The sequence below is a fragment of the Cibotium barometz genome, chromosome 29 (assembly GCF_041138505.1).
Source record: "Cibotium barometz isolate CiBa-2024 chromosome 29, ASM4113850v1, whole genome shotgun sequence".
In the NCBI taxonomy this organism is placed as follows: domain Eukaryota; kingdom Viridiplantae; phylum Streptophyta; class Polypodiopsida; order Cyatheales; family Cibotiaceae; genus Cibotium; species Cibotium barometz.
The window spans coordinates 37,486,280-37,558,368 of NC_141074.1; the positions used below are offsets into that span (position 1 = coordinate 37,486,280).

Below are 72,089 nucleotides of genomic sequence, written 5' to 3' on the forward strand. Positions count from 1 at the left end.
ACGAGCGTGAGCTCTTTGCCATCATATATGCCTTACGAAAATGGCGACATTACTTATATGGTGCGCAATTTGAGATTGTTTTTGATCACGAAAGCATAAAGTGGTTTATGAACCAAACAGATTTGCAGGGTCGAAAGGCCAGATGGGCTGAGATCCTTCAGGAGTATGATTGCAAGCTACGCTATCGCAAAGGACGTTACAATATTGTAGCTGATGCTTTGAGTCGTATGCCGGAGATTAATTCGCTGTTATTCACAGAGTTGAAAAGTGAATTGTTAGAATCTTTACGAGGCAAATGTAAGCAGGATTCAACATACTCAAAGGTGTGGAATCATGTTCAAATGAGGGGTCCCTCTCACTCACACGGTAGTGTTCCCAGTTCTTCCACACATGGTTCTTCTTTATCACAAGATGAACTACAGCGATGGAAAAACTTTTCCATCGATGATGGATACTTACTCCACAAGGGGAGAGTTTGTGTTCCATTGGGACTTAGACACTAGGCGCCAAATTCTTTTTGAGTGTCATGATAGTCCAAGTGCAGGTCATGCGGGCATTTGCAAAACGTATGCTCTTGTAAGAAAGCATTTCTATTGGCCTGGACTTCACAAGGATGTTACTGACTATGTTCTGCAGTGTCAGAAGTGTCAAGTGAACAAAGCAGAACATCTTAAAGCTGGCGGGTTACTGCATCCATTAGAGATTCCCGACGGAAAGTGGAAAAGTATCTCTATGGATTTTATAATGGGCTTGCCCACAACGAATCGTGGACATGATGCCATTTGGGTAATCGTGGATTGATTAACCAAGCTTTGTAGGTTTGTGCCTACTAAGAAAACAGTTACAACTCCAGAATTGGGACGCCTTTTCATGGAGAATGTTTACCGACTTTATGGATTACCGTCCAATATTGTCAGTGATCGCGATCGCAAGTTTAATAGCCATTTTTGGCGGAGCAGTATTCAGTAAGCTGGGTACTATGTTGAACCTTAGTACAGCTGATCATCCGCAGACAGATGGTCAGACTGAACGGGTTAATCAAGTGCTAGAAGATATGCTTAGGACATATGTCAGCAAAAAACAATCTGATTGGGAGTCTTATTTGCCTATTCTCGAGTTTGCTTACAATATTGCAAAGCATGTCTCGACAGGCTTTAGCCCTTTCATGTTGATGTATGGTTTTCAGCCACGTTCACCAGTGTCGGTGGGACTGGCGAATGAGAAAATCAGTCAGGTTAAGGATTTTATCCAAGACCATATGGATATGTTGCGCCTTGCACGATTAAATGTTCGTCAAGCGCAAGATCGTTACAAGAAGTTTGCGGACCAGAAACGTAGGCCACTTCACTTTCAAAAAGGTGATTGGGTGTTTCTGAAGGTACCAGAAAACTCCACCAGTTTAAAAACGGGTCCCGTACCAAAATTGTCACCCTGATTTTGTGGACCGTTTAAGATACTCAATAAGGTGGGCCCAGTAGCCTATAAACTTGAGTTACCAGCACATTCCAAGGTTCATCCCATCTTTCACGTAAGCCGTTTGAGGAAATGCCTTATGGGTCATGAAAGGCCGGTGGATGATTCTTTCTTGGTAGAATATGTGGAACCCCCAATACTGCCTCATGAACCAGAAAGAGTATTGGATTACCACATGTTACGTACTCGCCACCAAGTTCGGAAACAAGCTCTTATCAAGTGGAAGGACCGTCCAGAGGAAGGCTCCACTTGGGAAAACATTAGTGTGATGAGGAAACGTTTCCCCACTTTTGTTTTCGAGGACGAAAACTCTTTTCGAAGGGGGGAGTAATGTCAGGACTATGGTCCTACGGAAGTCAAACCCTAGCATAAGTTAATAGCTTTCGGAGTCTCGAGAGTATTATTAGTGCTAGCGGGGTTTAGGGGTTAATGGATGTTAGGGTTTGTTCGATGTGTGTACACATCTAAGTTAGCACGGCTCTTAAGTAAGATGGGCGGCCGGGCTTGGAGGTGTGGACACAGGTCAGGGTTTGGTATAAAACCCAACGAGAAACCCTAACTCGTCATTAAATGGTTGGGAGGTGAACCGACTTCCACCCTCTCTTCTTCTCCACGCCTAGGCTATGGCGGCTTGAGGAAGACGCAGCCGTAACCGAGGCGTTACATTAGGCTTTGGATCTTCCTCCTTGCCCTTAACTAAATTGGCCAGGGCAATGTCACCAACCTCAACCACATCATCGAAGTCTTGTTCATTTAACATGAGAATGAATGTTGAGATCCATGACAAAAAGTTGGTCCCAATGTTTCCCCTAGCAAGGGCAGACATTTCCTTAGTGGAAAGCACCTTGAAGTGCCCATCTTCTTGTACAACTTGTTGGTACCTATGCAATCTCTTAGGATAGTTTGCATCAATTTTGTTGATGTAGCGTAGAAGCTCGCAATGACCCAGAGAGTGTTACTATCGGGGATGATCATAGAATATGAAAATATCCGTTAGCCTTTACCTAGGCCAAGCAATTGGCAGAAATTTAAAAAAGTCCCATCGGTATCAAAAATAGAAAATGTTACTAAATGTGAATAGATGTGAATAAGATTTGAATGCGATGTGAATACGATGTGATAAGATGTGAATGGATGTGATAAAGATGTCGTGTGATGTAAATGAATGTGGATGGGATGTGAGGCGATGTAAATGAATGTGGATGTGAATGAAGAGATGAGAATGAGATGTGAGGATATGTGAAAGGATGTGATGTGACGTGAGATGGATGTGATGTGATGTGAATCGGGATAGATGTGAATGAATGAGATGTGATGTGATGTGAATTGGGATAGATGTGATTGAATGAGATGGATGTGATGTGAATCGGGATAGATGTGAATGTGATGTGATGTGATGTGATGTGAATCGGGATAGATGTGAATGAGATGTGATGTGATGTGAATCAAGATAGATGTGAATGAATGAGATGTGAATGTGATGTGAATCGGGATAGATGTGAATGGATGAGATGTGATGAGAATGGATGTGATGTGAATCGGAATAGATGTGAATGGATGTGATGTGGATCGTGAAAAGATGTAGGGGAGAAGAGAGCTTGAGCTCTTGCAAGCACACACACACACTCACAAAACCCTAAAAGAGAACACACAAGGTGAGAGGCTGAAAATCTTCTTCTTCTTCACTCAACACTCAACACACCATATACTAAGATAAGAGTACACATATATGAAAAGGTACTCAACCAAATACATACTAGGGTTCTCTATAGTGTGAACCCAACTAAATGAGCTGGTGCTATAACTATGCCAGTCTTTAGAACGGCTGTCACATAGCCTGTCATCCCACTGGCTGCATATCACCCACCATGATCTCACCAACCATGCCAGTGGTGTAAGTGTGGGGCCTATCCCCCAGGCGGGTCATCAATGTCCACTGCCTCACTAGATGAGCTCGATATCTCAACACTCCCCCTCGAGCTCAACTCCATCTCATGTACACCAAGCAAAGCTTTGAATCTGCGGAGCTTCTCTGTACCCAATGCTTTGGTGAAGATGTCAGCGACTTGATCCTGTGTGCTGACATAAACAAGGTCAACGTCTCTTGCAAAACCTTCTCTCTGACAAAATGGTAGTGGACATCTATATGCTTCGTGCGAGCATGAAAAACTGGGTTCCTGGCCAACTGTATACTGCTAATGTTGTCACAGAAAATGACAACTTGTCTATCCACCCACCGATAGACCCAAATCTGCAAAAGTAGCTTTCTCAACCAAGCTACCTCACATGCTACCATAGCAGCACCTCTCTACTCAGCCTCTGTACTGGATAGAGCAACCGTAGGCTGCTTCTTGCTGCTCCAAGTCACAGCAGCACTCCCCAAAGAAAACATGAAGCCACTAGTAGATCTTCTATCTGAGAGATACTACCAGCCCAATCAGCATCTGTGTACCCATGTACCCATCTGTTTCATTAAATAGTCCACAATGTAAAGTAGACCTCACATACCTCAGTATGCGTCTCAATGCATCCAAATGCAAAGTAGACCTCACATACCTCAGTATGCATCTCAATGCATCCAAATGCGGCTTCCGTGGAACCTGCATAAACTGACTCACCAACCCAACAGCATAGCTCAAATCTGGCCAGCTGATCGTCATGTAGATCAAGCTTCCTACTATGCGCCTATACATAGTAGGATCGTCCAAAATCTCTCCTGAATTTGCACTCAACTTGCCATTCTGATCCAATGGCACTGAGCCTGTCATACCATACTTGGACAACATGTCCAAGCCATACTGTCTCTGCAGTAATCCAATACCATGTGGCGACCTAATCACCTCAATGCCCAAGAAATATCTGAGCTCCCCCAGATCCTTCATCTCAAACTTCTATCTAAGCAAGATCTTTACATCAAAGATCTTTGCATCATGGTCCCCCGTAATGATCAGGTCATCTACATAGATGACAACAAGCACAACCCCTCTATCACTGTGTCTCACATACAGTGAGAAATCTGCATTGGCTACATGAAAGCTAATAGTGACAAGATATTCAGAAATTTTATCAGACCATGCTCTTGGTTCTTGTTTTAAGCCATACAAGGTTTTCTTCAACCTGCAAACATGCTCGGGGTGACTCACATCCTCATAACTAGGTGGCTGCAACATATACACCTCTTCCTGCAAATCCCCATGCAAGAATGCATTCTTTACATCCATCTGATGTAAAGACCATTGCTTTGATGCAGCCACTGCTATCACAACTCTAACTGTTGCCATCTTGGCAACTAGGCTGAAAGTTTCCTCATAAATCAATGCCATATGTCTGTGCATATCCTTTGGCTACCAATCTAGCCTTGTACCTGCTTATGCTTCTATCACTATTATGTTTTACTTTGTACACCCACTTGCATCCAATGGCTTTCTTGCCTTTAGGCAATTGCACTAAATCCCAAGTCTCATTTCCATATAGTGCATCCATCTCCTCATTTCCATATAGTGCATCCATCTCCTCATCCATAGCTTTCTCCCAACACACATTTCCAACAGCATCATCAATGCATGTGGGCTCTACAATTTGTAACAACTTTTGCCATGTATGCATAGTGATGTGCCACATAACCATCATAGGTAAACCTCTGCACAGGATTCTTCACTCTCCCAGATCTTCGTAGCTTTGCATTCATGGCTTCCATAGCCTTCTTTACACCAGGTGTTATCATAGCTGGTATCCCAATATCCTCATCAAGGCTCATCTCTGAGCCACTAGACTCTCCATCAACATGAGAATGCCCTACAGAAATGCTAGGGGACTCAATCACTTTCTCTTTGCCTTTATGTGATGTACTAATCACATTTGCAGGGCTGGTATTATGATGCAGCCTGCCACTCCATGGTCTATCAACTGAACCACTAGATGACGACTCTCCTGGTCCACTCAAAGATTGTGATTGCTGACTTGCATTCTGTGCAACCACATTTCCACTCACATCAGCCCCAACAGCTTCTTTTTCAGCAGCATACCAGCTGCTCATCTCATCAAAAACTTAACATCCTTGCTTACCCTCAACTCATGTGTAGCAGGGTTATAACACCTGTATCCCTTTTGCTCAAGCGAATACCCAATAAACACACATTTTTCAGCTTTTGGATCGAGCTTAGTTCTCAGCTCATCTGGCACATGCACATATGCAATGCATCCAAAGACTTTCAGATGAGATAAATCAGGTTTTCTGCCAATAAACCTCTCCTCTGGAGTTACATCATGTATGGCTGTAGTTGGAGTCCTGCTCATGATGTAAACAGCTGTAGAAACTGCCTCAGCCCAATAGCAATGCGGCATATTCTTCTCTTCCATCAATGCTCACGCAATCTTAGCAATGTGCCTATTTTTTCGCTCAGCAACTCCATTTTGCTGCGGAGTGTATCTGCATGTAAACTGTCTCCGAATACCATTCTTCTTCAAAAATTCAGAGAACTCATTAGAGAAGTACTCTCCCCCTCCATCTGACCTTAGGCACTTTACATATTTCCCTGTTTGCTTTTCAACCATAACTCTGAAATTCTAAAAATGAGTGAACACCTCACTTTTCTCCTTCATGAAGTATACCCACACTTTCCTTGTGTGGTCATCAATAAATGTCACATAATACCTACAGCCTCCCATAGACATGGTCTTCGTAAGACCCCATACATCTGAATGCACAACAGGCAATTGTCGCCCTTAGTAGGGGGTGGGGGTTGCCAACTAGGGGCACCCACCCACTTAAGGGCGATGGTCCCCCTTAAGTGGGGGGAGGGGGGGTCACCCTTTGTCACCCCCCTCCCCCCCCATACTTCTAAGTTATGGTATTTTGAAAATGGAGGGTTCACCCTTAGTCACCCCCCACCCCCCACCCCTTACTTCTAAGTTATGGTATTTTGAAAACGCTTGACGTTTTTCATACTTACACAAAAATGCTAAGCATGACATGTATAGTTGCAATTATGTGTGTGCACATGTGTGTTACATTCCTCCATAATGTGGTGATGCTACATTGTGTTACACACTTGAGGACCTTTGAAGAATGGAGGAGTATGATGGAACTAGCAAGCTTCTTTGTCAATGATCATGATGATGATGATAGACATGCCCAGATGTTGCATTTTGAATCTTTTCAAATTCTCCCATGCATTGTTGGGCAATACAAGGATGTACTCTTTATTTGAAATAAAAATGGATGGAATCATAAAAGAGATGACAAAAAGGTTATAGCTTAAATTGGGATCACAGCAGAGATATAAAGGTTATGCAATCATTATATGAGAGTTAGTTATGGAATAATCATTATATAGGAGTTAGCTATGGAATATTTAATCATTATATAGGAGTTAGTTATGGAATAATCATTAAATGAGAGGTAGTTATGTAGGCATTTATTGTATAGTATAATTATTGAAAAGGAATTTTAAATTTTGTGTATTAATGGCATTATTTATAATTATCATTTTTAAAAATGATTATAATTTTTAATTTTTTTTCTAATATGTATAGAATTTGTGTTTAGACTTTGAATTCGTTGTCATTAGTTTGTTGTATATTTATGAGATGGTTTTTTGACAGCTTGTGTGTTTCTGAGCTAGTTTTTTGAGAGCTTTTCTTGCCATGGAGAGCACTTCTTTTCACATTTTTGTGGGAGGTTTGGAGAGTGATCCTATTGTTAAAGCTGTGCAAGGTCGTTATTCTATTACTAAAGCTGATGATGTTGATGGAATATTATGTCCTCAATCTCGATTGAAAGTTTTTGCAATCAAACCACAAGATGATAGTGTAGATCATCTTATACCTATCGAGTCAGCTAGACCAACTGGAGAGGAACCATGTTATATCTTTGATAAATATATAACAACAAAATACCTTGTTATTCCAATAATAGGAGAGTCAAGAAACGCTACAGCGAGCACCCCAAAAGAAGTCATTATTGACCTTATGATAGGAGATTCTACCATAGGTACACCACTTCAGAAGAGTGTGGTCAAATACTTAGTCTGAGGAATTTCATGTTGGTGTTCTTCATAGATTGTTAGCACACATATTGAGAAAGTAGAAGAGATTCCTCAAATCTATAATGGTAATGTTGCGTTAGAGTTGCCGAATGTACGTGATCCTTCAGCCTCTCCAATGCAAGGAATGGAGCAAGCATATGATGGCCATTGTTGGGTGGTGAAACCTGCAGAGAGTCATGTGAAGTTTCCTGGAGTTGTACGAAAGAGTTCTTGTGGAGGCTTATTTGAGTGTAGCTATGCCTTGTGTGGAAGCAAAACTATGAACGGCACACCAAATACAACATCATAGATTTGTAAGCTTATTGTCTTGGCTTAATTTCAATAAACTTTGATTTATAAGAGTATTTATTAGAACTTTGTAATTTTTCATATAATAGGCAAGCTAACTCAGAAACGTTCCTAAGCTTAACAATGGATGGATATGGATCACTAGCTTGTTTCTATTGTAAGAACAAACCTGTATATAGAAGAATGTGTACTGCTACGGTGTACTATTGTATGCCTGTTGATCCACATATGTCAAGATTGATGATACATCAAGGGGAACATTTGCATGAGGTGCAAAGGGCCATATCAAGGTAGGCATTGCAAAAGATAAGAGAACTTGTACAAGAGGCGGTTTCAGAGGTTGCTAGTGGTCCAAGGAAGGTACAAATGGATATCACCAAACAACTCATATTGGATGCAGTTATTAGGAAGCATACGAAGAATGAATCAAATATTAGCAACATGGAGTTGTCACTATTATTGGAACACATGCATCCCCTAATTCAATGTCAAAGGTAATGTTCTTTCCATATTGATTTTAATTGTTTGGTAATTCTAGTGAATGAACATTTACATAGTTTGTTAAGTTGTCCAATTCTCTTGTAGATTCAGGAGAATGGTGCATGATTCTAGGATCAATAGTTTAGTGCAAGGAGCAGAGCCAAGTATCCTAGAATTAAAGAGACAATGTGCTTTTGAGTTCTTCCGTGGTAGTCTTTTTCATGGGCAAGCTTTGGATGAGTCAGACCAGTGTTATGTGTTTAAAATGTCAACCACACGGCCTATATCAGATTTAGATCTAGTGAACCGTATGCACCAAACAGCAGATGGGTATTTGAGGAAGGCTTGGGTTTGTTTTGATCACGTCAGGCGTGTGCAAGGATGGACAACAATGGCTGCACATGTATATGATCCAAGATAGAGTTTGGTCTTGTTAAGTTCTTGAAAAAAGTTGATCTTGTTTTTAGTACTTTTTCAATTGTCGTATGATGGCATGCAGCCTACAAGAGCTCATGATGACAATTGCAACTTGTAAAATGAAAGAGGAGGACACAGTGGCACAAGTGCTTTTCTGGGAGATGATTAACAATGTCGTGGTCCAAAAAGGCTTCTCCAAGCCAAATTTTTTTGGCTCATGGGCGGATGAGGCTGGAGCCAACCAGAGGGCAAATAGGACAATATTTAATAATAGACCAGAGAATATATTGGAAGGTCGTGAGCATTCATGTATTTTTCATTAGGAACAAAGCTTGAACATCCATACAGTACATGTAGTTATGAATTTTCAAGAAGAGCACAAGTGACTATGTCATCAGTGGCATTGTGCATTGAGTGAGGAAGAGGCACTTTTAAAATACAGATGCATTAGATCGTGGTGGATGAACGGTAAAGTCTCTAATGCAAACTTACCAGCCATGGATTGTTGGCTTAGTTGGTGGCATATTAGATATCTCCATTGGAGAAAACATCTTGTAGGGGTAAGTATTATTTTCTTGGTTCTCGAAAAAAGAATAGCTTGTATTTTTAATCTAAATTGTCAACTTAACTATTTGGTTATAGAATGCGGTTGGAGCTTGCAATTAACTTAATTTCCTATTGTAGGATGTCGACAATTCTTGTGTGCCGCACATGTCAGCTAACCAATCTAGTAGAAACGAAGCATGCAAGTTGGTTAGGAGGAGAGGGTTTCAGGGGAACCATCTCTTTATATGATGCAGCTGTTTCAGACCTCGCTAATGCCCTCTTACAATCCATAAAGAAGCATGCATTCATGCAAGGTAAATATCATAGAGCAGGCCCTACAATAACAAAGTTGATGGAGAAGGCCAAAACATCAAAAGCTCTAAGTTCGTCAAGTACTAGCAGATTGGTGGGGGAAGCAGTGAGTGGCACACCAATGCACATGCAACCAAACTTTTTTGGTGATAACATTACTATTAGTCGGTGTTCGAAAATCCACAGTTATAAATCTTGAGGAAGATAACTCATCACATCGTCCAGGGTATGTCACAAAAAACCAACCACACAAGAAACAAGGTAAGAGATCAAAAAAATGCAGAGATGCAAGAAATTGTGGAGAGTGACATACACCATTTAATGTGGGCTATATGTCGAACATATCTACACAGCAAGGTAACTTGCCAAGGATCGTTAGGTGGCCAAGATGGCAAGTGGAAAATGAGCATCAAGAACTGTGGGCGAGGTGTTCTAGCTCCTTCTTTCTATGGTATGAGAGATGGTCTGGGGGGCAAAGGCGTCAGTTCATATGGTTTTGTAATAGCAGCGTGGATCGTACTTGGAGAGTATGTAACACCATTTGTCAATCACCTGCTAGACCCTCGGTTGTTTGGCCAATGGTACGAGGTACAAACCTGACTATGGATGAGATCCAAGAATTGGCAGGCGACTGGCGGGTTTATGTTGCAAAAGGGGCAATGTCAAGAAGAAAAAGATGTAGGCCAACGATCAATAAGGTACAAAAGTGGCATATCAGATATGGCAACCAAGAGAATAGATTTGGCAATTTCAAGTACAGCTACAATCTTTGAGCATTTGGTGATTAAGGTTGGGCAAATGGAAGTGTTTGTAATTGAGACTGAGGAATCATTAGTATGCAATGAAAAATATCGAGTAACTATAGGAAATAATCCATCATGCACATGTCCCGATTTTCAAATCTTGGTAGGTGCTGGACGACCATATTGTGCATACAAGCACCTTTACTTTGTATATTTGCGTATCTTTGGGTTAGATGCAAAAACCATAATATGTTTATACATTAACCCACTCTAAAAAAGGAGTACCTAATGAGAATGTTCACCAATAGGAGAACAATGTGAAAAGGACCTCGTACTGTTGATGACATTGTACTATAGTTTTGAAAAGATCCTTCATGTTGCAAATAATAAAATGTCCGATGTCTCAATTCTCTAGCAAGGAATATTTACTTTTATTTTTTTAAATGTTTTAGTTGGACAATTAATATGGTTATATGTCAATGGCAAGCCAGAGGCCCATCAAGATCATACTAGCTACTAGCTCCGCAGGAGTAGTACAGAGTGGGGTATCTAGGATTAGATTGAAGCCAGGCCCGTCTCAAAGATCATAGTAGCTAGCTCTACAGGGGTGAACAATGTGGAGAGGGGAGGTAACTAGGAGGGATGGGGGTCGGTAAAATTAAGGTGGAAGGAGTAAGTGTGGGATGGAGGTGATGAAATTAAGGTGGAAGAGGGTGATGTGGGATGGAGGTGGTGAAGAGAAGAGGAAGGTTATGACATTATCGTTGGGTTGGGGAGAGCATGAAGTGGGTGGAGTAGCTACATGGGTGAGGGAGGATGAAGTGGGTGGAGTAGGTGCATGGGTGGGAGAGGAAGCAAAGGTAGTATGGTGGGGAGAGCATGAAGTGGGTTGGGGAGTAGCATGAAGTGGCCGGAGTAGGTGCATGGGTGAGGGAGGATGAAGTGGGTGGAGTAGGTGCATGGGTGGGAGAGGAAGCAAAGGTAGTATGGTGGGGAGCGTGATTTTTTAGGGAGCTTGGTGGAGGGAGCTTTTCTTGTGCTGTCCTGTCTCTCTACTTGAACTATCTCTCTCTAACTACTGCCACCACCATCTCTGCCCACCACCACCCAGCCCAGCCCCACACCACCCTCTCTCTCCTTCTCCCACCCTCTTCCCTCCCCCTCTCTTTCTTCCCTCCCTTTCACTCTCCCTCTCTCACTCTCTATCCTTGTCTCTCTTTGCTAACTCTCTATATCCTCCCCATGTCACTCTCTCTATCCTTATCTTTTCTCACTCTCTGTGTCCTCCCTATCTCACTCTCTCTATCCTTCTCTTTCATAACTCTCTCTATCTCTCCCACCCTCTCTCTCCTTCTCCCACCCTCCCTCTCTCTCCTTCTCCCACCCTCCCTCTCTCTCCTCTCCACCCTCTTCCCTCTCTCTCTAACCTTGTCCCACCACCGCCCAGCCTGTACTACCCTATCTCTCCTTCTCCCACCCTCCCAGTGAGAGAGAGAGAGAGAGAGAGAGAGAGAGAGAGAGAGAGAGAGAGAGAGAGAGGGGAGTGAGAGAGATAAGAACATGACGCTACTATTCAAAATATACAATAAAACAAGAATTTGACATAATTAATCAAAACAACAATAAATCTAAAATTTTCCAAGGCAATTAATACAAAAGACAAGGTGATCTATAGTTGAGAACACTTTATTCCAAAAAAAGGTTATTACATGGGCTACTGCAATCTAACATTGTTTAAAATTGAAAACATACTATAGCTACTTACAGATCCTACACCTATACACTTTTTTCAGCTACTCTATTCTTTAACTCCTCCTGTTAGTAGGGGCTCCTCCATCTCTTCAGTAATACATCCGAAATTTCACCAAGTACTGATGGCGCTTCCAATCTTCATGTTCCACACGAATAAATTTCTAGAATCAATAGGCTCATCTGCTAGCATTTTTATCCAAAGATTGCGGGCCTATGTCGTGCTTATGAGATGTTCCGTTGCATCTGGGTGGTTGCAAGATCAGGGTGCCCAGTTTTGTCCACTCAGGCACCCTGTAAACAGTAAAAAAATAGGCATTTGTTTACCTTTAGTGGCTAATCTCTCCTAGTAAATGAAGGAATTTCGTTTCAAGTTCTTTTGTTGGAACATCATATTCAAAGTTGGAAATATAGTTGCATAATTTGATTAAGCATTAGATGGTCAAAAGTCCTCATTTTCTTAGGTATAAAGTCAATGTATACACCCTGTCCCAAATTTGAACTGATTCCATAAAATGCTAATATCTTTTACATATAAACTCATATGAGATTCCCACTTTGTACCTTAGATCTTCACATAATATGGAGCTTAACTTGATTTTTCGAGAATATTTTAAGATATTTATCTATTTTCTTTAAATATTTCAAAGTCTCTAAAGTGTTATAATATATGCCTCTTTTTGTACCCACAATAGCTACCACTTAAAATCCTCAATCTTGTAGATCAAAAGAGTGGGTAGATACTGAGACATTAGTAGAATGTGGTGGTTAGTAAAAATTACAAATCCAATGGTTGGATTTTTAATGATCTGTTTTTTAAAATTCTTCCAGACTATCAGAAGGCCTGCAAATATTAATAATCTAATTAGTAAAATTACATTTTTGATGTGAATCATCTAAAACCTATAGGGACTAGTGTACTTGTAATGGTGCATCTATGGAAAAATAAATTGGATCACTCTAAGTATGGAAAGATCATTTGTTTATCATTTCATCATATTTTTGATTAATTTTGATTAATTAGACTAATTTATAATAATTTAAGTTATATTAGGTTAATTTAAGGGCAAGCGTATTTTCTATTATTTTCTTGATCTAATTTTAAGTACCTTGCCCCCCAAAATTTGCTCTCCAAGCTATGTCCCAATCCAGCATAAACTGGATAAAACTGGATACCCTGATCTTGCAACAACCCATCTCTACCACCCGTTTTGTTGCATAAATCTTTGCAAACTCTTTCCAGGGTTTCTTTCAGAGTATAGCTAGGGCCATTAGAGATGAACAAAGGTAGTTGATGGTTGTGAGGGTTGTAAGGAAGAGAACGATAGTGAGGGAGACAAATATAATGAGAGGGAGAGGGAGGCAACAAGATTTGGAAGTGAGGATTAGAGTAAGAGGCAGGGGTCAAATTTATAGATACACAAAGCAAAAATCAAAAAGCTACTTTGCATGGTTACCCACTAAATTTAGAAAAGTAGATGCATGGCTTTTCCCTAAATTTAGAAAAGTACATGCATGGCTTTTTCCTAAATTTAGAAAAGTAGATGCATGTCTATTCACTTTTTTTTAAAAAAGTAGATGAATGGAATGTAGATACCCCACTTTGTACTACCCCTGTGCGGAGCTAGCTAGTATGATCTTGATGGGCCTCTGGCTTCAATCTAATCCTAGATACCCCACTCTGTACTACCCTTATGACTAGCTTCCCTAATGGTCAATGCATGCACGAAACATTTATCTCTGACATCATTGGTCCTTTGATCCTTTCATTCTCGCTCCTCACTCTCTCTGACTCTTCCATCATAGGGATCTCTTCTATTGAGCTATATGTAACCATCAACACCCTTCTTTCCCTAACTTCTACTACACCCCAACTTAGGACCCTCCACCTTTACACCATCTTTCACTACTACTTCTTACTTTGAGATATCCTGTATGAGCCCATCCCCTTCGTTTCTGCCCCACCACACATAAGCCTTCTATTGTTTTTACCATCACCATCCCTTCACCTTTCACCATCTCATTTATGAATCCATCCGTTTTCATTGCCACCACCATCCCATTGTTGCTAGCGCACCATAGCCCACCACAACCACTGCCAGAGTCTCCATTGGCTCCAACTCATTGCTATCTTCCTTTGGAGTTGCCATCAGCCTCGTGGTGGGAATAGTTCCAATCCCCTCGTCATCTTGTCCACCCCCACCATCGTCTTCTCTTTTACAACCCTAACCTTGTCCCCAACTTTTCTCAGAGCAGATGCTTCCATGGATCCTCTACCCATTCCTACCTTGCTAGCAATTGGATTCATTGATGGCGACAACAGTTACTCCTACCACCACAATTCTCTCCATGCTAGACGACGGGGAGCCCTCTATCCTCAATCTTCCCTAGGATCCCCACCATCCTACCCCCTCACTGAGCCTTAGATATGTCAAAGTCCTCCTCCTCTTACCAAGATTTAGACATAGATGTAGGAGTGCTTCCATCTTTATGGTTCCCTGACCCACTGGGAGTGCCTCACCTTGTGGCACCCTCAGTGGGCTCGTTGTATTGCTCATGGCTTGGATCACCTCTCATGTAATCTCTAGGAATAATACAATTTCTAAAGTTACACCTCAAACATTTCAACATGTACAAGTTACACCTAAGCCTTTGTAGCAAAGTTAAAAGTTCTAACTGGCCGTTTTACCTCTGAGCTACTAGATAGCGCTAAGATGCAACTTCTTAGAACTTAGTCTGTTGTATACAGGCGGCAACTTCATCTTTTTGTAACTAAATATTTTTAATATTAAAGTATCTTTTCTAAAATAAATATAAAAATTGAAGGGATCTCTGAAGAGAAAATGTAAATAGTAATACAAATTATAAAGTTACACCCCAAACATTTTAACATGTGCAAGTGGCCACACACAAGGTAAATTTCTTTATACTCCATCAATCTACCCACGATATACCATCCTTTTCTAAGTACTTCATCCTTTTCTATGGATTCCATAAAACGTACCCATGTTACACAATAACATATCCATGGGTAGCCAAGACTCTTATAAATATGTGATGCCAAATATGGCTTTTTCAACATAATATAGTACACAAATAAAAAATGGTTCATATTATACCTCAAGGAGTAGATCAATATGTAAGCTTGGATTCCGTGCTTTGATAACACACAACTACATCACACAAAGAGAATGTAATTATAGAAAATTTAATCTCATTAAAAAAAGTCATCAAGATACCCCACAAAATTTGGAGAGAAATATGGGGCCAAAATTTTGTTTACACATTAATTAATTAGTTTGCAATTTAGGTTTTGAAAATGAAAGGTATTGTGGAAACCTTAGCGTGGGAAGGCGTGGCAGGTGTGCGAGTTTTTTTTTAATAAATTTAAAAAAAAATTAAATTTCAAGAAGATTCGCGATGCCGGTTTCTCGCGATGCTTCAATGAAGGCTTTATAAGCGCGATGGGCACCATTTCGAGGCCGGGGCTAAGCCCCTGAGACATAGACATATGCATGTATAAGAAAAAAAAAACCCCTGTAAGCATGTTGTCAAGAGAGAGAGATGACGATACACGTGTGCGAGCATTTAAAAAAAAAAGCTCTAAGCACGCTGTCACGACACAAAGAGAGAGAGAGAGAGAGAGAGAGAGAGAGAGAGAGAGAGAGATATGACAAGGGACATGGACACCTTGAGAAGGGGAGAGGGAGACATTCTACTATGCGAGAGAGCATTCCGATGAGAAAAAAGGAAAACACATCCAACAAGAGAGAGCTACGAGAGGGAGTGGAAAAAACACCTTAGAGTAGACCAAGGTGTTAATTAATTAATCAACCCCCATAGGCATTGATTAATTAATTAATTAATCAACCCCCATAGGGATTGATTAATTAATTAATGTCAATAGCAATATGTTATTAGTTAATAGCCTGCATTGTATTGACTCTTGAGTCTTGTATCACAAAATAAATAGTACGGACTCCGAGATAAAGTAGTAATTTTCAAGGCTTATAAAGGGGCTTCAACTTTCACAATTGCAGTCGTGGCCCGTGGGTCGTGTGTTCACTGTGGACGACTTTTTGAACCAATACACGTGCGACGTCGTGCAGGACCTCCTGGAAACTTGGAAAGTCAAAAGTCAAAACTGAATCGAGATTCGATCGAGGGAGTCCAAAGGTTAATGAGAGGGTGGTGAGCCGGTGACTGATTTAAGGAGCCGACAGTTTCTCAAAGTGATCAGCAAAGCTATATATCAGCTCCTGCATAATATGTTAATTTGCTAACTTAATTGGCAACAATATCGTCATTATGGCAACTCTGATCAAGCTGCACTCCTGGGTGCTTATCTTGTTAATGCATTTGCTTGTTATATCCTTTAATCATTATGTCGCTGTTGCCTCTTCACGTCCAGTAATCGTACCATCTGCTGCTAGTACTCTGCCTGCTGATCATGTATTATCGTCTTCTTCCATCATGTCGGCTCGTGTAAGCAGCAGCAGCAGCACAGCTAGCAGCAGCGAGGAGGATGCTCTCATTCTTCTAGAGTTCAAGCGAAGCATCACGCAGGATCCCCTTGCAGCTCTCTCAACGTGGAGCGTTAACAGCACGTTCAACAGCAGCAGCAGTAGTTATAATGGAGGTGAAGCCACAGCTAGTACTGCTAATTGCTGCACTTGGGTGGGCGTGGCTTGCAACAACATGTCTCGAGTGGCTTCCCTTCTTCTCCCTGACTTGCAGTTGAGTGGCTCCATCTCCCCTGCCTTGGGCTCCTTGCCTTTCCTTCAGTTTCTCAACCTGTCATCCAACCTCCTTTCTGGTACTCTACCCTCTGAGCTCGCCCTATGCAGCTTCTTGCTGGTGATAGACCTCCACCAAAACCTCTTGTCCGGCCACATCCCGCCCGAGCTCGGCCAGTTGCCTGCCTTGCTGCACCTCAACCTCGCCCAGAACCACCTCTCCGGGGCCATCCCACCCCAGCTGGGCAACATCTCCTCTTTCCAAATCTTGCTGCTTTACAATAACAGCCTCACAGGCACCATCCCACCCTCCCTTGCCAACTGCACACAGTTCCTCTGGATTGATCTCAGCAACAACCAGCTCTCTGGCGCTATCCCACCCGAGCTCGGTGACCTTTCTAACCTTCAGCTTCTGCTACTCTCGCAAAACGGGCTATCCGGCCGCATACCGTCTTACCTCCTCCTCCTCCAAAGCCTCGCTTTTCTCCAGCTCTCAGACAACTTCCTCACGGGCTCCATCCCTCTGCATTCTGCAGGCGCCTGCAAAAGCCTTCAAAGTTTAATTCTGTCAAATAATAACATCAGTGGAAACTTGCCTCCTTCTATCAACAATTGCAATAACCTCATACAGCTACTGCTTAGTAACAATCAAATCAATGGAAGCCTTCCAGAGGAGTTAGGATCCCTCCCTCGTATACAAATCATAGATGTCTCATACAACCAGCTCCATGGCTCCATACCCAAGACTCTTGGCAACTCCACAACTCTAACAGTGTTAACACTGGACACTAACTATGCTCTATCAGGACCCTTTCCTTCCGAGCTGTGCAGAATTCCAACCTTGAAAGACCTTTCCTTAGACACCAATTCCTTGAGTGGAGAATTATCAAGCCTTGTGAATTGCTCTAATTTGAGAATCCTTGATGTAGCCTTCAATAACTTTGAGGGCACCATACCACCTCAGTTTGGCTCTGTTGGAATTAATGCTCATGTCCACTATACGAGTGTGAACGCCCATCAGGAAGTGATGCAAATGAATGGGTGCTTCTACTTGTATATAAAAGTAACCGTCAATCGATAAAATCAATAACAACGATTCATCTGCAACTGCACGACTCTCTGTGCGCCTCTTCTCCTCCCTCTCGATTTCTACATGGTATCGAGCTTGGTGTAGGAGCCAACCCACGCCAAGAAAAGAGGAGTCGCTGCAAAATACTTGGCGGGCTCCTTTCCACGATCATTAGCGGTAATACCACCTCCGCCTCCGCCAACCCTGCTACTACCTCTGCTTCCATGAAAGGATTCTGGCCAGCCTGATCAATGACCCCTCCTTCGCCCTCCCCTACTGGAACTGGGTTGACCAAAAGAACGACGGTAATGTCATGCCTGCAATGTTCGTCCAATCCGAGATCTACCCTTCCCTCTACGACGAGAATCGCAACCAGAACCACCTGCGTAGCATTCAACCTATGCAGCACTGCTTATGCGGCGAGAACTACATCGTCACAAGGTGAAGCCGACTGCCATCAGTCAAATTTAAATTTAAAAAGAAAAAAAAACCATAATAACTTTTTTTAACTTTAAAAAAAATAACTTTAACATAGATAATTTTAATAATAGAAATAATTTTAACTTTGATCTATCTCTACCTTAGAGGATGATCCAAGGGTGCTCCACTAGTAATAACAAATTTTTTTTAACCTTAAACAAAAATAATAATATTTACTTTATAATCAATTTTATATTTAATAATTCACTCACATCACGAACATGCCTAAACATTCAGGCTATTCGTGAGCGCAAATATGCCTACTCTTTCAGGCTATTTGCGTGCACACATAACATTTTTATACAAAAATGATAAAAACTTTTCAAATAATAATAATAGTGATTAAAAGCAACAAACAAACAAATAAACAACACAAATGGGCAAAGACCTACCAATGGGCAATGACCCGTAAAAAGACCCAAAGAGGTCCGTCCTACAATGGACACTAATATAAGACCTGGGCAAACAAATAAGCCCAAAAGTTAGCCCAAAGAGGCATCAACCCGTTGGAGTGCTGGCCACACCCACGAGGTATGATATTAAAACAAAATTATGGGTGATATAATCGTCCACCCTAAGCGCCCAAAGTGGCATGAAACAACAACCCAAACAGGGAATTACGAATCCCCAAGAGGGAAACAACTATGCCCAAAGAGGCAAATTGAGCCCATTGGAGTGTCTACAGCATCCATGAGGCCAAAATTAAACATTATCTTCGACAAGCTGAAAACGAATCAGCCTCTGAGCGATGACAAATTAAACTTAATTGTACATACACACTTATAAATAATATCATATCACATATATATTTTGATAATTCAACTCATACTCATATATTAATTTCTCTTTTGACATGTACCCAATGCAATACTTGGAATTCCACTACTCAACTTGAGGGGGAGAATACGGATGGCAAGTCTGAGAGCGGAAGAACTTGTGTTTCGACATCATATCGAAACACACATGTTGCAGTTACTACCAAGCACAATGTCTCAACATCATATTGGAACATGTGTCTTGTGGTTGTCAAGGAGATCAACTTCGACAAAAAGCATATCGAGATAATCACAAAACAAATGCCTTGCGATTACCAAAGCAGTTATATCATCATCGACTCATGATGTAAAGATATATATCATTACACATGAACTCATAATGCATACATCACTATACACATCACATTTCATCATTCACCCTCATGCGGACATTCGCATTAAGGGGGAGTGTTGGAATTAATGCTCATGTCCACTATACGAGTGTGAACGCCCATCACGAAGTGATGCAAATGAATGGGTGCTTCTACTTGTATATAAATGTAACCGTCAATCGATAAAATCAATAACAACGATTCATCTGCAACTGCACGACTCTCTGTGCGCCTCTTCTCCTCCCTCTCGATTTCTACAGGCTCTTTCGCTAATCTCGAATTTCTTGAGCTGGCTAGCAACCAGCTCTCTGGCCACATCCCAGCTACACTTGGTAACTGTTCCAGCCTTCAAATGCTTGTCCTGTCTATAAACCACCTCACAGGTCCCATACCTTCAGAGCTCGGAAAGCTCAAGAACCTCTCATATCTCCTGCTCAACGGGAACAACCTAACCGACTCCATCCCTCTCACACTGGGAAATTGCACCAACCTCTCTATCCTCTATCTTGCTGTAAACAATCTGGAAGGCCATATCCCCTCTGAGTTGGGAAATCTAAAGCTCCTCACTGATCTCAGGCTCTTATTGAACTCTCTAACTGGCCCCATCCCCACCTCCATATACAATTGCTTCAACCTTGTGACACTAGACCTTCAAGTGAATCATCTCAGTGGCGCCCTGCTGCCAGAGATCAGAGCTCTCAAGAATCTACAATACCTGTCTGCCTATGGAAACCAGCTCACTGGAAGCATTCCCACTGAGATTGGAGAATGCAAGAGCTTGCAATTTCTCTATTTAGAGATGAATAACTTGACCGGCCCTATACCAAGCAGTATAGGTTCATTAACCTTGCTGCAAGAGCTAGATCTGAGCGCAAATGCCCTCAGTGGACCCTTGCCCTCGACCATAGCTCGGCTTCGCAACCTCACTTGGTTGGCTTTGTCATTCAACAACCTTAATGGGAGTATTGATGCATTGCAAATGGGAGCAGCACTCTCTAAGTTGGAGCTTGTTAATCTGCCCCATAATCAATTCACAGGCAACATACCGGAAGCAATCGGCAACTGCAAAGCTCTTGTAATGCTTCGTCTCAGCAATAACCACTTTACAGGAACCATACCTTCAACAGTTGGGAAGCTCAAGTCTCTTAACGAGTTGTCTTTATGGGGCAACCAGCTGACTGGTAACATCCCAAAAGCTATAGGAGATTGCTCGGCTCTGAGGCTGCTCAATCTTGCTTACAATAAGCTCAATGGCAGTCTACCATCCACAATAGGCAAGCTTTCTAGCCTTAGTACTGGTTTGAATGTGTCCCATAACGAGCTGACTGGGCAAATACCCGCAGAGCTTGGAGCGCTGCAGTTACTTCTCTCCATGGACCTCTCTCAAAACCAGTTCTCGGGAAGCATTGCAGATGCTTTGAGTGCTTGTGTGATGCTTCAAACCTTGGATGTCTCATCAAACCTACTCACTGGAGCTATTCCCAGCTCTCTGGGCTCCCTTCTCAATCTAAACTCCCTCAACGTCTCTCACAACATGTTGCAAGGGGCCATTCCAGTTTCTCTTTCCAAGCTGACCAGCTTACAGTACCTCAACGTCTCCTACAATGAGCTCGCGGGTTCCATTCCTGACAGCCCCTCTTTCCGACACCTTTCATCCTCAAGCTTCTCAGGGAACCCGGGCTTGTGCGGAGACATCATCCAGAAGCCTTGCCCGCACAATATCTCAAGCTCTTCACAGAAGGCGATCAATACAAGGAGGATTGCAGTCATTGCGGGATCTCTTGCAGCCGTGATAGTAGTTGTCATCATAGGTGCTGTAATATGCTATTTTGTCGTTTATAAAGACAAGACAACGCCCAATGGTGGTACAACTAGTGATCAACCTGAGATTGATGTATTAGAAAAGAATCAATTGAGGCTTAGTGAAGAGGAGATCAAGATAGCAACTGATGCATTTAGCACCGCAAATATCGTCGGAAGTGGGGGGTTCAGCACAGTGTACAAGGCCAAATTGAGAGATGGGCAGGTGGTGGCTGTCAAAGTCCTCAAAACTCAAGAGATGAGCAACACAATGGCTAATAAAGCCTTCATCTCGGAGCTGCACACGTTGGGAAAGCTGAGGCATCGAAACCTTGTGAAGATACTAGGATATTGTTCTAATTTAGACATGAAAGCAATCGTTTTGGAGCATATGCCCAATGGGAGCTTAGAGGAGTGGTTGCATGGTGGTGGTGCTGGAGGATGCCTGAGTTGGGAGCAGAGGGTGGACATAGCCATAGGAATAGCACAAGGCCTTGTTTACTTGCATCACGAGTATGATCAGGAGTGCAGTATAGTGCATTGCGACCTCAAGCCCAGCAACATCCTTCTGGATGAAGGGATGCAACCGCACATTGCAGACTTTGGCATTGCAAGGATTCTGCTGCCTGCAGATCACCATGCTCCAATTATGGGCTCCATGATGGCGTCTGGCATGTTCCAAGGTTCCATAGGCTATGTGGCTCCAGGTATTATTATTTTTTTCCCCCATTAATGTGCTGGAGTTTGGCAAGAATGATGAGTAATTTTATCATAACCTAGGCTAACGTGGAACCATGATCAATACTGCAGAGTATGGGTCCTTTGTAAAGCCTGGCACCAAAGGCGATGTGTACAGCTATGGGATTATTCTGCTAGAGCTCATCACGGGGAAGAAGCCCACCAGCAGCGACTTTGGTGAAGGGCGAACCATGCATGCGTGGATGCGCACATGCGTGCAGGGTACTGTGAGCAATATTATTAAGGGCAGTTATGTGGACTCGGATCTGTTACAATCGTTAGAAAGCAGCAGCTATGGTGATCATGAGATAGTTTGCAAGCAAATCGACCTGCTCATACAGCTGGCTCTCATGTGCACGAGCGAATCAGCCATGGATCGACCCACTATGAAAGAAGCGCTCGAGTGGGTGCTGCATCGCACCTGCAAGGGAGGAGGCACATCGGAGCCATTCCCCGACTTGGAACAGATGCTACTATAGTCCGTCCCAGGATGATTTTTTTGATGGGTGGGTCACCGTTCAAAATAATCCCGCCCGTTTTTCCGATGGTAATAAGATAAATTTACTTGCAACTGATTTTTTGTGGATTAATATTCATTATGAAGACGAGTATCCACTACACATGAACCCAATATGCATCACATGTGATCACATTGCATGATCTCCACCAACTTACCTTTTCCTCTCTCAACCAAGGCATTGCCAACAAGGTCAATCCCTTTCTTTCATTCTCAGCTTGTGCTTCTTGGCCCTTGTTTCTAGCTCCTATTCTGCCACAAGTTCTCAAAAAAAAAAAGTGACAGCATTCGTTGATTTGCATCTCTTCAAAACACTCGACTGCTTGCTCACCATGCTCATGTTTAGCATATCCTCCCATTAGTGTGGTCCACAAGACTATGTCCAAAATAGAGAGCTTGTCAAATACTTGTTTGCAATGGCAACCAAGCAAACCACATTTGGCATATATATCAACCAAGGTAGTGCCAACTTTAAGGTCTCTTTATAAAAATCCCTTTCTATGATCTAAAAATGGATTTCTCAGTCCTTGTCTACGGCTATCATACTCCCACAAGCTTTCATGATGATGCAAAAAAATTTATGACAACATCTAGAGAGACATCCTCAAATAAAAAAACTTGAGTGCTTTTTGATCATGCCATGTCCAACATATCCTACGAAATAGTGCCCTACACATGACTATGTCTTGAACTCGAAGCTTTTCGGATACTTCTTGTGCTTTGGCAAGCATGTTGCATTTAGCATACATAGCAATGAAGGTAGTGCTAGGTCTCTTTCGAACAATCCCTTCTTTTGGATTTCAGAATGTATATTCTAATTTCTCACCCTTGCTTGAGGCTCCTATTCTATAGCATGTTGAGGTATCGAGCTCAACTAGTGCTATAGATATTGATGACCTGCCTGTAATAGCTTTTGCACTTATGCCATTGGCACAGTTGGTGAGATTATGGTATGCTGCCAACTATGTGTGATAGAACCATATTTGGATTACTAGGGAATGGCATAGTTATAGTGCCAGCTCATATAGTTATGTTCACACTACGAACCGACCATTGTGTGTTATAGAAGGAGAATGCTTTTCCTTATAGTATGTTGTTGTTGCAAGAGTGTGATGATTCTCTTACACAGCAGTGAAATTTCGGTTGAGCAATGACAATAGCAGCAGAATTTTGTTGCTATACTGTAATTTCAGTATAGCAACAAGATTTCATTGCTATTCTTACTGCATAGAATTCCAGAGAGTTGTTGAGTGTTGAATTTAAGTTAGTAGCAGCAAGATTTCGCTTCTTGTTGCATAGAATTCTAAAGAGTTGTTGAGTGCTGAATTTAAGTTATACATTCTATATACATATAGAAAATGATTATAGTTTTAAAAAAACATCCATCAGAACCCTTAGAGCCATGTTTCGAGCAAGAAAATAAAGATAGTTGAAAACGTTTGAAGCTCTGATTTTATATTCACGTGATCACAAAATTTTTTTTGTTAATAACATGTGTGAACATGTTATTAACATGTTCACAAAAAAGCCGGTGGCAAGCGACCTGGTAACCGGGAAAAATCCCGCCGGGCTTTTGCTATACCCCGGCGGGCCCGCCGGGCTTTTGCTTTGCCCGGCGGGTCCCGGAGGGGTCGTCACATATCTCGGCGGGGTACATTTTTCTATATATATGGGCTCGGGGGGCCCTTTGGGATTTCATTGCTGACAGCATACACAGGTAATGAAAACTTGTGTATGTGTGTGTGTGTGTATGTGGGTGTGTTCGTGTGGGCAGCCGCCCACTGTCGCAATGCGCGGCAGGATGTGGGTGGTCCGCCACACGAGGGATGTGTGTGTGGGTGAGTTCGTGCGGGCAGCCGCCCATTGTCGCAATGCGCGGCAGGATTTGGGTGGCCCGCCACACGACTGGTGTGTGTGTGTAAGGCCATTCTTCGGAATGGTGCTTACCCTGGGGCACTTAGTCGGTAACGCGGCTAGTCTGTGTCCTATGGTAAGTATGGCACGCCGTAGCGGTACTAGTCGGTAACGCGGCAAGCATAGTATCGTTATGGCGATGTCACCTTCCCTTCCCTTCCCTTTGTCAAATGCGGACATATGGTCGGTAACGCGGCCAGTGTATGTTCGTATCCTATTGGTATTCCCATAGAATCGGGCGGCATTTTGTCGTTAACACGGCAAGTTGGTGTCGTCCGCTAGTGCATAAAATGTTTTTTGCATATTGCAGCATTTGATCGTTAACGCGGTCGAAAAAGTGTCGTAAATTTGCTTGCGTATTTCGGCATATGATCGTTAACGCGGTCGAATAAATATCGTAAATTTGTTTGATTTGACTTGTATTGTTTTTATTGTGTTTGATCCATGCGATACTTGGTTGCTAACGCGACATTAGTATTTCATGGATCAAAGTTTACATCATATTGTCTAAACGTTTTATTTTATAATATCGTGATTCGTAACTCGAAAAATATGAATCTCTCTCTTCTTACCCCCCTCTCTCTCTCATGATACACTTCACAACTCTTTCTCTATCTTTCTCATGATTCACTTCACAACACGATAGATGTGTAGATAATGATTTTTTTTATTTCTCTTAAAATATACATAATTTTTAATAATTTCTTTTTTCTCCCTCTATTTACTTAAAAATTAAAACAATACATTATTTTTCTCTTTAGGAACTCACAAAAACATTAAAAATGTCATTTAATGTTTCTTCTCTCTATCTGTCACAACTCTCTCTTCCTCTCCTCTCTCTCTCTCTCTCTCATGATACACTTCACAATTCTCTCTCTCTCTCTCTCGCAATGATACACTTCACAACTCTTTCTCTCTCTCTCTCTCTCTCATGATACACTTCACATCTCTCTCTATCACGATAGGTATGTAGATGAGGAGTGCTTTAGGATTACAAAACATTATTTTTCTCTCTTTAGGAACTCACAAATCTATAAAAAATGTCATTTAATTTTTCCTCTCTCTATCTGTCACACCTCTCTCTCTTCCTCCCCCCCTCTCTCTCTCTCTCTCTCATTCGATAATGTATACACTTCGTAAGTAATAATGCGCTTGTTGCGGTTGTCTCACGTTTGATAATGTATTGCATGATGTTGAGTTCAGTAATGTTGTTTGATATATTCTGTTTTTGTTTGATCATTGATAAGTAATGATACACTTATTGCTGTTTTCTCACGTTTGATGATGTATTGGATGATGTTGAGTTCATTAAAATTATTTGATATTCCGTTTTTGTATGAACATTGACGATATTGATATACTTGTTGCTGTTCTCTCACGTTTGCTTGATGTTTATTTCAGCAATGTTTGATATTCTGTTTTTTTGTGTTTAGTGATATTTGCTAGATTTACGAAGACGATCAACATGCTTTCTCCCGAAGAGCGCAAAATTGTTCTGCGAGCAATTCGCGTTGAAGCGGTCATCACGGTATCACAATGTACTGATGATGTCGTCAAAAAGATCAACGAGTCTGAGATACTCATGCGAGATCTCATAGACCAAATATGGGAAAATGCACAGCGTCGGCTTCGAAGCGGAGGCAACGCTGAGCAGCTAGATAGACAGAAGATAGCAGATTTCAACCATCAGCACATAACACGAACCATTTTGGGGAGCATGCGAGTAGCATGCAGTGATCTTAGAGATGCTGCCCCGCCTGAAGCCAACATGCAACGTCTACAGTTATGGGACGTTGTATGGAGCGAGTAAAGAGCCAAGAGCAAGCGCATGAAGGCGTTGGATGCAGAGTCCCTCCCCAAAAGGGTGCGAATTGCCCAGGACGTCGCTGCAACGTCCAGTCAGGCAGATGCAAGTGGTACAGGTGTCATTAATCGTACCATCTACAATTCTATGTGCACACATCTTATTGGCATCCCGCACGAAGCTCTTCACGAAGGACGAACAATAGGCTCCGGTGTGTTTGGAACAGTTGCGGAAAGCACTACAAAGGAGAAGGCAGTGCGAAGTTCGAGAGCTTCCAGGCAGAGCAGGGTATGCAAGTGCTACATCCATCGATTGTCCGATGCATTGCCTTTACAAAAGAGGCTCCTTGGATCACAATTTTCCCGTACTATAATGGCGGCGCTCTTGGTGATACTCTACTGAAGGTTCCCTTCAGATTCAGTGAGTTCACCAGAGCCATTTTTCGTTTGGATCGAGGATGGAGACAACCACCGCCTGATAATATCCCTTTAGGTCATCTAGAACTTTCAAAAATAAAAGAGGTAGTAATAAACATGCCACATATTATGCATGCCCTGGTGGAAGGTGTAGCGGCAGCGCATATGGCAGGTATTGTACATACCGACCTACATCCTTTTAATGTAGTGTTGGATTATACAAAAGAGCTAAAGCCACGCATAGGTATTATCGATTGGGGGTTGCTGCTGAGAGCGCCCAAAAAACGGGTGTCTCTCAATTTTGTTTTTGAAGCAGACAAGAACCCGGAGAAGGTGGCACAGGAGTCTCCTACGCAGACAGAGAGCGAAATAAACGGCCGTGGATAGCCCCAGAGCTTTATGATCCATTTTTGGCAGATGCATACACTCCTGCATCTGATGTTTTTGCCTTGGGATAGTTATTACAAACTTTATATGACTTTTGGAAGAAAGTGCAAGAGTTGTGGATGGATAATAGTTCCCATGACAAAGTTACCATGGATACTATTATTCATAGAGTCAAAAATTGGATGTTTCTGCCTAATCGCGATGAGCGAAAATCAATTTTGCAAGTAGTTGAATTTTTTAGATCACTAAATACTGACCCTACAAGGGCACAACGTCCTCTTATAGAGCTATCGGTGGCATTCACCCCAACTTTGTAATGATACAGTATCAAGAGATGAAGTTTCAGGAATTTGAAAATTTGATGTGTCCAATGTTTCAAAATTTTGTTTCTCTCTTCAAAATTTGATGTGTCCAATGTTTCAAAATTTTGTTTCTCTCTTCATTGAGTCTTTGCAATATCTCTCTCCTCTTGTGGTGTTTAAGTTTATGTTTTCTCTTCAAAATTTGATGTGCGAGCATTGTTTGAAGTGTTTTTGGAGTCAAGTGGATATTTCTCATCGAGTCTTTGCAATACATATCTCCTCTCGTTGTGTTTGACTTTAAGATTTTGAGAGTAATGGTCAATTTATCTTACGTTGATCTTTACAGTTCATTAAAATCCTAAAGTCGTTTACGTTCATGCAGATATGGAGCAGGCGCAAGCGAACGAGCATCAGGAGTTAGCCAAGAAGGCATACGAGCGAATGAAGGCCCTTGCACATGGCCTGACAGCCCGCGAAGCTACAAGAACAGCGTGCAGGTTATCGAAATGGACAAATCCAACTTATGCCCAATGGAAAGACATAAACAAACGCGTAACCACAGAGATGATAAAGGAAATATGGCCATGTCCAGATGGCGAGATTAAGAAGGGAAGATGGAAGATTTCTCGTTGCACTCACAATGATATCAAAACTAATGCCGAGCGCATTTTCTTGGAGGTGTACGGTCGTCCTCTCCACAACGCCGACGCTCCACTCTATTTTGCTAAAATGCTATATGCTCTCTTTATCCTGGAAACTCCAGTGGACTTCGCCTCCAGAGAGGCCACTGTCAACACCCACGACATACGTGAAGAGACAGTGACATTCACAAGAGAAGAACTTGCTCTCATGGTGGAGGGCGCCGGACTGGAGTTAAACCAGGTCAAAGAAAGCTTAGGGGCACAGCTAGCAGAGAAGGAGAAAGAAGCTGACCGATTAACTCAAGCGTCAACTCCTCCCCCGGCCAATAGAGGGATTCAAGAGCAACTAACAAAGATCAGCCAAGATGTGCAGAGCATCTCTTCACGTATTGCTCCTGTGCGCCAAGGAAACCACATCTCTCATTTTTTGATACATCCTGATCTTGTGGGAGTTTCTGCTGAGGCTACAAGTTCCTCCACCCCCCAATGTCCTGTATGTTACAAAGTATTCGATGGGTGGAGCGGCCAGTATATACTACCATGTGGACACTACTACCACTTAAAATGTTTAGTGAGACAAATGCAAAATACTTCCACATGTGCATTGTGCAATGTCCCAATAAATCAAGGTATTTATATAGTGTTCGGCATGGCTAGCGAATATAAACCACCAGGACCTTTAGATGCAACTCCTAGTGCAATTCGCAATTTATTTCAAGATGAGAGCTAAGAAAAACAAATTCTACTTTTGTATTGATAATTTCTCCAAATATGATCATTTGTACAAGTACTTTTTATTAAATTAATGAAGTGACTTCTTCCTCTATGTCAGTATCTTGATCCAAAATTCTTTCACCGTTTACTCTCTCGTCTGCTAAATTAAGCTCATCTAAGTCAATGTCTAAATTGTCTTCTATCTCAAGGGTGGTGCACAACGTACGTCCAACATCAAAGTTCTCGTCTACTACATCTTCACAATTGTACATCCATCTGGGCATATCTTCTTCATACTCTTCGCTTTCGATGTCTCGCAAGATCTTTTCATTGCAGTACATGTAAACAAGTTTATCTGCTCAATCTGCAAGAAGTCGATTGCGAATAGTACTATGAATATATTTATACATGCTCGAGTTTCTTTCTGAGCCTGAGTTTGAAGAGCACTGACTTAGAACCTTCATCGCAAGGTTGCGCAGTAAAGCATAATGCTCACCACCATTCATCATCCACCACTTCCATGCAGGTTGCTCTTTAGCCATTTGTTGAACAAGGGAGTTGGAAAATAAACCCTCTTTCAACCGAAATGAGGTCATCTCCTTTATACACTGTACACGATCATCATCATTATTATAGAAAGTGTTTACCACTTTATAAAAATCTTGCACCACCTCAACGTTGGACATCAAATCCATATTCCAATATTCAGGATCTAACATGTAAGCAGCACTGTGCAGTGGTGAATGCGCTCCAATCCATCTAGCATGAAAGTACTTCAACAGAACTTTTCTTTGTCTACTGGAGAATGGTACACGCCATTGCTTTTCCACCACTGAATGCTCTAATTTCTCAGGACACTCCAAACTCCACTGGACAGTCCACCATTGCATCCATGCTTTTCCGAGATTAGGCGCTCTTTGATCAAGGCTTCGTACAGCATACATAACAGGCATCATTACATGGTATGCATCCATCACACTGTTCCACCAACTTCTTCTCGTAAGCGCTCCCTTCAAGACTTTGATTTTCTCTTTCACTTTTTCAAGTTGAGTGTTCTCCCAGTCATGAAATGCCATGCATGTGAATGTTTCACAAACTGCATCTTTATTTCTAAGAAGAGACTCAAAAGTGTAAAAGTGAGTGCAAAACCTAGTCTCCGCTGGAAGCTTTAACATAACTGACATGCGAGGTCGAAACATATCCAAAACTCTCTGTCTCTTGAGCATGAATTTCACAAGCTGGCGAGCAGTGTCGACGATTGAGGCAAACCATTTGGTATCATCAGATTTATACCAATCTTTTAATACAAGATTCAAACTATGAGTATTACAGCCTACCGGAAAAATATGTGGATATTGTCGCTGTAGGATTCTGGATGCATTTTTACAATTTTTTGCATTGTCCATGACGACTTGGACTACATTTTTGGAACCCACTTCCTCTATCACAGAGCTAATGACTTGAGCAATGTAAGCCCCAGTTTTGATTGAACCAGCTGAATCCACGGCACGGATGAAAGTCTCACCTCTAGGTGAAATAACCATTACATTAATTAATGGTTTTCTTTGCACATTAGACCATCCATCACTTACTATACTACATCCAGAAAGCTCTATATTGCTAAGAATTATTCTTTGTATACGTTCTTTTACCTGCGCATAACATTTCTCTAATAGATCATTTCGCATAGCATGGTACGTAGGCGGTGAAAACCCTGGTCCAAACTCACCAATTTTCTTCCATGCTCTCTTCCAATGCTCACTGTCCACCATCATCATAGCACTCCCAGAAAAGTAAATCGCTTCAGCAAGGACGAGTTGTGCATCATCGAGTCGACCTTGACGTAGGCTTTCTTGCAATGAAGTTTGACGCATGGGTATATTTCCTACGTCAAAGTTTTGCTTGCAAGAAGATGCACTGGGTAGATTACTTTCTGGCTGCATATTACCGTTCGGGGTACAAGTAGGCGATGTAGCGGGAGTTTGATGATTAGAACAACAGTGTTCTTGCTGCCTTGATACATTAACGGTAGGAGTGTCATGTTTTCTTGAATCTTTCTTTTGAATTTCTTCTCTTATGCGTTTGGCCACTATAGGTGCAGAGGGGTGGGTACATGACTTTTTCTTCGGTCCGCCTAAAAAGTGTTCTCTTAGTCGAGGCGCCCCACCTGATTTTATTGCATGGCATAGCTTACACTCCCAATCTATGAATCGATCACCAACGTTAATTGCATATTGCCACTCTATCCCAGGTGCCTTTTTTTTCCTGCTATTTGAAATTTGGACTCTATTGGAGGTATCACTGGATCCAACATTGTCCTCCATCTCAACAAATAACCTATTCAACCAAGCATATAACAATGAATACACAAATGAAAAAACAACAAATCACTCACGTATAACAAAACATACATCTGCAGACAAAGTACTTCGAAACTATCTTGACAAATACAAAAGATCATCACATAACACAAAACTATTTCAAACTATCTTGCAAGGTCTTACTACAAAACTACTTCGAAACTATCATGCACATTGCACCCCCAATGAAGGATGCCTTTTGTACCCAATTAAGGATACTTTACATAATCAAAGATCTTTGCTTGCCCAATACTCTAGTATAGGACAATAGACCTTCTCTAACATTCACAAAAAAAATCAAAGATCTATGCTTGCCCAATACTCTAGTATAGAACAATAGACCCTTGTCTACTCTAAACTATATCAAGTATCAAGAACCAATACAAGCCCCTAAGCAGGACTCTTGGCTCCATCAAACCATTCATAAAGCAGAATGAGGTAGATTACGTACGTGGCTCAAATGCAAAGCTAAATGACTCCAAATTTGTCCCTAAATCTCCGCAAGTATTAGCTACGAACCACACCCTGCCCCCAGTTCAAAGAACTAAGGACGAGTCGCCCAATAGCCTTAGGAGTGCCTACAAGGAAAGACGACAGCCCCTAAAATAAGGACGTTCTTCCCAAGAGGACACTTCTAGCAACTCGAGAGCTCTACAAGTACTTTGAGGAGAGATATCACGCCCCCAAAACAAGGACTATCTTCCCAAAAGTTGTACGATGGGTGTCGGGCAGTGTTTATATACAGAATAATACCCCGCCGGTGTTCTTTGTTTTTCTCGGCGGGCCCGCCGGGCTTCTATCATTCCCGGCGGGCCCGCCGGGAAAACTCTGTATCCCGGCGGGCCCGCCGGGAATGATAGAAGCCCGGAGGTGTTACTGGAATAGTGGGTTCCGGCAGGTCATTTCTCAGGTCATGTGAATATACAATGTGATCACAAGTTTTAATATGTTAACAATAGGTTTTGTTAACGTGATCACGAAATTGTGAAGACGTTAATGAAATCCCTGGTTTGAAGGGAAACAATGTCAAGATCATGAATCTATCCCATCTTCTAATAGATCCATATGTGTTGCTTCACCCATGTCTATATCTAATGGAAGCTCAATGAAAATATGGAGTTCCATATCAATATCACTATCATTATCCAATGAAACATTGTCATGATTAATAGGTCACTCATCATCTTCTTCGGATTGATTTTCCTCATGCTCTTGATTGGCCTCCTCTAAATTATTTTCTTCATCGTCTTCTTCCAATGAGTCGATTTGAGGTAGTACTTGCACCTCATCTAGAGATTTAGCCTCAACATCTTGATTTTGAAAGATATGTTTTGAATGAGGGAAAACTTTTATAACATACCACCAATTTGGTTCAATTTGATTGGCATGAAACACAACCTAAAATCACAAAGAAAAGAGGTTACACTTTTATTATACTACATCAAGATTTACCAATGATTGGTTGGATTACTAACTTGTTTGACAGTGTTAAGGTAGTACGAAAGTATCTTTCTCATCATTCCAAAACTTGTTGGAATCAATTTGAAAGAACCCATTTGGATGTTTCTTCACGGTTGCTTAAGCACCTCTATATATCACCTTGAATCATTTGACATTAAAGACATGAATAGACTAAATGCTCTAAATCCAACCCCAAGAATATCTTGAATAGTTCCATAATACTCAAGATTGTCCTCTATGACATTGGTATCATGTCTACTAGCTCGACTTTCTTGCTCAAAAGTTGCTATCACACCACAATCAAATGTGTTTCTTTTAGAATCCACATGCTTTGTGTGAAAGTGCCTTCCCTCTAACCCTATTGCATTATATAATTCATACTAACATTAAACAAAAGCATGACCATTAGGAAAAATATGGACTCAAAAAGGGGCCCTATAAGGGCTCTCTCTCTCTTCAATGAATCAAGGAAAAGTGCAAAAAAGAACTATAAAATAGTAGCTCTCTATCTCTTCTTTTAGGATCGTAAAGATCACGTTTTGGCTATATTATAATAGATGAACACCTATTCTTTTATTCTGACAATATCTTTGTTTAAGATTGGGACCAGATTTTGAAGATAACAAAAAGTTTTTTTAAATTTAAACTTAAAACGTGCAGCTTGTTGATGTGCCTCTCTTGATTAACCTCCTAGCTTTTTCAATGCAAATTCCATCAAATTCTATAGATTTAAGCTCTTTTTACATTTCAATTAAGAAATTTCACATATCTACATGTAGACTTCAAATATTTGAAATTTTTTTAATCCACACCGAGATTAGGGCCTAAAGAGCATGTTTGTACATTTTCCCCGATTTCTATTTAGTTTACAAGTCTTTTTTTAACTTCGAGACTTAGTCTATATGTTTTTAGTTAACCATTATGTTTTTAAGGTTCTTTTTTGTAGGGCTATGAGGGAATAGGGTATTGTTTTGAGTTTCTCTCCTTTGCAGAGGAGAAATTTGAATCTCAATTTAAGGCCTTCAAATTGTGTAGCTTGCCTCTATTTTTTTGAACATCTCTTCCTTTCCCTCCATTCCCACATTTATGGCACTAATCTTCTCAAGCATGAGACCGATTAAAAAACATGAGATTGATGAAGAAGGGTGTGTTGATTTTCTGGTGCTATTTGGTTAATGGAACCAAAAACTCCAGCTTTTCCTTTATTAAGCTTTCTGTTCAGAGATACCCATTGTAATGCAACTTCAAAGGAGAAGAAAGCTATGGAGGTTTGGTCTTTTTTATGTTTTGATATCTTCTTATGGTTTTCTAATATAGTTTTCTTTTCAATTAATGTTTAATGTAATGGTATAATATAAGTTTAATATTATACTCTACTTTACTGACATGATTCAATGCTATGTAAATTGTTATATTAATTTTCTTAAAATGTTTTATAGTTAATCTTGATATTATGCTTTAATTGGTGTGCTTAATATTATGATTTAATATGTTGTTATTACTACTATTATGGTGGTTTACTATATTAAGTTAACTTTTAATATGTTATATTTATCTGGTTTGCTATTTAAGAATTAATGTCATGTTTTTTGATTTAGATTCAATTGTTAAATTTTTATATTATAAGTTTTGTGGTTAATTTTTTTGTATATTTTCAATACAAGATGTGATTTAATATGTTGTTATTACTACTGTTATGGTGGTTTACTATATTAAGTTAACTTTTAATATGTTATATTTATCTGGTTTGTTATTTAAGAATTAATGTCATGTTTTTTGATTTAGATTCAATTGTTAAATTTTTATATTATAAGTTTTGTGGTTAATTTTTTTGTATATTTTCAATACAGGGTTTTCAATACAGGATGTAAAAACGAACAGGAAAAGAGATATGCACTTTCAATTAGATGTTGAGTATGTACCTTTACATAAGAGGACAGAAACAAATATAGTGCAACAAATAGTGATGTAAAAGTAAAGAGATATAGGTAAAAAACATGTTGATCTTTGGGTAGAGGGATCAATATATCCACTTGATCCGCTTACTCAACAGCCTTCTCAAATTTTCAAGGTTAACATCTTTCATTAAGTATGTATGTGAGGGTCATGCTGGTTTGCTAGGATATACAAAAAGACTTGTCAACCAAGTATATAGTGTTTATACATCTACTCAACACCTACTAAAGAATAAGGAAGCAAGGATTGTGTAGCTCTCAAATGCGTTGATTGAGAAGGAAACTATGTGTAATAAATTGCAGGATGCAGTGCATGTTACATTCAAATAGAAAATGACCAGTTGTCTATTAATGTGCAAAGTTTAGAACAAAGGAATAGGAAGATACAAGCTTTGTTTACCAATCTAGATGATGAAGTTGATATGGCAATTTCAAAAGTACTCACAAAAGGCATGGTAAAGTCTGCAAGTGCTCCAATCTCCAATCTTCCAAATTTAAATCAATCTCTAAGGACATAGCCATAAATTATTAGCAGGCGGTGAGCAAGTCTTTCACACCCAATGATGCTCAAGGTATTTCTGATAAAGTGGGGATTAGCTCACAATCATATGCTATGATTTACAAGCAATTGGATAAAGGGTTTAAGACTGTGTTAAAGAGAAAAAGAATTTTAACTCTTCCGAAGTCCTATCATGTACTACAGGCATGAAATTTGTTGAATGATAAAATCTTGGAGCTCATTGGTGATCTTGTACATCTCTGTCACATACACACTTGTAAACTAAGGTCATAGGCACACTAATAGATAAGTGCAGGGATAAGCTCAAAGGCACCCTCCAGGGTATCCTCAAAGGCAAGCTTAAAGGAGATTGGCTCAAAGGAGGCAGTCTCAAAGGAGGTAATATTCAAGCTACATGAAAAGAATAACTTTGTGTAAAGTACAATCTGCAATGGTTAGATTCTATAATATGACACTTGAAGAATGTGGTGGTGTGCTAAAATTTGTTATTAATCTTGATGAAAGTGAAATTTTAAAGGGTCAAAAGCTAGAACGAGTAAGCTTAACCCTCATGAACAGAGTGTTGAATTGTAATATCTTGTCAGATCATTCATATTACTTTAGTGTGCAGAGAAATGTGCAGAGAAAAAATGAAATATCGTGGCTTGCTACATTTGAGATACCAAAAGAAGATCGTGAGATATTTAAGGTTTTGTTCAATTTAACAGAGATACCAGAAGTTGTGAGACGTCAAAGTGGCGGGGAACTTTTAAAGGTTGATGACTTTGGTGAGTACTTAGTAGAATGGCATAGATCTCAAAACTTTGAAGTGCATGTTTGGTGTGTCACATGGTTCCAATGCAAAATTCCCTTGTTTTTATTGTATGTGATCAAGAAAAAAAGACAATAATGGAAATAAACATTGGAGTGAAGAGACATGCATAGATGGTGTCCCAAATCATGACCAGCTTGTTTGTCGATGGAATAATGGTACTAGTAAAGACCTTCACATCGGATGATGCAAAAGTATTTACATCAGCTATTACTACATTTTATGACTCAGTGGTAGAAGCTTGGACTTCAAGTAGCATCACACATTACATGGTAAGAGTCATTCTAAATCTAGTATTTTAAATGTATACATTTTGTTTTTATATGTTTTGAGTATGCATATGTTGATTGGAAATGTAGCATATCTTGAAGGCTCATGGTTCATACTTTGCTAACGAGGGAAGTTTGGCAATATGGTCTACACAAGGCATGTAGCAATCACATTGACAAGGCTGATGTAGATTTCAAAAGGCAATGGCTCATGGAGGTGGAATACATGATACTAATCCCATAAGACAGTTACTCGAATGGTGGTATAGGAGGATAGAGATAAGGTCTGAGGAGAAGCTATTAAAGTCCATACCTAATGATTCAGAAGCGGTCTATAGAGTCAGACATCTAATAAAAAAAGCATGCTATGAGAACTCAACAACGAAGAACACCATGCAAACTTGTTGAGGTCTCAAGAAAGGATTGGTAGTCAATGGAAATGTAGAGAACAATATAATGATGGTAGTCTTTAGTAAATGCAAAACTTTGTTGGTGCAACGATTGAATAAAAAATTAATAATGCTAATATTAGTAAATTGTGAGAATGATACTTTATTTTTGATATATTTGTGTGTGTGTATACACATGTACATATATGTGTGTACACACACACACACACACTCAAATAAATCTAAGTACAATGTAAGTGAGCTAACCCAGCTAGTCTGAGTTTAGTCACTATCAACGGCAGCCCAATCAAAATCGCCATGTCTCATTGGTGGTCGACTTATGCGTCGAGGCTACTGTGCACGTCAAGGAGGTTGTGCTAGCTCTGCGGGAGTCGTCAAATATCTATAGGGTGGTCTACCTCAAAGGCAAGATCATAAGCTCGTGCTGGTGTACTTGGGAGCTCACGAGTCCCATAAGCTACTACAACCCTCTCCCTCTCTCTACACCGTGCTACTACAAGATGTCTCTCTCTGTAAACCCAAAATCTGTAATCCGTAATGGTACGTGCCTGCCACTTTGTGTGTGAAGACACGCTGCTTACATAAGTAGTAACATTGCTATTAGCACCATCACCCGAGGTGCCACTAGAACAAACCAACACCACCCACATGCTCATATGCTGTGATCTGGCTCTTGTGGGGGACTCTCTCGTATGCATCAAACTCATGTGCACTCCATTCAATCTCTAGAGGCACCTGAGGCTCCTAATCTTTGTCATCGGTGCAATGTCGAGTCCTAAGTCAGTAGTAGAAGCTGAGGTAAAATCAAGAGGCCTACCAGTCCTAGCATCTACTCGAGCAACAAAGCTTGGGTGAAGATCATCAATGCCCATATGTAGCTAGGTTGATGCGTGCTTGGCAAGAGGGACATTCTGAGAAGTGTACTAGCTCCTGGGTGATGCAAGACAAATGGAAAAAATGTTCACATCCCAGAGCATATCCACCAGTACTGTCAATGTCCTCGAGGCATAGAGCGCAACAGGCATCACGGAGAAATGGTGGTGCATCCTGAGGGAGATGTCATGTAACAGGCCATGGATATAGAGGAAAGTAAGGCACTATCACATCTGAGGATCTGCAGAACTCCTGAACATGCAGCATTAACTGCTCTACCCTATGCTACGCAATCCGCTCCATAATCATGTGCTGCTCCGCCTCAGCTCTAGAACTCTCTACCTTAGTCCGAGCCTACTCAAAAAGTAAAGCATACAAATAATTGATTAGTCTCTCTCATTAGGTATTACTTAAAGAAATTTATAACTTTGGACCTTAATTATAACTCTTTTACGTACAAGAGAAACCTACCTGTTGGATGTCAGACTCTCTCGCATGCCGTGCCTCTGTAGTAGCTGCCTCTGCCATCCGCAATGCAGCTCTAAAGACGGTCAATCTCCACTCTCGCCTCTATCAACTCTTGAGTGAGTCTCTTAGTGGTAGGTGTGGGACCCTACATGACACAATCAACCATGCCGCTCATTTTAAAAATATAGAAAAGTACATATAAACATATAAACAAATGACTATGAAAAAACTTAAGAAGTAATAAATGTGTAAATACCTCGACATCTATTGTCGGTATCGATCTCTTGAGAACAAATACACCATGTGCTAGATGCTCTCTGTGGTACTCCGTATGTCGATGCTAACTTGGGTGCCAAGAGCCTTGACCGTCGACATAGGCACAAACATCGCATCTGTAGAAGCTACACGAAGGGTTGGTGGAGGCTGCCTACCTTGGTCCTGGAGACGACCTTGGCCAGCACCACGCACCACGCCAATGGCTAGTGTAATCCACCTCCTCCCCTAAGACAAACTTTGCATATAATTTCTTTGTGAAGTATATGGGAATCTGGCGGTTGTTCGGCATCCTCCCATATGCGGCAACATATCGACTATAGATATGTGCCGCCATACGAGGATGCGAACACTGCAAAATAGTAAGGGGCTTGCCCACCCCAGGCCTCATCCCACAGCTATTGAGGAAAAGATCTGAGTAGCCTCCATCCCTAATCGGACCAAGATCAAAGACCTGACGATATGTCAAGCCATGTGACACAGGAGCAGTGCGATGGTGGGCTATCCACTCATCTACATAAACAATATCGTGAAGGCTACGAAGGGACAATAGCATTGCCTCCAAGTTTGACACGATATGTAATGTAGATGGTGTGTCTCCTAGCCATCCTACAGATAGTCGCGGTCTATCTCTGTGCGATGAGGTCCACAATAGACGAGCGGCCCTCCTCGCGTGACTCCATGCTAAAACCTAAGCCTAACACAAACGGGAAGGTCAATGTGAAAGGTCCAATGCTTAGTACTAAGTAGCACTAATGAAGCTATAAAACAATGCTAATGAGCCCACTAATGCTAATCAAAATCAAGAGAGCAAGGAGAGTGAAAATGACGTGTGATAATAAGGCGAATTTTTTTTTTCTAGTTTTATAACCTCGATCGAGGTTCAGTGGCATGCATTTGAGGGTTTTGCAAGCTATACGCTCCAGATGTACGTGTGATTTTAGGGTTAGTGAGACAAACAGCCAAGATACGCATTTAATTTTAGGGTTGGTGAAGGATCAACGACTGCGATTTGAATTAAGTATCTCGTTTGAGGTACATGGACGGCTTAGATTTTGGGTCATTATCATGATCAAGGTATGTTTGTTGATGGTCGAGATTCACTTTATACCTCGATCGAGATAGTTAAACAGCTAGGATTGCGTCTTCAAATGTGCGCGAATGGACGGGTCAGATTGTGTAGATGTATCTCGTTCGAGGTTTTTGAATGGCTTAGATTTTATCTTGTTATCTCAAACGAGATATGTGGGCACATGAGATTACATCTCTATACCTCAAATGAGATATTTAAATGGTCGAGATTATATTTCAATATCGCGTTTGAGATATGTGGACAGTGGAGATGGCCTGATTAAGTATGTTGAATGTACATCTGAGCGGGATGTCCAAGGGGATCCGCTGTGGCATTGGATCCGAGTGGCATGCATATCTCGATCGAGATAGTGTGGTGGCGGTGACTTGTACTGGTGACATGGATGGTGACTTGAAACCCAAACCTGCTGGCATGGCATTAGTTGGTATCTCATTCGAGATATGTTGCTTTAGGCTTGGGAGGCACGTGTCATGTTTTACTCGATGGCAATATCACGATCGAGGTACTCCGCCCGAGTTGCGTCGATGTCCCAATTTTAGAGAGTGAACAAAAGTGAGTACCCTCATTTTGCAACCACCCTATCTTTTCCTTTCCCAAACTTAAAAAACTGCAAACCAACACCAAAGCTTCAAAAGCTGCATACCAAAGATTTTGAATTAGTCTCCATAGAAGAAGAACAACATACGAGAGAGGATGTAACCTGTAAATTTTTACCCAAAAAAACAAGAGAAGAAGGACTAACTTTATGAATACCATGAGAAATTAGCATTATCTCATTGAGCTTCTATTTAAAGGAGAAAAAAGTTTACCAGAACATGAATATACTAAAGAGAAACCTATCTCTAATTTCTTTCTTCTCTGTTCTTTGTGGCATGGAAGGATCTATGCGAGAGAGATGTTTTGAGATATACACAAGAGACTCTCGCATCAACCATCCCTCTGCCATGCTTGCTTTTGGCCTTGATCTTTGTCTCACAAAGTCCTTTAAGGTTTTCATGAACCTTAAAAACATCCATCAAACGTGAACAACACCACAAAGCACCACTTCATCAACCAAATGCAGCATAAAATGCAATTGGCTAGTGAAAATTATTCTGGGAAAGTTTTCATCGATCATACATACTACCTCAATAGTATTGAGACGACCCATCTCAATGGATGTAGGATCTATCTCCTCTAAGAATACATACCTACATACATAACAATCATGTGTACTATTTATTATACATAACTTGTACCTCCTTGTGATGATTTACAAGATTTTACTAATGAAAATGCAATTGAATCAGCTGCAGAATATGAGGGCCTCATTCGAGCAGGAAATCCCCTCCTAAAGCCCAAATTGATGTTCAAAGTGCTGATGCAAATTACACCCTTTGAGCCAACAAGGAGAATCTTGCCAGAGGCCTACTTGACCATGGAATCGTGGAGGCAACCATATGTGCCATATCCTCTACGAGCCCCAATTCCTGACTTAGCAGAGCTACTACCAACAAGAGGTGAAGGCACTTTGTGGAGGGAAAATGTGGCTAGGATTTTTTATGGGGCTACAGTGGCATATGTAATATGTTCATGATCAAAATGATAATTAATATTGATAAGCATGGCCTCCAGATCTTTATGTATCTTTCCCTGAACTGGGTGGGGGCTGAGGGAGTTTCACAGTCTGTATAAACTCATGAAGGTCGAGGATTTTTTAAAGGGCTACAGTGGGATGTGTAATATGTTCATGATCAAAATGATAATTAACATTAATAAGCATGGTCTCTAGATCTTTCTATATTTTTTATAGAGTTTTATGATACCCATGGGATGATACAAGGTTGATTCAGAAAGATTTAGATACTGATGTGTGTCATAAACTTCAACCCACCCATGGCTAATAATCCACTGGTAGCTCCTAGCAAACAACAACCTCGTAGTTGGCTGGTGTGGATGGCATGAACATGTTAAATTTGTTGACACTATCATCTAGAATGAAGACTGTTGCAACACTGTCACCAACTATAGAGGTTGAGCACTATGGGGTGTAACTTAAAAAAGAATATGTCAGCTAGGTTAGTAAGAATGATATCACCTCTTAGTATCCCCATGACTAGTGTTGGGTCTCCGTCCTTTTTCGTATTTTGATGTATGAGGGTGAGATCTCCTAAGCTGAGGTCTTCTATTAGATTTATTTTACATTGAAGAAGAGAGAGGGTTAGTGTAGATAAAAACAAAGTTAGAATTTGAGGAGGGGCCCAAGGAGTCACCCGTAAGACTATCATCGAATCACACTCGATGAGTTGATGTAGTTCATTAGATTGGCCCTCCCTTTGAGTTCGTTCTAGAGTGCCATCCTTTGCTCCAATTATTGGATCCTAGTATCCTTTTCTCGTCGAGGATCGTGGAGATGGCTACCTCAAGTGCTTCCCTAACTTCTGCTCTACTAGTTTTGTATATCTTCTTTCATCTTCCTTGTGGGCTATCATAGAGTTGATGGCATGAATGTGAGCCTCCTTGACTTGATTTAGATGCTCCTATGCCAAGGTTTGGCTACTAGTGAGTTGCTGGTTGATATGTTTGAGTACCTATTGGTAGCTGACCAATATTTGATCCATTTCTTGTGTCTTGGCATTGATAACCTCATTGAGGTTTCACAGCTTCTCTGCATGTGCCTTGTTTAGCTGTTCTCTTTTTGCTTAGAGGTTAACCACTTTATGTTCTAAGGCAGAAAGTTCTTCTTTAAGCTCGTTGATTTGCTGTGTATACCCTTCTTCCTTAGCTTGCAACTTAGTGTGTGCATCCCTTAGATGTTGTGTGTGATGTATCTCCTTCTCTTTGGTGTACGCCACCCCCCTCTAGAGCTGATCCTTTGCTTGATCAACTTGCACCTTGAGCTCTTCATTTTCCTTGGTAGTTATGACTATGGTCTTGCTTAACAGCCAATTGTGCTCCTCCATACTTTGCATCCTTGCTTCTTGTTCTTTGGCTGCCTTTAAGCTTTTAATGATGACTTCTTTGTGTGTGGTGTTGCCTGCAGCTAATTGATCTTTGAGAGCTTTGACCTGCTCCATTGTGTCTTAGATCTTCTTCCACAATTCTGTGTTTCTGTCATGCACAGCACATGAGTGGTCAACAAGTGACAGCTCCATACCCTTTGTTCTTGTGACCATATATTTGAACTTGTTGAGGTTGAGCCATTTGAGTCATGAATTTGGTGCTGTATATAGCAGCATATACAATCTTTCCATGCTTTCTTCGAGGAAGTTACTTGCACCCATGGGCATCTCCATATAATTGAAGAAGGATCTAGTGCCTTGGATGTTTTCAGAGTCCAATCTCCTTCTCTTACTTGGGCTAGGGCCTTCTTCAATCCTTTTGCACTTGTCAGCCTTTGGTACTTATTCTCCCCGAGGAGTAGCTTTTGGATGTTGTGATGAGGCTTCTTTGTCCTCCTGTGTTACAGTTCCTTGTGGCAGTTGTTATTCTCCCTATTCTTGGGGTGCACCTATTTCCCCTAAGGTTGGTAGATCCAAGAGTACTGGGTCATGTAGAGGGGAAAGGTTTTTGAAAACCAAGGTAGTGGGGCAAGAAGGTGGTGTTGGGAGTACTAACTCTGGGACCATAGATTTTGAGGAAAATTTCTCTATGAAGCTTATGATTTCAATTCCCAATTGGGGTTCAAGGGTGGTGGTTACCTTCACTAGTGTTTGGTGTTCTGCCAGCCCTACATGATATGAAGCAATTTCTTTGGCCACCTCCTCTTCCAGGCACTTGGTCTCGACTTCCACTTGTTGGAGGTTGCCTCTCATCTTCTTGGGTTTCTGTGGTTTCTTACCATCCTTGGCTTCTTTGGTTATTTCCTTTAGGATCTCTTTTATGTCTTTAAGGACAGCTTGTCCTTCCTGCAAGTCTGTTGTGAGGTGTTCCGGATTCACCATGACCTCTTGTTGTGACTGGGCTTGTGATGCTTCATGTTCTTGAGTTCCTTGGGGTAGTGGAATGTTGCCTGCATGGCTCAGTATTTTGGTGAGAAGGTAAGGGTTACACACCTTTGAGTGGTGGAACATGAGGTAGTTTTCCATCTCCCTATGGATAAACCATGCCCAATCCTCCTCTTTCTCCTCATGTACCTTGGAAATTCTGTGAAGAGGTACTTTATTGTACCTGTCACTAGATTTACTTGTAGTATCATCGACATGGCGCGACAGGCTCATTCATATGCTTCTTCCCTGATGTTTTCATAATTCAACCCCATTTGAATTATATGATATCTTCTTTAACATGTCCTCCATTGGCATTTGATCTATGGGATGAACATGTGACTAGATGGGGGGGGGGAAATTGCAGTGCTTCTCTTATCATCTCCTTGGTGATGAGTAACCATTCTATAGATCCATTAGGCTTTTTTATTGTTCCCCTTTTTGTACTCCTATCGTATGTTTTGAGAAATTTGACACAGAGTGATTGGTTGAAAGTTCAGGGCAATATCTCTGCCATTTTGCCAAGCCCCACCTTTTCCAGCTTATATTGCACATCTGTGTCCTCCAAAATCTGGAGGCACTCGGGGCTATGGTATTGGAAGATGATCTTTCCTTGATCCATTTGGAAGTCTGCCTGGAGCATTGCCCCCTTTAAATCCTATGCATATAGTCCAAGATATGCCAGTTTGGTACCTCATGGTGCTCGCTTCTTCTTTGTAGAGCCAAAGATCCTGTATTAGTGCGGCTGGTCGGGTTTCCTTCAAACTTCGGGTCAAAGTTTTTTGAGGACACCATCTGTACATTATCAATAGAGCATCATTCATTGTTGATTAGTAGGAGCTCGTGTTGGTGCGTTAATCGGTGACGTATGATGGGAAGAGTGTTAGTAAGTTGAGCAATAATAATAATGGAGTGATGTGGTGAATTAGCAGGGTAACTATGTGAATTAGTTTGTGCCGTGAAACAACAGACTGTAGTTCATGAAGTGAAAGGTTAAACCATGACAGGTTAACCCGTGAAAGGTTAAACGTGAAAGATTAACCCATGTGAAAGGTTAAACCATGTAAGATTAACCCATGAAAGGTTAACACGTGAAAGGTTAAACCATTCATTGTATGGAATCCCTAACTTGCTTGAGGCCTAGACATGATGGTATTTACCTTAGAGTTCCAAGGACCGTGACTACTCGTATATACCGAGGGTATAACTGCAGCTCTTTACTGTCAGTATATACGAGTAAATATAAGACTTGAAATTATAAGCATTAATACTATCCAGATGATTAATTCGAATGTGGTTGATATGATTTTAAATTCAGGTTGAGAATTGATGAGTTGATTTGGATTCTGATTGAAAAATGAAGATTCCTGAATTTTGGTTGAAATTCAATAAACTAAGCAAAACCACAATGAGGATGAGTGGGACGAGTCCCTTTGATGATGTTCGTAGCTGGAATGACGTTATTGACTTCAACAAATCACTATGAGATTAGTGGATTGTGCTGGCAGATTACTGCTGTTAACATTTGACCCAGTGAATCAAGTTAAGGGATGTCAAATTAAAAATCTTTATAATTGAAAATTTCCATGAAGGACTGTTCAGATAGAAAATTCGGTCTAATGGACTATTATTGTGATAAGGATTTGAATGATACGATCTGAGTGAATTATTATGTGATGATGAGTTTTATATAAGGGATCTTTATCCCAGGATTCTGTTGGGTTCACTAGACTATAAGGAACCCCAGAATCAGTTGGATCTTAAGGAAAAGAGTTCTCCTCTAATTTTGCGAGACGAGGACATCTCGCGTTTTTTAAGTGGGCTAGGATGTAAGATTCCTCCCTCCAGCGTTTGAGGTGTGTAGGTGTAAAAACTTCCCCTTCTGATCTTCTAATTATTCCCCTCTCTGAAATACTTTACCCTGTTTTGGCCTAGAGAGAGAAAATGTCTAGAGGGAGGTACTTCAAAATTGAGATATTTTTGGATAATAAATTGAAATCGGGTAAAAAGGACCTTGACCTAAGGGTCCAGATTTTCTGAAATTTTTGAATTAAGGTTCCTATGGACCAATTAGATTAATCCAAATGTAGGGAGGAGATAAATTGAAGAATAAAAAGAAATCCACCCAAATATGAGTAAATACTCATATAAGATAAAGAGTTGACTAAGGACAAGGTTATTAGTTAAAAAAGAAGAGATATTTAGAAGAAATGATGCATTTTTGACACCTCAGTGTGGGGGAATTTCCCTAATGAAGGAGGCGCCTATTTCACGTGTGTGGTTGAGTTTTAAACTCACAAATAATGAGATATTTTCATCTCTCCTCTCTCCTGCTTCAACTAGATCCAAAAAGTAAGCTAAACTGCCTCCCCCTTTGTAAATGGTTAATAGTATTTTATGCACTCTTACTCTACTCCTCCCTAGAGCAAAAAACAGTGAATTTATTGATAATTCATTAGTTTTTGACCATTTCCTCTTCAAAAGAATTGGTGGCCACTCTTGTTGCAAACAAGAGTACATCCCTCAAACCATCAAGCCAAAGGAAAGCTCACAAAAATTCATGTAAGCTAGAAATCCTACTTTTTCTTTATTCCATTTAATGATTTTCTAATTTTTGTTTTCTTTAAAATGAAAAATGATGCCATGCCTTGTTGGAAAGGCTTTCCCCCTCTCTTCATTCTTGAATTCACCCTTTCTTTATCCTAGATGTGTAATCAAATTGTTAGAATTAAACTTTTCATAATTTTTCTCTTTAGAAAGTGGAATTTGTTTAGTTTAGAATGCGTTAAACCATTTGGGCTAATTTCTAAGTAACTTGAGAATGAGAAAAATTGAAAAATGGTCAGCCATACAACGAAGGTTATGGCAAAATTTTCTTAAATTTTGTGAAATAAGTTTTATCTTTTATTATTCAAAAAGAGTAATCCCCACCGCTTGTGTACTCTAAAAGTGTTATTTTTATTCTATGCATAGAAAAATGCATATTAGAAATATTTTTATAATAAAAGTGTTATTTTCATTAGAATTAATTTCTATGCATAAAAAGATGCATATTGGGAATATTTTGATTATAAAAGTGTTACTTTCATCAAAAAATTAATTGTTATGCATAAATAGATGCATAAAAGATGTTTTTAAATTATAAAAGTGTTACTTTCATCAAAATTTATTTTTATGCATAAATAGATGCATAAAAGAATTTTTTTATTACAAAAGCGTTACTTTCAGCAAAATTGATTTTTAAGCATAAATAGATGCATAAAAGAACTTTTTTTATTATAAAAGTGTTACTTTCATCAAAATTGATTTTTATGCATAAATAGATGCATAAAAGAATTTTTTTTATTATAAAAGTGTTACTTTCATTAAAATTGAATTTATGTATAAATAGATGCATAAAAGAATTTTTTCTATTAAAGCGTTACTTTCATCAAATTTTGATTTTATGCATAGAAAGATGCATAAAGAATTTTTTTTATTTCAAAAGAGTTATTCTCATCAATTTGGATTTTATGCATAGAAAGATGCATAAAGAAATTATTTTTATTTCAAAAGAGTTATTCTCATCAATTTTGATTTTATGCATAGAAAGATGCATAAAGAATTTTTTTTTAATTTCAAAAGAGTTATTCTCATTAATTTTTATTTTATGCATAGAAAGATGCAGAAAGAAATTATTTTTATTTCAAAAGAGTTATTGTCATTAAAAATGAATTTATGCATAGAAAGATTCATAAAAGATTTATTTTTATTTTGAAAGTGTTATTCTCCTTAAAATTAAATGTATGCATAAATGGATTTTTATAAAAGTGTTATTTTCCACTGAAGTTGTTCTTATGCATAAATAGATGCGTAAAGAATCTTTATATCAAATCTCTTACATTCTATAAATAGATGTGATATGAATCAGATAGATGAGAATGAATAGAGGATGGATGTGATGAGATGTGATATGAATCAGATAGATGAGAATGAATAGAGGATGGATGTGATGAGAATGAAAGGTAAATAGATGTGATGATATGTGATGCGAATCAGATAGATGGGAATGAATGGATGGATGGATGTGATGAGAATAGAAGTGATAAGAATGAGAGGTAAATAGATGTGATGATATGTGATGAGAATAGAAGTGATAAGAATGAGAGGTAAATAGATGTGATGATATATGATGCAAATCAGATAGATGGTAATGAATGGATGGATGGATGTGATGAGAATAGAAGTGATGAGAATGAGAGGTAAATAGATGTAATGAGATGGGATGCGAATCAGATAGATGGGAAAATGAATGGATGGATGGATGTGATGAGAATAGAAGTGATGAGAATGAGAGGTAAATAGATGTGATGAGATGGGATGCGAATCAGATAGACGGAAATGAATGAATGGATGGATGCGATGAGAATAGGAGTGACGAGAATGTGAGGTGAATAGATGTGATGAGATGTAATGCGAATCAGATAGATGGGAAAGAATGGATGGATGGACGTGATGAGAATAGAAGTGATGAGAATGAAAGGTTAATATATGTGATTATATGTGATGCGAATCAGATAAATGTGAACGAATAGAAGAGATGTGATGTCATGTGAATCAGGATGTAAATGAATGATATAGGATGTGAATGAATGTGATAACATGTGAATCGAGATGTGAATGAACAATAAGGGACGTGAATGAATGTGATAACATGTGAATCGTGATGTGAATGAACGATAAGGGACGTGAATGAATGTGTTAGCATGTGAATCGGGATGTGAATGAATGAGATGTGATGTGAAATGGATGTGATAAGATGCGATGTAAACTGGATAGATGTTAATGTAAAGTGATGAGATGTATGGTTAGATGCAAGTGGATGTGATCTGATGAGGATAAATAAGGAAATAAGTGATGAGTTAGAAAAAGGTGTGATTAGATGAGAATGGGAATACTTATGAAATAAGTGATGAGTTAGAAAAAGATGTGATTAGATGAGAATGGGAATACTTATGAAATGAATGTGGATTGATGTGGATGATGTGGATGGATGTATGGATGATGTGGATTGATGTGTGGGTAATGTGGATTGACGTGTGGATTGATGTGTGGGTAATGTGGATTGACGTGTGGATTGATGTGGATGGATGAGTGGATAATGTGGATTGATGTGGATGATGTGGATGGATGTATGGATGATGTGGATTGATGTATGGGTAATGTGGATTGACGTGTGGATTGATGTGGATGGATGAGTGGATAATGTGGATGATGTGGTTGGATGTATGGATTATGTGGATTGATGTGTGGGTAATGTGGATTGACGTGTGGATTGATGTGGATGGATGAGTGGATAATGTGGATTAATGTGGATGATGTGGATGGATGTATGGATGATATGGATTGATGTGTGGGTAATGTGGATTGACGTGAATCCATGGATGTATGGATGATGTGGATTGATGTGTGGGTAATGTGGATTGACGTGTGGATTGATGTGGATGGATGAGTGGATAATGTGGATTGATGTGGTTGGATGTATGGATGATGTGGATTGATGTGGTTGGATGTATCGATGATGTGGATTGGTGTGGATGATGTGGATGGATGTATGGATGATGTGGATTGATGTGTGGATGATGCGATTGGATGTGATTTGATGTGGGAATTGAAAAGATGCAGGGGGGAAGAGAGCTTGAGCTCTTGCAAGCACACACACACACTCACAAAACCCTAATAGAGAACACACAAGGTGAGAGGCTGAAATCTTCTTCTTCTCTACTCAACACTCAACACACCATATACAAGATAAGAGTACACACCATATGAAAGGTACTCAACCAAATACATACACGGGTTCTCTATAATGTGAACCCCGACTAAATGAGCTGGCGCTATAACTATGCCAGTCTCTAGAATGGCTGTCACACAGTCATCAGTGGCCACCGCCTCACTAGACGAGCTCGATATCTCAACACTCCCCCTCGAGCTCAACTCCATCTCATGTACACCAAGCGAAGCCCTGAATCTGCGCAGCTTCTCTATACCCAATGCTTTGGTGAAGATGTCAGCTACCTGATCCTCTATGCTGACATAAACAAGGTCAAGGTCTCCTGCTAAGACCTTCTCTCTGACGAAGTGGTAGTGGACCTCTATGTGCTTTGTACGAGCATGAAAGACTGGGCTCCTGGCCAATTGTATACTGCTAATGTTGTCACAGAAAATGACAACTTGTCGATAGACCCAAATCTGCAAGTAGCTTTCTCAACCAAGCTACCTCACATGCTGCCATAGCAGCTCCTCTGTACTCGGCCTCTGTACTCGATAGAGCAACCGTAGGCTGCTTCTTGCTGCTCCAAGTCACAGCAGCACTCTCCAAAGAAAACATGAATCCACTGGTAGATCTTCTATCTGAGATACTACCAGCCCAATCAACATCTGTGTACCCATGTACACATATCTCTGTCCCAGTCTCATAGAATAGTCCACAATGCAAAGTAGACTTCACATACCTCAGTATGCGTCTCACTGCATCCAAATGCGGTTTCCGTGGAACCTGCATAAACTGACTCACCAACCCAACAGCATAGCTCAAATCTGGTCTGGTGATCGTCATGTAGATCAAACTTCCTACTATGCGTCTGTACATAGTAGGATCCTCCAAGATCTCTCCTGAATCTGCACTCAACTTGCCATTCTGGTCCAATGGCATAGAAATAGGCTTACAGCCTGTCATACCATACTTGGACAACATGTCCAAGCCATACTGTCTCTGCAGTAATCCAATACCATGTGGTGACCTAATCACCTTAATGCCCAAGAAATATCTGAGCTCCCCCAGATCCTTCATCTCAAACTTCTGTCTTAGCAAGATCTTTACATCAAAGATCTCTGCATCATGGTCCCCCGTAATGATCAAGTCATCTACATAGATGACAACAAGCACAACTCCTCTATCACCATGTCTCACATATAATGAGAAATTTGCATTGGCTACATGAAAGCCAATAGTGACAAGATATTCAGAAATCTTGTCAGACCATGCTCTTGAAAAGATGCAGGGGGGAAGAGAGCTTGAGCTCTTGCAAGCACACACACACACTCACAAAACCCTAATAGAGAACACACAAGGTGAGAGGCTGAAAATCTTCTTCTTCTCTACTCAACACTCAACACACCATATACAAGATAAGAGTACACACAATATGAAAGGTACTCAACCAATACATACACGGGTTCTCTATAGTGTGAACCCGACTAAATGAGCTGGCGCTATAACTATGCCAGTCTCTAGAATGGCTGTCACACAGCCTGTCATCCCACTGGCCGCATATCTCCCATGATCTCACCAACCATGCCAGTGGTGTAAGTGTGGGACCTATCCCCCAGGCGGGTCATCAGTGGCCACCGCCTCACTAGACGAGCTCGATATCTCAGCACTCCCCCTCGAGCTCAACTCCATCTCATGTACACCAAGCGAAGCCCTGAATCTGCGGAGCTTCTCTGTACCCAATGCTTTGGTGAAGATGTCAGCTACGTGATCCTCTGTGCTGACAAAAACAAGGTCAAGGTCTCCTGCCAAGACCTTCTCTCTGACGAAGTGGTAGTGGACCTCTATGTGCTTTGTACGAGCATGAAAGAGTGGGTTCCTAGCCAACTGTATACTGCTAATGTTGTCACAGAAAATGACAACTTGTCTATCCACTGATAGACCCAAATCTGCAAGTAGCTTTCTCAACCAAGCTACCTCACATGCTGCCATAGCAGCTCCTCTGTACTCGGCCTCTGTACTCGATAGAGCAACCGTAGGCTGCTTCTTGCTGCTCCAAGTCACTGCAGCACTCCCCAAAGAAAACATGAAGCCACTGGTAGATCTTCTATCTGAGATACTACCAACCCAATCAGCATCTGTGTACCCATGTACACATATCTCTGTCCCAGTCTCATAGAATAGTCCCCAATGCAAAGTAGACTTCACATACCTCAGTATGCGTCTCACTGCATCCAAATGCGGTTTCCGTGGAACCTGCATAAACTGACTCACCAACCCAACAGCATAGCTCAAATCTGGTCTGGTGATCGTCATGTAGATCAAACTTCCTACTATGCTCCTGTACATAGTAGGATCCTCCAAGATCTCTCCTGAATCTGCACTCAACTTGCCATTCTGATCCAATGGCACAGAAATAGGCTTACAACCTGTCATACCATACTTGGACAACATGTCCAAGCCATACTGTCTCTGCAGTAATCCAATACCATGTGGTGACCTAATCACCTCAATGCCCAAGAAATATTTGAGCTCCCCCAGATCCTTCATCTCAAACTTCTGTCTAAGCAAGATCTTTACATCAAAGATCTCTGCATCATGGTCCCCCGTAATGATCAAGTCATCTACATAGATGACAACAAGCACAACTCCTCTATCACCATGTCTCACATACAACGAGAAATCTGCATTGGCTACATGAAAGCCAATAGTGACAAGATATTCAGAAATCTTGTCAGACCATGCTCTTGGTGCTTGCTTTAAGCCATACAAGGCTTTCTTCAACCTGCAAACATGCTCGGGGTGACCCACATCCTCATAACCAGGTGGCTGCAACATATACACCTCTTCTTGCAAATCCCCATGCAAGAATGCATTCTTTACATCCATCTGATGTAAAGACCATTGCTTTGACGCAGCCACTGCTATCACAACTCTCACTGTTGCCATCTTGGCAACTGGGCTGAAAGTTTCCTCATAATCAATCCCATATGTCTGCGCATATCCTTTGGCTACCAATCTAGCCTTGTACCTGTTTATGCTTCCATCACTGTTATGTTTAACTTTGTACACCCACTTGCATCCAATGGCTTTCTTGCCTTCAGGCAATTGCACTAAGTCCCAAGTTTCATTTCCATATAGTGCATCCATCTCCTCATCCATAGCTTTCTCCCAACACACATTTCCAACAGCCTCATCAATGCATGTGGGCTCTACAACCTGCACAACCTTTGCCATATATGCATAGTGATGTGCCACATAACCATCATATGTAAATCTCTGCACAGGGTTCTTCACTCTCCCTGATCTTCACAGCTTTTCATTCATGGCTTCCATAGCCTTCTTTACACCAGGTGTTCTCATAGCTGGGATCCCAAGCTCCTCATCAAGGCTCATATCTGAGCCACTAGACTCTCCATCAACATGAGAATGCCCTGCAAAAATGTCAGGCATACCAAGGGGCTCTACCATTTTCTCTTTTCCTTTACGTGATGTACTAATCACATTTGCAGGGCTGGTATTATGACGCAGCCTGCCACTCCATGGTCTATCAACAGATCCACTAGATGAGGACTCTCCTGGTCCACTCAAAGACTGTGATTGCTGACCTGCATTCTGTGCAACCACACTTCCACTCACATCAGCCCCAACAGCTTCTTTTTCAGCAGCATACCAACTGCTCATCTCATCAAAGACAACATCCCTGCTTACCCTCAACTCACGTGTAGCAGGGTTATAACACCTGTATCCCTTTTGCTCAAGGGAGTATCCAATAAACACACATTTTTCAGCTTTTGGATCCAGCTTAGCCTCAGCTCATCTGGCACATGCACATATGCAATGCATCCAAAGACTTTCAGATGAGATAAATCTGGTTTTCTGCCAGTAAACCTCTCCTCTGGAGTTACATCATGTATGGCTGCAGTTGGAGTCCTGTTCATGATGTATAATGCTGTAGAAACAGCCTTAGCCCAATAGCAATGTGGCATATTCTTCTCTTCCATCAATGCTAGCGCAATCTCAGCAATGTGCCTGTTTTTTCGCTCAGCAACTCCATTTTGCTGCGGAGTGTATCTGCATGTATACTGTCTCCGAATACCATTCTTCTTCAAATATTCAGAGAACTCATTGGAGAAGTACTCTCCCCCTCCATCTGACCTTAGGCGCTTTACATATTTCCCTGTTTGCTTTTCAACCAAAACTCTGAAATTCTGAAAGTGAGTGAACACCTCACTCTTCTCCTTCATGAAATATACCCAGACTTTCCTTGTGTGGTCATCAATGAAAGTCACATAATACCTGCAGCCTCCCATAGATATGGTCTTCGTAGGACCCCATACATCTAAATGCACAACATCTAGTGCATTTCTGCTCACATATCTGTTACGTGGAAACACATGCTTTGTTTGCTTTCCAAATTGGCATGCTTCACAGATTTTATGCATACCTTCCACTTTAAATTTTGGCAGTCCTGTCACAATTCCTTTTGTCTGCATAGACTTCAATCTCTGCACATTCACATGTCCAATTCTTTTATGCCATATGTCTGTGTCTGCAACAATTCTTGAACCGTTTGCAAACATCGCAGCACTCATCTCAGGCATGTCTACATCCAACGTAAACATTCTGCCCACTCTGTTGCCTTTTGCAACCAACCTGCACTTGTCTTTAAAATCTTCAACATAACATCCATCAGGGTTAAACCGAACCTGCAAACCCTGCTCAATCATCTAGCCAACTGAAACCAGATTCTTTGTTATGTTTGGTACATGAAGTACATCTGCAAGGTACTTCACTTTGCCATCCTGCATAGACAATGGCACATCTCCCAATGTGGGCAATCGGATGAGCAGTGTCATCCCCTGTTTCCACAAAACCTGGTCTTTCCGGGTTTTTCATCTCCTTGAACCACTCCCCATGACTCGTCATGTGGTTCGAAGCGCCTGAATCCACATACCATACATTATCTTTTTGTGCTGCATCAACATTTTCAGACATGGCATTCACAACATGCTGCATAACAAACAACCTTTCATTGTCCTCATTATTTCTGCTTGAGGATGCATAGTTGTTTTGCTGCACTTTCCCATTTTGCATGTCAGCCTGCTTCTTATAACATTCTGACTGCACATGTCCAGGCTTACCACAATAATAGCATTCACGTGCATCATTATATTGCCTTTGCCAATTTCCACGGCCTCTTTGGCTCCCCCTGCCTCTGAATTTGCCTCTTCCACCTGCGTGTTGTTGTTGTTGTTGATTCTGGGAATGTTGTTGTTGTTGCTACTCTGCTGGCCATAATTCTGATTACCTGTTCGACCACCTCCTTGACCGTGTCCACGGCCTCCTCTACCTCGTCCTCTTCCTAAACTCGTGTAGAATGCCTGTTGTTCTGAACTGTTTTTGCTTTGTGAAGACTGTTGGTCTTCACCCAAGTTCTTCTCTTCGATAATCAGCATAGACACCAAATCTGTAAAGTTGGGAATGTTTTCCCGAGTCTGAATGGACGTCTTAAACGCCTTGTATTGTGGCCCGAGACCACGTAGACAGACTTCCACCTTGTCATCATCATCTACTGACACACCAATAGATGCAAGGGACTCCACAATACCCTTTATCTTCAACGCATAGTCATTTACAGACATGCTCTTTTTCTCCACAGTATGAAGTTCATTCTTCAACTGTATCTTACGTGCCTTGGTATTTGTTTCATAAAGCTTTACCAAGGTGTCCCACGCCTCCTTGGGGGACTTGGCATCCTGAATGTGCCCAATCATGGTGTCCTGTATACTAATGGAAAGCCAATACATTACTTTCTTGGCTCCTTGGTTCCAGTCTTTAAACTCTTTCACATCTGCAGCAGTCGGATTTATATCCGGTATCTCCGGTGCCTCTTCATGCTCACCTTCTATGTAGTCCCAATAGCCTTTTCCCATCAAGAAATTCGTTAACCTGAACCTCCAAGCATGGAAGTTATTCTTATCCAGCTTCTTAGCCACAATCTGTGTTATGCCATCATTAGACATCTTGCCAAACACACAATTTTACCAAAAACTGCACTCTGGTTTTTCTGCACAAACTGCTGTATTTTCTGCACAGCGGTACTGTAGTACTCTCAAATGTCACAAACAGTGACTTCAATGTGCATACATACACCCAATGGCAACTGTAGACCTCTTTGCAGCACCCACAGTGTCTGCACAGTCAATTTGTCTTCCTGCAGTTCTTAAAACAGAGTTCTGCAGAGAATCGATGACTTACCCGCAGTACTCGAAATCGCTTGCTTTCTGAAAAACGGAGGTCCAGACGCGCCCGAAACGCGTTTTCGGCCCAGAAATTTCAGTCCGAAGGACTTTATAGTTGCCCAATAGATTTACTCCCGCGAAGAAAGCTCCTCAATCAGAGATCGTTTGTCGGTGCCTCCCGTAGAGCTCCCGACAAGGGTGTAGTCACCAACACAATAGGGAAGAGTAGTTGAAGCTCTTACCCTCGTACCGCTTCCTGTGGTTCTCTTGCTTGCAGCTCAGCCCTTAGCACGAACCAGGCTCTGATACCATGAAAAGATGCAGGGGGGAAGAGAGCTTGAGCTCTTGCAAGCACACACACACACTCACAAAACCCTAATAGAGAACACACAAGGTGAGAGGCTGAAAATCTTCTTCTTCTCTACTCAACACTCAACACACCATATACAAGATAAGAGTACACACAATATGAAAGGTACTCAACCAAATACATACACGGGTTCTCTATAGTGTGAACTCGACTAAATGAGCTGGCGCTATAACTATGCCAGTCTCTAGAATGGCTGTCACACAACCTGTCATCCCACTGGCCGCATATCTCCCATGATCTCACCAACCATGCCAGTGGTGTAAGTGTGGGACCTATCCCCCAGGCGGGTCATCAGTGGCCACCGCCTCACTAGACGAGCTCGATATCTCAACAGCTCTTGGTGCTTGTTTTAAGCCATACAAGGCTTTTTTCAACCTGCAAACATGCTCGGGGTGACTCACATCCTCATATCCAGGTGGCTGCAACATATACACCTCTTCTTGCAAATCCCCATGCAAGAATGCATTCTTTACATCCATCTGATGTAAAGACCATTGCTTTGACGCAGCCACTGCTATCACAACTCTCACCGTTGCCATCTTGGCCACTGGGCTGAAAGTTTCCTCATAATCAATCCCATGTCTGTGCATATCCTTTGGCTACCAATCTAGCCTTGTACCTGTTTATGCTCCCATCACTGTTATGTTTAACTTTGTACACCCACTTGCATCCAATGGCTTTCTTGCCTTCAGGCAATTGCACTAAATCCCAAGTTTCATTTCCATATAGTGCATCCATCTCCTCATCCATAGCTTTCTCCCAACACACATTTCCAACAGCCTCATCAATGCATGTGGGCTCAACAACCTGCACAACCTTTGCCATATATGCATAGTGATGTGCCACATAACCATCATATGTAAATCTCTGCACAGGGTTCTTCACTCTCCCTGATCTTCGCAGCTTTTCATTCATGGCTTCCATAGCCTTCTTTACACCAGGTGTTCTCATAGCTGGGATCCCAAGCTCCTCATCAAGGCTCATATTTGAGCCACTAGACTCTCCATCAACATGAGAATGCCGTGCAGAAATGTCAGGCATACCAAGGGGCTCAACCACTTTCTCTTTTCCTTTACGTGATGTACTAATCACATTTGCAGGACTGTTATTATGACGCAGCCTGCCACTCCATGGTCTATCAATAGACCCACTAGATGAGGACTCTCCTGGTCCACTCAAAGACTGTGATTGCTGACCTGCATTCTGTGCAACCACACTTCCACTCACATCAGCCCTAACAGCTTCTTTTTCAGCAGCATACCAGCTGCTCATCTCATCAAAGACAACATCCCTGCTTACCCTCAACTCACGTGTAGCACGGTTATAACACCTGTATCCCTTTTGCTCAAGGGAATATCCAATAAACACACATTTTTCAGCTTTCGGATCCAGCTTAGTTCTCAGCTCATCTGGCACATGCACATATGCAATGCATCCAAAGACTTTCAGATGAGACAAATCTGGTTTTCTACCAGTAAACCTCTCCTCTGGAGTTACATCATGTATGGCTGCAGTTGGAGTCCTGTTCATGATGTATACTGCTATAGAAACAGCCTCAGCCCAATAGCTATGCGGCATATTTTTCTCTTCCATCAATGCCCGCGCAATCTCAGCAATGTCTGTTTTTCCGCTCAGCAACTCCATTTTGTTGCGGAGTGTATCTGCATGTAACTCCGAATACCATTCTTCTTCAAAAATTCAGAGAACTCATTGGAGAAGTATTCTCCCCCTCCATCTGACCTTAGGCACTTGACATATTTCCCTATTTGCTTTTCAACCAAAACTCTGAAATTCTGAAAGTGAGTGAACACCTCACTCTTCTCTTTCATGAAATATACCCACACTTTCCTTGTGTGGTCATCAATGAAAGTCACATAATACCTGCAGCCTCCCATAGATATGGTCTTCGTAGGACCCCATACATCTGAATGCACAACATCTAGTGCATTTCTGCTCACATATCTGTTACGTGGAAACACATGCTTTGTTTGCTTCCCAAATTGGCATGCTTCACATATTTTCTACATACCTTCCACTTTAAATTTTGGCAGTCCTGTCACAATTCCTTTAGTCTGCATAGACTTCAATCTCTGCACATTTACATGGCCAATCCTTTTATGCCAAATGTCTGTGTCTGCAACAATTCCTGAACCAATTGCAAACATCGCAGCACTCATTTCAGGCATGTCTACATTCAATGTAAACATTCTGCCCACTCTCTTGCCTTTTGCAACCAACCTGCACTTGTCTTTAAAGTCTTCAACATAACAACCATCACGGTTAAACCGAACCTGCAAACCCTGCTCAATCATCTGGCCAACTGAAACCAGATTCTTTGTTATGTTCGGTACATGAAGTACATCTGCAAGGTACTTCACTTTGCCATCCTGCATAGACAATGGCACATCTCCAACGTGGGCAATTGGATGAGCAGTGTCATCCCCTGTTTCCACAAAACCTGGTCTTTCCGAGTTTTTCATCTCCTTGAACCACTCCCCATGACTTGTCATGTGGTTCGAAGCGCCTGAATCCACATACCATACATTATCTTTTTGTGCTGCATCAACATTTTCAGACATGGCATTCACGACATGCTGCATAACAAACAACCTTTCATTATCCTCATTATTTCTGCTTGAGGATGCATAGTTGTTTTGCTGCACTTTTCCATTTTGCATGTCAGACTGCTTCTTATAACATTCTGCCTGCACATGTCCCCAGGCTTACCACAATAATAGCATTCACGTGCATCATTATATTGCCTTTGCCAATTTCCACGGCCTCTTTGACTCCCCCTACCTCTGAATTTGCCTCTTCCACCTGCGTGTTGTTGTTGTTGTTGATTCTGGGACTGTTGTTGTTGCTGCCTGCTGCTGGCCATAATTCTGATTACCTGTTCGGCCACCTCCTTGACCGCGTCCACGGCCTCCTCTACCTCGTCCTCTTCCTGAACTCGTGTAGAAGGCCTGTTGCTCTGAACTGTTTTTGCTTTGTGAAGACTGTTGGTCTTCACCCAAGTTCTTCTCTTCAATAATCAGCATAGACACCAAATCTGTAAAGTTGGGAATGTTTTCCCGAGTCTGAATGGACGTCTTAAACGCCTTGTATTGTGGCCCGAGACCACGTAGACAGACTTCCACCTTGTCATCATCATCTACTGACACACCAATAGATGCAAGGGATTCCACAATACCCTTTATCTTCGACGCATAGTCATTCACAGACATGCTCTTTTTCTCCACAGTATGAAGTTCATTCTTCAACTGTATCTTACGTGCCTTGGTATTTGTTTCATAGAGCTTTACCAAGGTGTCCCACGCCTCCTTGGGGGACTTGGCATCCTGAATGTGCCTAATCATGGTGTCCTGTATACTAATGGAAAGCCAATACATAACTCCTTGGTTCCAGTCTTTAACTCTTTTACATCTGCAGCAGTCGGGTTTATATCCGGTATCTCCGGTGCCTCTTCATGCTCAACTTCTATGTAGTCCCAATAGCCTTTTCCCATCAGGAAATTCGTCAACCTGAACCTCCAAGCATGGAAGTTATTCTTATCCAGCTTCTCAGCCATAATCTGTGTTATGCCATCATTAGACATCTTGCCAAACACACAATTTTACCAGAAACTGCACTCTGGTTTATCTGCACAAACTGCTATATTTTCTGCACAGCGGTACTGTAGTACTCTCGAATGTCACAACTAGTGACTTCAATGTGCATACATACACCCAATGGCAGCTGTAGACCTCTTTGCAGCACCCACAGTGTCTGCACAGTCAATCTGTCTTCCTGCAGTTCTTAAAACAGAGTTCTGCAGAGAATCGATGACTTACCCGCAGTGCTCGAAATCGCCTGCTTTTTGAAAAATGGAGGTCCAGACGCGCCCGAAACGCTTTTAAGTTTGTTTTTATGTTATTCCATAAGAGTAATTCCCACCATTTTTGCATCTAAAAGAAATATTCTAATTACTCCATGTACATATTCACCTATAAATATGCATGGATATCACTGATACTAATTATTAAATTTGATTTTTATGCATAGAAATATGCATAAAGAAATTTTTTTAATTATAAAAGTGTTATTCTTATTAAATTTGATTTTTATGCATAGAAAGATGCATAAAGGAATTTTTTTATTACAAAAGTGTATTCTTCTTAAAATTGATTTTTATGCAGAGAAAGATGCATAAAGGAAATTTTTTTATTACAAAAGTGTTATTCTCATGAAATTTGATTTTTATGCATAGAAAGATGCATAAAGGAATTTTTTTAATTACAAAAGTGTTATTCTCATTAAATTTTGATTTTTATGCATTGAAAGATGCATAAAGGAAATTTTTTTATTACAAAAGTGTTATTCTTATTAAAATTGATTTTTAGGCATAGAAAGATGTATAAAGGAATTTTTTTAATTATAAAAGTGTTATTCTTATTAAATTTGATTTTTATGCATAGAAAGATGCATAAAGGAATTTGTGTTATTATAAAAGTGTTATTCTTATTAAATTTGATTTTTATGCATAAAAAGATGCATAAAGGATTTTTTTAATTATTAAAAGGTTATTCCTATCAAATTTAATTTTATGCATAAATAGATGCAAAAAAGGATTATATATATATATAAGTGTTATTCCCATTGAAGTTGATTTTATGCGTAAATAGATGCATAAAGATTTTTTTTAATATCAAAATTAAAATTCTCTTAAATTCTATGAGTATTTGATAAATGAATAATTAAATACTCTAAGAGAGAAATTTCTACTATTTTATATTCACACGGATTATAGAAAGAAAATTCAAGAAATCTATCGAGATTAAAATATTCAGATAAATGATTAATTTATTCCTCATTATTGGAAGAAATCAGTTAAGTGAATATTCAAAGAAAGAAATTCAGTAAAATAGTAACCGAATTATCAAACCTTTTCGAGAAAGATAGTTTAGGAAAAATCTTATCCGACTTGAACCTTGAATCAGACTATGATCAAGACCAAACTCTTTCGTTAGTTTCGAGGAAAGAAGGTGTGACCAGTTTAGAAAAATACACTCAAAACTCTCGCCAAATCTAAAACTAAGTTTGCGACCCTTCGAATTGATCTATGGATCAAGGTTATAGAATTCGAGGAATTCTGGTATGAAATTTAGAATTTCGATCAAGAAGTTTTGGGGATACTGGTTCAAGACATACTCCTTGTATTCAAAAGAAAATCAAACTAAAAACTTACATAGAAACCCTATTTTCCTAAAGGACTGTCTTACGCCAGAATGCTGGAGGGAGCATTCATGTGAATCAGATAGAACATGTATGTGAAAGAATGGATGTGGATGTGTATGTGAAGAATGGATGTGAATGTGTATGTGAAAGAATGGATGTGGATGTGTATGTGAAGAATGGATGTGGATGTGTATGTGAAGAATGGATGTGAATGTGTATGTGAAGAATGGATGTGAATGTGTATGTGAATAATGTGAAGAATGGATGTGAATGTGTATGTGAAGAATGGATGTGGATGTGTATGTAAAGAATGGATGGGATGTGTATGTAAAGAATGGATGTGGATGTGTATGTGAAAGAAGGGATGTGAATGTGTATGTGAACAATGGATGTGAATGTGTATGTGAAGAATGGATGTGGATTTGTATGTGAAAGAATGGATGTGAATGTATATGTGAAGAATGGATGTGGATGTGTATGTGAAAGAATGGATGTGGATGTGTTTGTGAAAGAATGTGATGTGATGTAAAGAATGTGATATGGGATGTGAATGGATGTGAATGTGTATGTGAATGAATGATATGGGATGTGAATGGATGTGAATGTGTATGTGAAGAATGGATGTGGATGTGTATGTGAAAGAATGGATGTGGATGTGTTTGTGAAAGAATGTGATGTGATGTGACATGAATATATGTGGATGTGAAGTGATAGATATGAATGTATGGATAGATGTAGGTAGTCGTACATGTGAACGATTAGATAGATGTGGATGAATGAGATGAGATGTGTATGAATGAGATATGATGTGGATAGATGTGATGTTATGTTATGTGGATAGAATGTATGTGATGGGATGGTGATGTGAATGAATGAGATGTGATGTCATGTGAATCGGGATGTGAATGAATGATATGGGATGTGAATGGATGAGATGTGATGTGATGTGAATCAGGATGTGAATGAATGAGATGTGATGTGAAATGGATGTGATGTAAATTGGGATAGATGTGAATGGATGATATGTGATGTGAATCAGGATAGATGTGAATGAATGAGATGTCATGTGAATGGATGAGATGTGAATGTATGTGATGTGATGAGATGTGGATATGGGTGGATGCGAGTGGATGAGATCTGATGAGATGTGAATGTATGTGATGTGATGAGATGTGGATATGGGTGGATGAGATCTGATGAGATGTGAATGTATGTGATGCGATGAGATGTGGATATGGGTGGATGCGAGTGGATGAGATGTGAATGTATGTGATGTGATGAGATATGAGATGTGAATGTATGTGATGTGATGAGATGAGATATGGGTGGATGCGAGTGGATGAGATGAAAATGATGTGATTGGATGAGCGCAGGAATACATATGAAATGGTTGTGGATTAAATAATGTGGATTGATGTGGAACAATGAGGAAAGATGTGATGAGATGAAAATGATGTGATTGGATGAGAGCGAAAATACATATGAAATGGTTGTGGATTAAATAATGTGGATTGATGTGGAACAATGTGGAAAGACGAGAGTTCATTTTATAGAAACTGTATTTATGACCTGTTTTTAAATGACTGTTTTATGTCAAGACTGCTAGAGAAGCATTTTGACCGTTTTGTGAATGAGGTCGTGGAGACCTAACTGCTAAAGTTGCAATCAGCTGACGGAGAGTCAATGAAGGACGTCTCGCGTAGCAAGGTCGGCCGAGGTCTTGAATGAGTTCGTGGAGACCTAACTGCTAAAGTTGCAATCAGCTGACGGAGAGTCAATGGAGGACGTCTCGCATAGCAAGGTCGGTCGAGGTCTTGAGTAGCCTCGGTTCGATTTGAATGGTGAGCTTCCGGTACGGTGGACGAGGGACCAAGGAAGTGGCCTATGAGTGAAGCGCTAGGTGACCTGCGAAGGATCCTAGAGGGTGCTGACCATATGGTGCTCGGGCTCTGGGTCATCAAAGATACCCACACGTGCATCGTGGAAGATATTGGAACAAGGAGTAAGAGTTGTTTTCTGAATTCGAGCATGGATCTGGTTGGTTGACCTTGCTGGTCCCTCAACGGATGAGTCCATGGCTCTTTTATATGGATCTGTTGGTTGATCTTGTTGATCTTCAACGGAGATTCCATTTTGATTTTTATAAGTGAATATATTGCCGAGTACTATGAGCTAGGAACTATCGAAAAGGCCCCTAAGTGGATAGGTGGTGAGCGTTGTGGTTGTTGCCAATGATGCCATAGGCACACCGATGAAGGAAAAAATGGAAATTAGGATTCAACTGGATATTTTGGAGGATTATGATCAATACTATAGTTTCATTAAATGATTGTTTTAAAGATAGTTGAATATGTGAAAAAGGAAATTTCATATTGGGTGTGTAAGTGGTGTGACTAGTTTTAAATTTGTATGAATATCCGGCCAGGGGGCGTGGGAACTCTTTTCCCTACTGGCACTCGGGAAAAAACCTAACCAAATTCTTAAATGGATCCTATCACTATAGTGGTTGGGCAGTTGGCTAACCCATGGGACTAGATGGGGTTAGGCTGGACTGATGGATCCCTAAAATGAGGCTCAATTCTGTTATGGTATGATAGATGAAGTAAATCCCGGATAAAAAATTGTTCTATGGAAAAGAATCAACGGCTGTGTCTCTCAATGAGGAAAAAAGCGTTGGTCTCTCTATGATCCAAGTGCAAGTCTTTTCCTTGATCTGACTATGGGACTTACGGGTTCGTTCAGATCAGTTTAGTTAATTAAGACTCTTGACTACGTTAGTAAATTTATTCTGGAGGAATTGCCCGTGCTTTTCGGGTGAGGGAAGTTTTTCCGAGTTCGGTTTTGAAAGAACCGATGGATTAGTCTCTTGTCCGGATATCCATGGCTAGGCCCCGAGTGAGGGACCCTGCCCCGCGCAAGAAGTGCTACTTCCACTGCTAGCACCCCTGAATCGTTGCACGGAGTGGACAGGGATCTTTCAGAATTTTTCATGCCTTGGTATTAGTTTCATACAGCTTCACCAAGGTGTCCCATGCCTCCTTAGGGTGACTTGGCATCTTGTATATGCGAGAAGCAAAACTTACTCGCAGTACCCGTGAATGGTTGTTGCAAACTGAAAAACAAAGGTCCAGATGTGCCCAAAACATGTTTTTGGCCCCAAACATTCGTCCAAAAGGACATTATAGTTTCCCTTAAGCTCTACTTCTATAAAGAAAGCTCCTCAATCGGAGTTCGTTTGCCAGTGCTTCCTGAAGAGCTCTCGACAAGGGTGTAATAGCCAACACAAAGAGGGAAGAGTAGACGAAGTTCTTACCCTCGTACCGCTTCCTGTGCTTCTCTTACTTTCCACTTAGCTCTTAGTATAAACCAATCTCTGATACCATGAAAATGTTGAGATGTCTCAAGCTCAACATGAGCTGACACTCACGAGGCACCTGCATGACCGTTTGACATTTATATCATTGGCAGGTTTGGTAGTTTGCACCGACATATCTTTGCCAGAGATTCTACAACTAGACTACACGAACTAGTCCAAACCTATCCACTCCACTTAACGTGTTCACATTATGGACCACTTGTATATACTCTATTATGTGTATTAGTCACTTTATTTTCTTTGTAGACCTCTTTTGTTGTGTGAAGAAGAAGAAGAATTTTCAGCCTCTCACCTTGTGTGTTCTCTTCTATGGTTTGTGTGAGTGTGTGTGTGCTTGCAAGAGCTCAAGCTCTCTTATCCCCTACTTCTTTTTAGAAAAGATACAGGGGAGAAGGGATCTTGAGCTCTTGCAAACACACACACACTCTCACAAACCCTAGAAGAGAACACACAAGGTGAGAGGCTGAAAATTGATCTTCTTCTCCTTTAACAAAAGAGGTCTACAAAAGAGATAAAGTGACTGACACACATACTAGAGTACATACAAGCAGTCCATAATGTGAACATGCTAAAGTGAAGTGGATAGGTGTGGACTAGTCACTGGATTCCAGTTGTAGAATCTCTGGCAAAGATATGTCGGTGCCACCTACCAAACTTGCCAGTGATGTAAATTTCAAACAGTCAACAGAGGCACCTTGTAAGTGTCAGCTCATGTTGATCTTGAAATCTCAACATTGGCTAGGTATAGAGATTGATCTGGAGCTTCCTATGGACTGGTAGAGCAATGGGAGGCTAGGTGGCATGGAGAGTGATCATTCAGCCATATCGCAGAGGGAGACTAGGTCTCATTGACCCTACTATCTAGAGCCATGCTCTGATGGGCAAGCTGATTGTTAAAGGCCTCCTTCCCGGTGGTGTTGAGCCCTAGAAGGATTTCTTATTGCCCCGGATTTTAGCCTGCACTCTGAGTCTTGGGGGCCCTTGGCCATAGAGTACGAGAGGGATCTTCACAGAGATGAGAGCCCGTGGTTTTAGCCCAGATTTTGAGGACATATTTGTAGAAAGTTTACTTCATGCTTGGAATCATCTTAGGCCAGCCCTTAGACAGATAGCTCCTGTTGCCTCAGAGGGGTGGCTTTGGTAGAGCCTTTGGTATGGAATCCCCTGATCCGTTTACCCAATGGCCACAGGTTAGAGGCCATTGGGTATGGAATCCCCTGATCCGTTTACCCAATGGCCACAGGTTAGAGGCCTTTGGTATGGAATCCCCTGATCCGTTTACCCAATGGCCACAGGTTAGAGGCCCGATGACTACATGTATCTTGGGGCACCTTGAGCATGGGACCAACCAGGTCTCTTGTATATTGTATCGTCAATGGGAATTTACCCCGAGGTGCAAGAGAGAGGCCTAACAGGGATCCGACGTAGAGATAGACTCAACATAGGCATCGACTCCTCCAGACCCGACCCCCCAATGTGGCTAGGCATGTTTACCAGACACGATATCCTTGTGGCGGTCCACAGAGCAGATAAGGACAGTGGTCTACTCACTTTTTCTATTGGATCCCATGGCAGACTAGAGAGATTAAGCTTCATGTGGAGGATTTCAATCGTTTCACCTTGTAGAGGGTGAGGGTGAATGGTCTTTGGCCAAGGAAATGTCACATAGATCCAGCATCGACCAAGGTCGTCAATGAGAGATTATGTGGCGGCTATGGATATGGAAGTGCCGACCTCTCACATGCCTTTAGTGGGACTCGGGAGAGTAGACTTGGCATGATCTAGCAGATCGGGAAGAGACTCTAGATGCCCCCTTCTTTGCATATACTACGTGGCTAGGTCATAGGATCCAGATGCCTGAGATAGATGGCACACCGGGAGGCCTCTCATAGTGCTTTATTTCAAATTTCTAGAAGAGGCTAGGTCATAGGATCCAGATGCCTGAGATAGATGGCACACCGGGAGGCCTCTCGTAGTGCTTTATTTCAAATTTCTAGAAGAGGCTGGGACTACTTTTGGCCTATTTCTTTGGTTGATGGCACATAGGAGTTTGGTGGGTCAGTACTTGGCTATAGTAGTTGGAGGTCGGCTAGCAGCTTGTTGCTTGTAGTGCGGCCACTCCCACAAGTCTCAAAGATATTGCCTTTGGGATTGCCCGAAGGCTCAAAATATTTGGCAGTGAATTTTTTACATCTTCACTATGGACAGGGCACCGACTTCCTAGATCATTACATGGGGCATTGTCGCTTGGGCCACAGATGTTGGAGTGGTCAGGGCTTATGAGGAGGATGGGGGAGGGCTAGGCCTTCAAGTCTCTCACCATCATAGCAATACCAGTCTCATAGCCCCACCTACAGGGAACTAGAAACCAGGCTCAATGGCAGAGATGGGAAATTTGCAATAGCATATCAAACTAGCACATTTGGCATGCTAGATGCAACGAGGCCATCGAGGGTACCCACACTCCGCAGGATGAGACCATCGAGAGCATATGGCTTGATATCATTCACACTCGCTACGGTCAGTGGGAGGAAGTTATAGAGAGGTTTTGATTTCATTGCAGAAGAGTGGCGGGAAGCTTTCTTGAGGCTTTGATGGCCTGGCCGCTTTCTCATAAATAGAGGCAATGACCCCATTTGGTTTTACAGCCTCCACCTGTGTGGTTGTTCCCCCCTCCCCCTATATGAGAAAGCCTTCTCCTCAAGGAGCGGCTAGCGGAGAAGAATCTTTCCCCTCATGATCATATGTATTTAGCCCTTAAATGATGTGAGATTGTATTTAGCCCTTCCTGGATGTATGTACCCCTTTTTGGCTATTTTTCTTTTAACTAATATAAGGATATCTTTTTTGAAAAAAAAATAGATTGCATGATTTAATGGACCTTGGGCCATTCTTGCCTAGCATAATGTACTTTAGAATGGCCCTAGGGCCAAGCTACCATGAGCAAATAAACACCATCTTTCAAGTAGATTAGTCTTAGGGCCAAGTTACCATCAATAAAGCAACACCATCTTTGCTCGTAGGTTGTGTCCTAGGTTCAAGCTACCAGTAAAGACGATGTAGATTTGTTACTAGTAGCTTGGCCCTAGTGTAAGCTAGATTCTCGTGTGTGTGTGGTAGCTTGGTCCAAGGGTCACTCTAGATTCTCTTGTGTTCCCTAGGGCCATTCTCTCAATACTGCATGGTAGAATGTCCCTTGGGAAATTCTTGCAAGAACAATGTACTTCATAATGGCCCTAGGGCCAATCTACATACACAATGTGCTTGAGAATGGCCCTAGAGCCATTCTCCACTTCCTTGTATCAACTAGTAATAAATTTGAGAATGGTTGTTGGGCCAATCTCTACATGTGCTTGTAAAAAAATTAGAATTATCCTTGGGCCAATCTCTTGAGAGAATGGCCCTACGGCCATTCTATCATGTAATCTTGATAGAATGGCCTTAGGGAACAAAAGATAATCTCGAGTGATCCTTGTACGAGAATCTAGCTTGGCCCTAGGGCCAAGCTACCATCAACAAATCTACATCATCTTTGCTAGTAGATTGGTCATAGGGCCAAGCAACCATCAACAAAGCAACACCATCTTTGTTTGTAGATTGACCCTAGGGCAAAGCTAGATTCTCTTGTGTGTGGTAGCTTGGTCCAAGGGTAACTCTAGATTCTCTTGTGTTTCCTAGGGCCATTCTCTCAAGATTGCTTGGTAGAATGGCTGTTGGGCCTTTCTTGCAAGCACAATGTATTTGAGAATGGTCCTAGGGCCATTCTACATACACAATGTGCTTTGAGAATGGCTCTAGGGCCATTCTCCACTCCCTTGTATCAACTATTGTCAAATTTTAGAATGGTCATAGGGCCCATATCCACATGTGCATGCATATAATATTAAAATATTAAGACTTGAAAAATGGCCCTAGTATTGTTCTCCACTCCCATTGTGTCAACCACTCTTAAATTTTAGAATTATCCTTGATCCAATATCTTGAGACAATGGCACTAGGGCCAATCTATCAAGAAATCTTAAGAGAATGGCCCTAAGGAACACAAGATAATCTATAGTGACCCTTGCAAACAGAATCTAGCTTGGTCCTAGGGCCAAGATACAATGAATAAATCTACATCATCTTTGCTGGTAGATTGGTCATAGGGCCGAGCTACCATTAACAAAGTAACACTATCTATGTTGGTAGCTTGGCCCTAGGGCCATGCCAATAGCAAAGATGATGTAGATTTGTTCATGGTAGCTCAGCCCTATGACTAATCTAGATTCCCTTATGTGTGGTAGCTTGGTCCAAGAGTCAATCTAGATTCTCCTGTGTTCCCTAGGGCCATTCTCTCAATATTACATGGTAGAGTGGCCCTTGGGCCATTCTTGCAACAAGAACAATGTACTTTAGAATGGCCCTAGGGACCTTATACCTACACAATGTGCTTGAGAATAGCCCTAGGGCAATTATCCACTCCCTTGTAACAACTATTGGTAAATTTTAGAATGGTCCTTGGGCCCATCTCTACATGTGCTTGCATAGAATATTAAAATATTAAGACTTGAAATAATGGCCCTAGGGTCCATCTCTACATGCGATTGCATAAAATATTAAAATATTACAACTTGCAAGAATGGCCCTAGTGCCATTCTATCATGTAATCTTGAGAGAATGGCTCTAAGGAACATAAGAGAATCAATAGTGACCTATGCCAAGCTTGGCCCTAGGGCCAAGCTACCATAAACAAATCTACATCATCTTTGCAAGTAGATTGGTCATAGGACCAAGCAACCATCAACAACAAAGAAACACCATCTTTGCTAGTAGATTGGCCCTATGACCCTAGGTAGCTTGGCCCTATGACCCTAGGTTTTGTGTGTGGTAGCTTGGTCCAATGTATTCCCTAGGGCCATTCTCCTAAGATTGCATGATAAAATGGCCGTGGGGCCATTCTTGCCAAGCACAATATACTTTAGAATGGCCCTAGTGCCAACCTACCATAAACAAATAAACACCATCTTTCCTAGTAGATTGGTCCTAGGGCCAAGCTACCATCAACAAAGAAACGCCATCTTTTTTGGTAGATTGGTCTGAGGGCCAAGAAATTAGCAAAGATAATCATGTAGCTTGGCCCTAGGGCCAAGCTAAATTCTTGCATGTGTGTGATAGTTTGGTCCAAGGGTCACTCTAGACTCTCTTGTGTTGCCTAGGGAAATTCTCTCAAGATTGCATGGTAGAATGGCCCTAGGGCCATTCTACATATAGAATGTGCTTAAGATTAGCCCTAGGGCCATTCTCCACTCCCTTGTATCAACTATTGGAACTATTGGTAAATTTTAGAATGGTACGTGGGCCGATCTCTACTTGTTCTTACATAAATTTTGAAATCTTCCTTGGTCCAATCTCCTAAGGGAATGGCCCTAGGGCCATTCTATTACGCAATATTGAGAGAATGGCCCTAGGGAACACAAGATAATCTAGAGTGACCGTTGTAAGAGAATCTAGGTTGGCCCTAGGGCCACGATACCATGAACAAATGTCCATAATATTTGCTAGTAGAGTGGTCATAGGGCCAAGCTACCATCAACAAAGAAACACCAGCTTTATTGGTAGATTGGCCCTAGGGACTAGCTACAAGCAAAGATGATGTAGATTCTCTCTTTGTAGCTTGGCCCTTAGGCCAAGCTAGATTCTCATGTGTTAGGTAACTTGGTCCTAGGGCCATTCTCGCAAGTTTGCATGTGGTAGATTGGCCATTGGCCCATTCTCCACTCCCTAGTATTAAGTGTTAGGAGATTGGTCCTTGGGACAATCTCTACATGTGCTTCCATAAAATATTAAACTATTAAGACTTGCAAGAATGGTCTTGGCTCCGTTCTCCACTCCCATTGTCTCAACCACTAGTAAATTTTAGAATTGTCCTTGGGACAATATCTATAGAGAATGGCCCTAGGGCCGTTCTATCATGCAATATTGAGATAATGGCCCTACGGAGCACAAGATAATCTAGAGTGACCCTTATAAAAGAATCTAGCTTGGCCACGCTACCATGAAAAAATCTACATCATCTTTGCTGGTAGATTAGTTATAGGGTAAAGATACAATCAGAAAAGCAACACCATCTTTGCTGATAGATCAACCCTATGATCCTAGGTAGCTTGGACCTAGGACTAAGCTAGATTGTATTGAGTGTGTGGTAGCTTGGTCCAAGGGTCACTCTAGATTCTCTTGCGTTCCCTATGGCCATTCTCTCAAGATTGCATGGTAGAATGGCCCTAGGGCCATTCTACGCACACATTGTGCTTGAGAATGGCCCTAGGGCCATTCTCCACTCCCTTGTAATAAATTTTACAATGGTCGTTGGGCCAATCTATCCATGTGCTTGCAAAAAATTTAGAATTATCCTTGGGACAATATCTTGAGAGAATGGCCCTACGGCCATTCTATCATATGCAATCTTAATAGAATGGCCCTAGGGAACAGAAGATAATCTAGAGCGACCCTTGTAAGAGAATCTAGGTTGGCCCTAGGGCCAGAAGTTCTGGTAGAGAACTATTTCTACCTTGAAATCTGGTTATTGTAGTGCAACAATGCTTTTTGGAAGTGCAGATAGGGTTTGCACATGTATTGTTGATACTGGGTGTATGTACATGTACTCTGGTCACATTTGGTAGCACATAGGTTGTGCTGAAGTACCACTGCAGCAACTACTACAGGAGATGTTGTTGTATATAGAAGTTGTCTGTTTGTAGTTTATTTGATTGCTATAGGAAAACATGTCTAACGAAATTAATTAGATTGTTAGTGAGAAGCTGGATAAGAATAACTTCCATGCCTAGAAGTTTAGAATGACCAATTTTCTAATGGATAAAGGATTTTGGGTTTATGTAGAAGGAGACAATGAGGAGCCTCCAGAGTTATTTGAGGAGAATTCCACTCCTGCAGATATAAAGGCATTCAAGGGGACTGGAGTCAAGGTGTAAGAAAAGTCATGTACTAGCTTTCAATTAGTGTCACACAGACACTATAATAGGACACATATAGGATGCAAACACTCCAGTAGTTACATGGCAAAATCTAGTTCAGATGTTCCAGACTAACATAAAGGCAAGGAAGTTATAGTTAAAGCAAGAGTTGCATACTGTGGAAAACAAAACCATGTCCATCAATGAATATGCCTTAAAGATCAAGGGCATTGTTGAATCCCTTGGGTCTATCAATGTATTAGTGGAGGATGATGATTTGGTGAGTGTCTGTCTGAATGGGCTTGGCAAAGAGTACAAGCCATTAAAGACCTCCATTGCAGTTAGGGAGAATATTCCCAACTTTCACGACTTGATATCTATGCTGATCATAGAAGAAAAGGCTTTAGGTGAGGATTCTTCTTCACACAAAGCAAGAACACATCAGAACATGCCTTCTAATATAATTAAGGTAGAGGTAGAGGTAGAGGCCGTGGTCGAGGCCAAGGTGGTGGCCGACAAGGAAATTAGAATTATGGACAACAACAATCCAATGATTCACAGCAGTAATCATACACAGGTGGAAGAGGCCAGTCTAGAGGCAGGGGGAGCCAAAGAGGCCGAGGTGGTTGGCAAAGAAATCAAAATGCAAACAGCATAGAGTGTTATTACTGTGGCAAACCAGGACACATGGCAAAGGACTACTACAAAAATCAAAATGACATTAAAAGTGGGAAGTTGCAATAAGGCAATTATGCATCATCTAGCAAACATGGAGGTGGTGACAGAAGTGAGCAGCTATTTTGTGATGCAGCACATGCTTGGTTTAATCCTTAAGGATGTTTTGTGGAAGACTTCAAAAATAGGTGTTGCTTGGTTGCAAAGGGTAACAGAAATGGTATTATGGTTACTTTGGATGTGAACATGCCTGAGATAAAGGCAACCATGTTTGCGCATGGCACAGGTGTCATTGCAGATATTGACATATAGCACAAGTGTATTGG

The 72,089-nt window shown here is 41.1% G+C and overlaps 1 protein-coding gene across 1 annotated transcript; it reads left to right on the forward strand.

Moving 5' to 3' along the window:
• The first annotated feature begins 16,363 nt into the window (after nucleotides 1-16,363).
• On the forward strand, nucleotides 16,364-22,504 carry LOC147622127 (uncharacterized). Its single transcript, XM_086823549.1, has 5 exons — nucleotides 16,364-17,041; nucleotides 17,114-17,483; nucleotides 17,565-17,759; nucleotides 19,748-21,994; nucleotides 22,098-22,504. Exons 1-5 carry the CDS (start codon nucleotides 16,364-16,366, stop codon nucleotides 22,502-22,504), a joined length of 3,897 nt encoding a protein of 1,298 aa, XP_086679675.1.
• Nucleotides 22,505-72,089: the final 49,585 nt, after the last annotated feature.

What these genes read in the sequence shown, in the direction of transcription:
- LOC147622127 (XM_086823549.1), top strand. Translation starts at nt 16,364, where the DNA reads ATGGCAACTCTGATCAAGCTGCACTCCTGGGTGCTTATCTTGTTAATG. An exon ending in GGAGTTAGGATCCCTCCCTC is followed by an intron (nt 17,484 to 17,564) that starts GTATACAAATCA and finishes CAACTCTAACAG; the next exon opens with TGTTAACACTGGACACTAAC. An exon ending in CACCATACCACCTCAGTTTG is followed by an intron (nt 17,760 to 19,747) that starts GCTCTGTTGGAA and finishes CGATTTCTACAG; the next exon opens with GCTCTTTCGCTAATCTCGAA.